The sequence below is a fragment of the Procambarus clarkii genome, chromosome 24 (genome assembly GCF_040958095.1).
Source record: "Procambarus clarkii isolate CNS0578487 chromosome 24, FALCON_Pclarkii_2.0, whole genome shotgun sequence".
NCBI lineage: Eukaryota > Metazoa > Arthropoda > Malacostraca > Decapoda > Cambaridae > Procambarus > Procambarus clarkii.
In genome coordinates, this window is record NC_091173.1 from 41028243 (window position 1) to 41100331 (window position 72089).

The window sequence follows — 72089 nt, forward strand, 5'->3', positions numbered from 1 at the left end:
CTCTCCTCCACTCTCTCCATCCATTTTCCTCTCCTCCACTTTTCCCACCCCTTTCCCTCTCCTCCACTCTCCTCCCTTCCCCCCCCCTCTCTCTCTCTCTCTCTCTCTCTCTCTCTCTCTCTCTCTCTCTCTCTCTCTCTCTCTCTCTCTCTCTCTCTCTCTCTCTCTCTCTCTCTCTCTCTCTCTCTCTCTCTCTCTCTCTCTCTCTCTCTCACTCTCACTCTCACTCTCTCTCTCTGTCTCTCTCTGTCTCTCTCTGTCTCTCTCTGTCTCTCTCTCTCTCTCTCTCTCTCTCTGAGAACATTCGATAATTATGAACAGCTGAAAACGGTTAAAATCTCTCTGGTAAACAGGACCCTTACTTCACACTTCACAGTCTCGCTGGGATTCCCCACATGAGCCGATTATCCATCACAGGGAGCAACTGGGCTGAGTATGACATCGCCTATGGCAGTCCCTTAACATTTGCTTGTAATGTTTAAAAGTTGAGTCACGCTAGCCACAAGTCCTTGACCTCCCTCCTAGGACTGACAAACAAACACACAGATGTTCTTCTATGAACAGAGAAGATAATTCTTAGAGGAGAAGGAGAATAGAAGAGAATATGCACAGAGAAGAAAATAATCCAAAAAGTACATAGAAGATATTCTCCTCTATGGTCGTATATTATTTCAAGAATTAGACAAGCGGCTTTTGCGATTATCGATTCAACCAGTTTTCCCGCAATTGACATGAGGCTAATTGGTCAATAGTTCGATGCATTTGATCTGTCTTATTAACAATTTATACCATGAACAACCCTCTACGGGTCCGCCACTTTGCTCTACTCTGTTGATTTATTAAAAATGCAGCACGAGTTCTGACGAAGCCTTCACTACATACTTTACACAGCCTGACTCACCTCGTCCGCCCTCTGGGCACTTGTTTGCCTGGAATTGTTTATGTTTGCTTAACAACTTCCTCCCAGGACACCACTACACTTGTCTACCTGTCCACTTCCACTCAAGTATAGATATGAGCAGATGAAGTAGTTCTCTAGCAAGTAGTCTTGTACCCTGCATGTAACCAATGTTGTAACCCTTTTTGTGTAATGAAATTTTAAAATAAAGTTAGATATATATACACACACACTAAAGAATTGGGGTGGTAGGAGAAGAAAATATCGAAGTGTTCAATGAGGATCCACAAGGTCTTCTCTGAGTACTCATTATTTTCTTCTCCGAGGCTATGGGTCCCTACACTTGCACTATAGACAAAATATGTATTACAAATTCTACTAATTTCTTTGTCATTATCATTTACCTGACCTGTCTCATTTTTCAGTGGGCGCCGTCTGTTCCGTAACTGTTTGATGTAACTGAATAGTGTGGCAAGTGTTCGTGCTCCGTGTGACTGTCTCGAGGACCACTGCTCAACGTGAGCCCGTCCTGCCGTATATAAGGGCACCAGAATCACCACAAATGATGGAAGAATGATGTAAATATTAAGAGAGGCAAACAGAAACATACTGTCCGTCTCACAGGGACTACATGAAGGGTGAGGTTAGTGTGAGGGGTCACCCTGGTGCTCACAGTGAAGGGTGAGGTTAGTGTGAGGGGTCACCCTGGTGCTCACAGTGGAGGGTGAGGTTAGTGTGAGGGGTCACCCTGGTGCTCACAGTGAAGGGTGAGGTTAGTGTGAGGGGTCACGCTGGTGCTCACAGTGAAGGGTGAGGTTAGTGTGAGAGGTCACCCTGGTGCTCACAGTGAAGGGTGAGGTTAGTGTGAGAGGTCACCCTGGTGCTCACAGTGAAGGGTGAGGTAAGTGTGAGGGGTCACGCTGGTGCTCACAGTGAAGGGTGAGGTTAGTGTGAGGGGTCACGCTGGTGCTCACAGTGAAGGGTGAGGTTAGTGTGAGGGGTCACCCTGGTGCTCACAGTGAAGGGTGAGGTTAGTGTGAGGGGTCACCCTGGTGCTCACAGTGAAGGGTGAGGTAAGTGTGAGGGGTCACCCTGGTGCTCACAGTGAAGGGTGAGGTTAGTGTGAGGGGTCACGCTGGTGCTCACAGTGAAGGGTGAGGTTAGTGTGAGGGGTCACCCTGGTGCTCACAGTGAAGGGTGAGGTTAGTGTGAGGGGTCACCCTGGTGCTCACAGTGAAGGGTGAGGTTAGTGTGAGAGGTCACCCTGGTGCTCACTGTGAAGGGTGAGGTTAGTGTGAGGGGTCACGCTGGTGCTCACAGTGAAGTGTGAGGGGTCACCCTGGTGCTCACAGTGAAGGGTGTGGTAAGTGTGAGGGGTCACGCTGGAGAAGGATGCGGGTGTGCTCTGTGGAGTGTGGTGGCGGGAGGAGGCGAGGCGTGAGGTGTTTATATAAAGGTTGAGAGGCTGCCTCCCGGTGTCTCCAGCACTCTGCTCTCGCCACCTCCAGCAACACCTCTTCCTCCTGACACGCTCCTGCAGCAGACTGTGTCGCAGACCATCCCAGACCCCTGCAGCAGACCCCTGCAGCAGACCCTCCCAGATCCCTGCAGCAGACTCTGCCCTTGCATAACGCCTTCAGTGCGGTCAACACCGCCCTCAGATGTCCAGGTACTCTTCACTTACACGAAGCTCAACATAAGGTAGAAGTTGGTACATTTTGTATATAGAGAAATTTGGTGAGATTGGATCAGTGTGATTGTTGTGGTATGTACGTGGTTCTCTCTCCTGCCAGCAGGCTGCTCCTCCTCCAGGCGGTGCTGGTGGCGTTGGTAGCCCTGGTCAACGGCAACTATGGCTACACTGGTCATCGTCCAGCCCATGGCTACTCCCAGGTCAGTCTCCTAGCTCAGTCATCACTGGTCAGTCTCCTAGCTCACAGTCATCACTGGTCAGTCTCCTAGCTCAGTCATCACTGGTCAGTCTCCTAGCTCAGTCATCACTGGTCAGTCTCCTAGCTCAGTCATCACTGGTCAGTCTCCTAGCTCAGTCATCACTGGTCAGTCTCCTAGCTCAGTCATCACTGGTCAGTCTCCTAGCTCAGTCATCACTGGTCAGTCTCCTAGCTCAGTCATCACTGGTCAGTCTCCTAGCTCACAGTCATCACTGGTCAGTCTCCTAGCTCACAGTCATCACTGGTCAGTCTCCTAGCTCAGTCATCACTGGTCAGTCTCCTAGCTCAGTCATCACTGGTCAGTCTCCTAGCTTAGTCATCACTGGTCAGTCTCCTAGCTCAGTCATCACTGGTCAGTCTCCTAGCTCACAGTCATCACTGGTCAGTCTCCTAGCTCACAATCATCACTGGTCAGTCTCCTAGCTCACAGTCATCACTAGTCAGTCTCCTAGCTGAGTCATCACTGTTCAGTCTCCTAGCCCAGTCATCACTGGTCAGTCTCCTAGCTCACAGTCATCACTAGTCAGTCTCCTAGCTCACAGTCATCACTAGTCAGTCTCCTAGCTCACAGTCATCACTGGTCAGTCTCCTAGCTCACAGTCATCACTGGTCAGTCTCCTAGCTCACAGTCATCACTGGTCAATCTCCTAGCTCACAGTCATCACTGGTCAGTCTCCTAGCTCACAGTCATCACTGGTCAGTCTCCTAGCTCACAGTCATCACTAGTCAGTCTCCTAGCTCACAGTCATCACTAGTCAGTCTCCTAGCTCACAGTCATCACTAGTCAGTCTCCTAGCTCACAGTCATCACTGGTCAGTCTCCTAGCTCACAGTCATCACTAGTTAGTCTCCTAGCTCACAGTCATCACTGGTCAGTCTCCTAGCTCACAGTCATCACTAGTCAGTCTCCTAGCTCACAGTCATCACTGGTCAGTCTCCTAGCTTACAGTCATCACTAGTCAGTCTCCTAGCTCACAGTCATCACTAGTCAGTCTCCTAGCTCACAGTCATCACTAGTCAGTCTCCTAGCTCACAGTCATCACTGGTCAGTCTCCTAGCTCACAGTCATCACTAGTCAGTCTCCTAGCTCACAGTCATCACTGGTCAGTCTCCTAGCTCACAGTCATCACTAGTCAGTCTCCTAGCTCACAGTCATCACTGGTCAGTCTCCTAGCTCACAGTCATCACTGGTCAGTCTCCTAGCTCACAGTCATCACTAGTCAGTCTCCTAGCTCACAGTCATCACTGGTCAGTCTCCTAGCTCACAGTCATCACTAGTCAGTCTCCTAGCTCACAGTCATCACTGGTCAGTCTCCTAGCTCACAGTCATCACTGGTCAGTCTCCTAGCTCACAGTCATCACTAGTCAGTCTCCTAGCTCACAGTCATCACTAGTCAGTCTCCTAGCTCACAGTCATCACTAGTCAGTCTCCTAGCTCACAGTCATCACTGGTCAGTCTCCTAGCTCACAGTCATCACTAGTCAGTCTCCTAGCTCACAGTCATCACTGGTCAGTCTCCTAGCTCAGTCATCACTGGTCAGTCTCCTAGCTCACAGTCATCACTGGTCAGTCTCCTAGCTTAGTCATCACTGGTCAGTCTCCTAGCTCACAGTCATCACTGGTCAGTCTCCTAGCTCAGTCATCACTGGTCAGTCTCCTAGCTCACAGTCATCACTGGTCAGTCTCCTAGCTTAGTCATCACTGGTCAGTCTCCTAGCTCACAGTCATCACTGGTCAGTCTCCTAGCTCAGTCATCACTGGTCAGTCTCCTAGCTTAGTCATCACTGGTCAGTCTCCTAGCTCACAGTCATCACTGGTCAGTCTCCTAGCTCAGTCATCACTGGTCAGTCTACTAGCTCACAGTCATCACTGGTCAGTCTCCTAGCTTAGTCATCACTGGTCAGTCTCCTAGCTCAAAGTCATCACTGGTCAGTCTCCTAGCTCAGTCATCACTGGTCAGTCTCCTAGCTCACAGTCATCACTGGTCAGTCTCCTAGCTTAGTCATCACTGGTCAGTCTCCTAGCTCACAGTCATCACTGGTCAGTCTCCTAGCTCAGTCATCACTGGTCAGTCTCCTAGCTCACAGTCATCACTGGTCAGTCTCCTAGCTCAGTCATCACTGGTCAGTCTCCTAGCTCAGTCATCACTGGTCAGTCTACTAGCTCACAGTCATCACTGGTCAGTCTCCTAGCTTAGTCATCACTGGCCAGTCTCCTAGCTCACAGTCATCACTGGTCAGTCTCCTAGCTCAGTCATCACTGGTCAGTCTCCTAGCTCACAGTCATCACTGGTCAGTCTCCTAGCTTAGTCATCACTGGTCAGTCTCCTAGCTCACAGTCATCACTGGTCAGTCTCCTAGCTCAGTCATCACTGGTCAGTCTCCTAGCTCACAGTCATCACTGGTCAGTCTCCTAGCTCAGTCATCACTGGTCAGTCTCCTAGCTCACAGTCATCACTGGTCAGTCTCCTAGCTTAGTCATCACTGGTCAGTCTCCTAGCTCACAGTCATCACTGGTCAGTCTCCTAGCTCAGTCATCACTGGTCAGTCTCCTAGCTCACAGTCATCACTGGTCAGTCTCCTAGCTCAGTCATCACTGGTCAGTCTCCTAGCTCACAGTCATCACTGGTCAGTCTCCTAGCTTAGTCATCACTGGTCAGTCTCCTAGCTCACAGTCATCACTGGTCAGTCTCCTAGCTCAGTCATCACTGGTCAGTCTCCTAGCTCACAGTCATCACTGGTCAGTCTCCTAGCTCAGTCATCACTGGTCAGTCTCCTAGCTCACAGTCATCACTGGTCAGTCTCCTAGCTCACAGTCATCACTGGTCAGTCTCCTAGCTCACAGTCATCACTAGTCAGTCTCCTAGCTCAAAACGTTATCATAAGTCAGTGTTCCTCATATATACACAACCAACAATGACTGGCGGAAATAAACAAAGATCACATGCCAATGTTTTACTGGAGAAATATTCTTACACTGAAAACTGTCATGTTATCACATGTTCTTACACTAACTCTCTTAATATTACCTATTCTTACATCATGTGTAGTTACACTACCTCTTCATATTACTTCTTCATATATTTCATGTTCTTACAACATATACTTACACCACATGTTATTACATTACATGTTCTTCACTGATTGGTTCTGATGTTACATGTTTTAGCACTGCATGTTCTTACACTACATGTTCTTACACTACATGTTCTTACACTGCATGTCTTACACTACATGTTCTTACACTACATTTCCATGGACTACCTAATTTTACATTACATGTTCCTAAACTTCCTATTCCTACACTAAATATTCGAGCATTTCTTGTTCTTATTTTACATGTTCTTACATTACATATTCTTGCATAATGTTCATTTATTTTATGTTTTAATTTTATATGTTTTTACCTTACATGTTCTTATATTATATGTTCTTACACTTCCTATTCCTACATTACATGTTCATACATTTCTTGTTCTTGAATTACATATTCTTACATTATATATTCTTACACTACATGTTCTTACACCACATATTCTTACATCTCAGGCAGTTATATTAAGTTTTCTTATATTGCATGTTCCTAAATTATATGTTCTTCACTACATGTTCTTCACTACATGTTCCTACATTACATGTGCTTACATTTCATCTTCTTGCATGCCATGATCTTACACTACATTTCTTACATTACATGTTCTTACATTGCATATTCTTATATTCCATGTTCTTACACTATATGCTCTTACATTCATGTTTTACACAACAGGTTCATATATAACACTACCAACATCAAATCATATATCAGGTGTCATCCTATCCCCCACTGGATTTTGAAGAAGCCGTGGACAGTATGCCTATGCACTCTGAACCAGGCCCTGATTCTTGGATTTCTATATTCATCAAGAGCTGCAGAAAACCACTATCCACTATTCTTTAGAAAACCACTATTCTTTGGAGACAGCCTAGATACTGGCGTTATCCATGACATAATAAAAACAGCAGAGATAGCAGCACTTCATAAGGGAGGAAATAAGGCAGAGGCAAAAATACAGACCAATACTACTAACATCACACATACTAAAAATCTTTGAAAGAGTGCTAAGAAGTAAGATCACAAAATACATGGAATCCCAGCATCTTCATAACTCTGAACAACATGGGTTCAGAACAGGGCGCTCTTGCCTGTCACAGTTGCTGGACCACTTTGACATGGCATTAGATGCCATGGAAGACAAAAAGCCTGATGTAATTTACACCGATTTCGCAAAAGCCTTCGACAAATGTGACCATGGTGTTATTGCACACAAAATACGTTCAAAAGGAATTACAGGAAAAATAGGCAGATGGATCTACAATGTTCTGAATAACAAAACCCAATGTGTAATAGTCAACAAAATAAAATCCAGCCCATCAACCGTGAAGAGCTCAGTTCCTCAGGGTACTGTGCTTGCTCCAGTACTTTTTCTCCTTATATCGGACATAGACAAGGACACAACCTATAGCTCTGTATCTTCCTTTGTAGATGCCACTAGGATCTTCATGAGAGTGGACAACATAGAGGACACGGCAAACCTCCAAATCAGCTGTAAACCAGGTCTTTCTTTGTGCTACAGAAAATAATATGGTGTTTATCGAAGATAAGTTCCAGCTCAGGCGCTGCCGAAAAAAATGGGTGTACTCATGTCGGAAGACCTTACACAATAAAGTAGCCGTCACAACTGCAGGAAAAATGACAAGCTGGCTAACAAAAACCTTTCACACTAGAGATGCTATACCAATGATGATACTTTTCAAGACGCTAGTGCTCTCTAGAGTGGAGTACTGCTGCACAATGACAGCCCCTTTCAAAGCTGGAGAAATTGCTGACCTGGAGAGCATGCAGAGATCCTTTACTGCTAGAATCCACTCAGTAAAACATCTAAATTACTGGGATTGATTAAAAAGCCTAAATCTGTACTCCCTTGAGCGCAGGCGGGAGAGATACAAGATAAGTTACAAACCACATGGGATCAGACGACGTGGCAGGATGTGCAGACTACTCCCGTTGAACATGAGAGGTGCAATAGGTAATCTGAGAGAGAACTATCAACATCAGAGGCCCGAGACTGTTCAATACGCTTCCACTTTACATAAGAGACATAACTGGCCGACCCCTCACTGTGTTCAAGAGAGAACTTGATAAGCACCTCCAAAGGATACCTGATCAATCAGGCTGTGACTCATATGTCAGGCTGCAGGCAGCTGCGTCCAACAGACTGGTTGACCAGTCCAGCAACGAGGAGGCCTGGTCGAGGACCGGGCCGTGAGGACGCTAAGCCCTGAAACCATCTCTAGGTAACCGCAAGGTAAGGTAACCTCAAGGTATAACATGTTCTTATACTACTAACATTATCTGTCTTACATTACATGTTCTTATATTACCCGTTCTTATATTACATGCGCTTTCATTAAGTGTTCTTACATTAAGTGTTCTTACATTAAGTGTTCTTACATTAAGTGTTCTTACATTACATGTACATACACAACATTTTCTTACAATACATCTTCTTATATTACATGTTCTTACTCCACATGTTCTAACACCACATTTTCTTCATTAAGTGTTCTTATGCTGTATGTTCTTACATTACATGTTCAAATATTACAGGTTCTTACTCCATATGTTCTTACACGACATGCTCTTCATTAAGTGTTCTTACACCATATGTTCTTACAGAAAATGTTCTTACACTTCATGTTCTAACACTACATGTTCTTGCACTATTTGTTCTCACACTACATGTTCTTATATTACATGTTCTAACATTACATGTTCTTACATTACATATTCTATGGGTATTTACATTTTATGATCTTACATTACAAATTCTTTCATTAAATGTTCTTACACACCAAGTACTTGTACTGCATATTCTTACATAACAAATTCTATCACTACATCTTCTTACACTACACTTTTTTATAGAACATGTTCTTAAGCATGTGTCTTACATTTCTTGTTGTTGCATTATATGTTTTTTTTTTACTGCGTGTTCTTATATTGTATGTTCTTACATTGCAAGTTCATATATTGTTTGTTCTTACATTACATGTTCTTACCTTACTCGTTCTTACATTACACGTTCTTACACTACATGTTCTTATCGTACATCTTCTTTCATTGATTGTTCTTACATTGCATATTCATATATTCCATGTTCTTGCACTACATGTTCTTACATTACATGTTCTTAAATTCCATGTTCCTGCATTTCATGTCCTGATACTACAGGTCCTTTCATTACATCTTCTTACATTACATTCTTACTTTCCCTGTTCTTACATTTCATGTTCTTACACTACATGTTATTTCATTCATGTTTTACAGTTCATGTTCTTATGTTACATGTTGTTACATATCATGTCCTAACGTTATCTAACTGTTATTACATTACATGTTCTAATGACACAGGTTCTTACATTACATATTCTTATATTTATAAGTTTTTGCATAACATATTCTTACTTATGAGTTTTTGCATAACATATTCTTACTTATGAGTTTTTGCATAACATATTCTAATGTCACATTTTCTTACATTAAGTCTTCTCACACTGCATGTTCTTACATTATAAGTTCTTGTATTACATGTTCTTACTTTACATGTTCTTACTTTACATGTTCTTAAATTAAGTAAGCAAATATCACAAGACGGCACCAAGCCGGGGATGAGAACTATCAGGAGAAAGTGCCAAGCCATTTTACTACCATATAGCACTGGGAAGGGATCAGGATAAGGATTTGGGATAGGGCGCTAAATATCATTAAGTATGCCAATGCGAGAACAGAAACGCATAAGGCGAACGATATCAAAAGTATCCGATTTGCCAAGAATTCTATCGAGGGACAAGTGACTGCGAGGGACGGTCGGGAAGCAGGTTCGTCCTGGAAGTCAGGATATTCAATAAGGATATGAAGGACTGTAAGAGGGACACTGCAATTTGGACAATAAGGAGCAGCGTGACGCACCATTAAGTGTCCGTGAGTTAAGCGAATATGGCCTATACGCAACCTTACCAGAGCCGTTTCCCACTGCTGGTTACGGTGGTAGGAGGAAGGCCATGGGGACACACTACTCTTAAGAGCACGCAGTTTGTTACCAGTAACAGACGACCAACAACCCTGCCAACGGGTAAGGATAGAGGAATGAATAACTGGGTAAAAGTCGGTATAAGGAATACTTGTACGGGAGATGAGACAAGTGCGGATAGCTTCCATAGCGGCAGCGTCTGCACCCTCATTTAAGGACACACCACTATGGCTGCGAACCCAGCAAAACTCCACTGTCTTAAGTCTACTGGAGATAAGAAACAACCAATGTTGAATCTCGACTACCACTGGATGGACTGGATTAAAGGACTCCAGAGCCATGAGGGCGCTGCGAGAGTCAACTACAGCAACAAAGGAAGATTGAGAGCGAGAAAGCAGTTGACGAAGATCATAGACAATAGCATAAAGTTCTGCCATGAAGATGCTAGTGTCTGGAGGGAGGCGATACATACAGGTGTGGTCAGGAAAAAACAACAAAGTAGCCTGCACCGTCTGCGGACTCAGATCCACTGGTGAAGACGTAAATGGAGTGGGAGTGTGAAGAAAAGTAATCAAGGAAAAGGTGTTTCAGAACTGTAGGAGGGGTAAAAGCTTTAGTCACGTGGGTCAGGGTTTTACATGAGTTACGATGTCCACGGGGGCAAGGACGGAACAACATGAGGAGAAATATTGGTAACACTAACGAAAAAGAATTTTGTAGGTGAGACAACTGGACAAAAAGAGGTAGGTGGTGAAGGGGGAACAGGGACCACAGAAGGGGTAAAAGTCAAGGCACGACATAGGCCAGAATGAGGGTGTTTTGAGGACTGCACCAGGACGTGAAGACATTAACGATCACGGCGGTCCTGGAGAGATAGGACGCTGGTTTCAACATACAGGCTGAGGGCAGGAGTCAAACGAGCGGCACCAGAGCTGAGGCACAACCCAGTATGGTGCAGAGCATCAAGACGGCGAAGAGTAGAAGGAGAAGCAGACGAGTAACCAGGGCAAACATAATTGAGTTTAGAAGGTACGAGAGAAAAATGTAAAGAGAGAAACGTGCGCCTATCCGCTCCCCAAGAATTATGGGACAAGCCCTTTAATAGGTTAAGGGCCTTAGAGCATTTAACTCGGAGGTAAGAGATATAGGGTGACCATGACAAATGTATGTCAAACATTAACCCCAAAAGCTTAGCGGAATCCCTGTACACAAGGCGATGACTATAAAGTGACAAAAAAGAACGAAGAACTACCTGCTTCCAAGAAAAAGTCATAGCACCAGTCTTAGTTGCAGAGAACTTGAAGCCATGATTGGTGGCTCAAGACGACACGGTATCAATCGTAAGTTAAAGCCATCGTTGAAGGAAAGGCGAGTCATCACCCCGACAGCAAAGGATAAGTTCATCGACATAGAACGCTGAGTAGATGCCAGAGGAAAGAAAACAGAGACCATAGAGGGCAACAAGGAAGACAGTAGTGCTCAGAACTACTACTAGAACACACTACTAGTATGTACCTTGTACACCTTGGGGTACCTTGGGGTACCAGTGTACCTTGGGGTACACCTTCGTATTGCCGTAAAGAGGCAGAGAGAGTGGTACCAAGCCTCACTCTAAAGGAACGACTAGAGAGGAAACCTTGTAGGAAGAGAAGGAGATTACTACGAAAGCCAAAAAGAACGACGTTGGGACAGAATATGTTATCTCCAGGTGGTGTTGCATGCCTTTTCCAGGTCAAAAAGGACAGCAACAACGGAGGTCTTCGGCGCAAAAGCAGTTCGAATATAGACCTCCAAGTTCACCAAGACATCAGTTGTGCTGTGGCACTTGCGAAAGTCAAATTGAGAAACGGTGAGATGATGATAGTGTTCCAAGAAGCACATCAGACAGACATTGACCACACACTTAAAGAGTTTGCAAACGCAACTCATGAGATCAATGGAGTGGAAGTCCGTAGGGGATGTCCCTAGAGATCCAGGTTTCCGAATAGAAAGAACCACCGCCTGCAGCCAGTCCTAGGGAACTGACGACGACTCCCAGATACGGTTATACAGATTTAGTAAATACCGTGACTCACAAGGAGGGAGATGACAAAGAATGGATTTGGATCGCCTCAAAACTTCCTTTAACCGCAAACTAAGACAGCTCTCTAGTCTTTGTCCTCCTGACTTTGATCTCATTAAACGTTTCCGTGTCATCTGCCCTTCTCTTCCTTATTTCTATGGTCTTCCTAAGACTCATAAACCTGGTGTTCCTCTTCGTCCTATCATTTCTTCACGGGGCTCTGTCAGCTATCCTCTTGCCTCCTGGCTCGCTAAAACCCTGACACCTTACCTTGGCACTTTTTTCCCTGCCCACCTTCGTCATTCTCAGGACTTCATAGAAAGACTGCGCCTGCAGCCCTCTTGCAAGATGGTTAGTCTTGATGTCGACTCACTGTTTACTAATGTTCTGCTCGATGACGTTCTCTCTTTCCTTAGACAGAAGGCGTCAGAGGGCCTCCTTCCTCTCCCACTTCCCACTGACGTTTTCCTCGATCTCATTAGACTCTGTGTTGACTCTAACTCTTTCTCTTTCAACGGTAAATATTACACTCAAACTTTCGGTGTCGCTATGGGTTTCCCCTCTCTCCCCTGTTCTTGCTAATTTCTACATGGAATACTTCGAAACTGTTCTTCTTCCTTCTATTGATACTCGTCCCTCTCTCTGGCTTCGCTATGTTGATGACATTTTTGCTTTATGGCCTCATGACCTTAGTCTTTTCCAGCCTTTCCTCTCCTCTCTTAACAATCTGGCTCCTTCTATCCATTTCAAAGTTGAGTGGGAATCTAATTCCCTCCTTCCTTTTCTTGATGTTCATGTTCACAGCTCTGTGTCTGGGTTCTCTTTCTCTGTCTACCGCAAACCCATGCATAGTGGCATGTACATTCACCTCTTTTCCTACCATCGTCATTCTGTTAAGAAAAGTGTCCTCGTCTCTCTCTTCCTCCGCGCTCTACGCATCAGCGACCCTCAGTTTCTTGATTCTGAAATTGCCTTTATCTACAAATCATTCTCTCGCCTTGGTTACCCTTTGTATTATATCAACTGTGCCTACTCTCAAGGTAAACGAAATTTCTTTCATCCTAAACCTGCTTTCAACACTAGTAGCACTATACTATGCCTTCCCTTCATATCTGAATTCAAAACTTTTACCAATACCTTTCGTCCTCCTGACATTAAACTCGCCTTTCGACAAACTAACACACTTCGTAGCAATCTAGTTCACACTGCTCCTCCTGCTTCTAATGCTGCTGGTGTCTACTATATTTCCTGTTCGTCTTGTCCTCTCCAATACTTTGGCGAAACTGGCCGTACACTTAATGACAGACTTAAGGAACACAAAAGAAGTGTTAAGTCTGCAGACACTAACAATGCTCTCTTCTGCCATGTGAGGGATTCTAATCATCCAATTGATTGGTCTTCCTCCAAAATAATCTTTCCTGCCTCTACTCTACACAGACGCCGTCTTGTTGAATCGACTCTTAATACACAATATACCCAACATGAACTTGAGTCCTGGCTTTGTTGCTGTGGACTCTTCCCTTTCACAGTATATACTCAAATGATCTAATATTTCTAACAAACGTGACCCAACATAAGCTTTCCCCCTTCCATTTATCTTTCTTTCTCTTTCCTTTTCTCTCTCTCTTCTCCCTTTTCCTGTTCATTGTCTTCTCCTACGCTCCCTTGCTATTCTCTTCTTACTCCTATTACTATCTCCTTCTCATTCGGTGGTTATAATGGGAGCTGCCTCGTATGGGCCAAAAGGCCCTCTGCAGTTCTTATTATTACTACTATCCCCTCTACTACACCTTACTTTGCTCCTCAGCTTTCTCTTGCCTATTTATTGCTTGTCTGTACTTCCTCATCACAATCGACTTGAGGATGGTCCAGGGCGGACCGAAACGTCGTCGTCCCTTCACCTTCTAGTGTGTGGTCTGGTCAACATGACAAAGCATCTCATATATGAGATGCTTGACTGTCATCTGATCCCGCTAAGTCTCATATGTCTAGGAATGTCTAGGAAAAAAGATTCAAGAACGGCCTTACGATTAAGGAAAGACAGAGGAAGATTAGAACCGGAGCTAACAGTCGAAAAGTGGGAACCTAGTTCGGGCAGGACCGCCACCGGATCCGTCACTAGAGTACCACGGAGGTAATGGACCGGCGGGACATCTGGAAGAAACTTATTCGCTACCTTGTGGATTTTCTTCCAGATCTTGTGCAGAGGAGTATCACACGTAATCGTGGAGACATAAGATTTCCAAATCTCACGTTTAGCTGTACGTATGGTCCAATGAGCCACCACACTCACCTTCCGAAATAAAATAAAAGAAGCGGCCATCTGCTGGCGTCGGTGTTTCTTCCAGGCTTTCTGCTTATAGCGGACAGACCTAGAACAGTCTGCATTCCATCAGGGAACGCACTTCTGCGTGCCCCGGGCGGTAGAGGGGAGGACAGCGCTGAATATGGTGTCATGAAAAAGGAGGAGTACTCGAGGGAGAGACAGCGTGGAGAGGTAGGAGAGAGTAGCATGTAGGGTGAATAGGTTTCAGTCTGCCTTGGTAAACTACCACCTAGGGAAGGAGAAAGAAAGGTGAAAAGAAAAAAAGGTGACAAGGATTGGAAAAGTCACTGTTATGGAGGTCATCATGAACCCGCCACGTGAAATCTAAGTAAAGAGGCGACATCATGAAATCCGACTTGTGCCGATAATTGAAATCACCCAACAGGAGTACAGGCTCTGGTAAGGAGTCCAACAGGTGCCTAAGATTAGGAAGAGAAAGTGGGACATTTGGGTGGAGATAAATGGAACAGACTGAATACCATTTACTCACAAAAGTACGGGCTGCAGGACATTGGATAGGGGACTGAAAAAACAGGGGACTAAGAGAAAATCAGTACGAATGAATAGAGCAATAGAGTTATGGGCCCAGCAAAAGCTGGGAAGGGGGGATAGAGAAAGGAATAACCACATAAGTGACCAGGACGAGCACCAAGCATCGGCTCCTGGAGACATTGCACAATACGATGAAAACTGTGTTATCAGAAGTTGGAGTTCATGAAAGTTGGCATAAAATCCACGAATATTCCATTGAAAAATAGACATTGTCAAAAGGAGAGAGAACAGCAACGGAGAGCAAAGAAGAAACAAAGACAATGAAGAACACAGCTTGTTAAAGAAGATCGGGATCAGGATCAGGATTATTAACATCAGGGTTAGCGGGTCATTGGTGAAATGAGCAAAGACGATGGAATAAAGGGAGCGGGAGAACAGACAGGGTTCGGAGGAGGTGCGAAGCAATGGAGAGGGGGCGGTCTAACCCCTAACCCCCCTAACCTCTCCCCAGCATTAGGGAGACCGCTAACAGGGGTCTCCCCAATGCTGGACAATGCAGCTAAGTGGACAGCTGCATCCTGAGAGGGAGCAGTAATGACACGTGTACCATAAGGGGCGGGGTTAAAAGTAACGCAGGCATCCAGCGAATCAATGAGGTGTTTATGGAGGGAGAAATTGTAAGGAAATGTAGAATCCATATGGTTGAAATCAAAGTATTTAGTCCATGTAGCAAGACCAAACAAGGCGTGGAACGTATTAGCACGTGAAGAAATGGCGAAAGAGCATCTGTGGGGTGGTTGGAGCTAACAACCCCCAGTGATAGTGGGGGTAAAAGGTGCAGTAGTCACAATGAGAGAGGGAGCCACTCTAGGGGACGAGATGGTCACCACTGGGGGCTTGGGGCTCGACCCTACAACAGTGGAGGGAGGGAAGTAGCTTGGTTTGGTCCCAATGTAGCAGGGGCTACAGAGCCTGGTCTTCCATCACAGTCTGACTCGGAGGCCTGGTCACCCACCCCACGAGCCTGGGTAGAGAGGTCGGTTCAATTTCCATATATCATCAATTCTAAAAGTCTTGGGCCTGGTACCTAGCAATACCACCTACCAGGGCAGACAGGGAGGCCTAGTGTGAGTCAGTGCAGGAAGGGTGCGTCGTCCCGAGCGGTGCTCCCCCTTTTTAACAGGGAAGTCCTACTGCTTCGTCCATTATCCCACACTGGTGCAAAGACCCCATTCTTCCTCTTGCTCCAGCCTGGACACCCAACCATCCACTTAGGGCAGTTCCTCGCGGGCGACCCCTTCATCGGGTGGCCCGTTGACTTATAATGTCCCATTACGTTTATGCTCGTTTGCATGTGCAACTCCCAAAGCGGGGCCAGAAAGAGGGTGAAGGCAACCCTCACCAGTTCCAGGGAGGTGAACGGGAGCCCCCTCACCACGACAAGGCAGCACTGAGGGGCTTCTTACATTATGTGTTCTAACACTACACATTCCTACACTACACGTTGGTACACAAAATATTAATATTTTACATGTTCTTGAATTATCTGTTCTTTGCCTACATGTTCCTACAATAAATGCTCTTACACTGCATGTTCTTATATTACATGTTCTTACATTAGATATTCTAACATTAAATGTTCTAATGCCACATATTCTTACACAACATGCTGATGATATTATTGTAGTGTTACTGGCTAACAATGTGCTCTGCCCCCAGGGGTGTCCGACTGAGTACGTCGAAGTTATCGTCACAGAGACGCAGGTGAGTACCACCTCAGGGAACGTCTTGGGGGATTGACATTAGTGTAACTCTGAATCACATAACAATAAAAGAACCTAAGCATTTCTGTAATGTTATGACCTCATGGCATTACAGTAATTAAGCTCAGGTTCTTCTTATTCAGTCACGGATGAGACACATTGTCACAAGCTTGGCTAAAAACAAGGAACAAAAAGTCGCAATTCTTTCCGTTATCAACTGCTTCGCAAATTTTTAATTGAATGAGAGCAAATTTGTCAAACTTGAGCGACTGTTGATTCATGCTGTGAATCCTTTATTAGTCTTCGTTTTTCAAAATATATAAGAATGACTTTTGCGATTATCGAGTAAAGATATTCGCACTCTATATAATTTGGCATAATTTTTTTATCTCTTCTTGATTGTATGATAATACGTTGTTTCATGTGCCCTTCCCCCATTTTAATATATTTAATATATTTTGATTATCTCAAAATATATTATCTCCACCCCATTCTCTCTCCCTCCCTTCCTGCCTTCACTTCTCTTTCCTCCTTCCTATTCTCTCTGCCTCGCATTCTCTATCTCTACTATCCTACCATGCTCTCTCTCTCTCACCCTTCATCACACTCTCCCTATATCCCTCCTATTCTTCCTCCTTCTCTCCCGATCCCTCTCCACTTAACCCAGCCCGTTCTCTCTGCCACGGGGCAAAACATGCTCGAGCAATGTTCATTCATCTTTGTATCAACTTATCGATGTTGAATCAACGTCTATGGCAGTAGAGAAACAAATTGGAAAACACTTTTCACAATCAGTCCCATATTTCAGACTTTATAGGATCGTTGGTTTTCGAGATAGAAGCCAAACCCTACGTAAAGGTCGACCCCAACTAACCTATGACACTCACCATACAATCATACAGCACCTTGCAAAGTTTGTTGAAGCAAGAATCTGGCCTCCAACCTTGGAATGACAAACAGACAGATATTATGTCTTATACATACAAATATTTTTGTGCCCTAATTATTGTTTTAACAAATTATAAGTAGAATCCGCACGAAAATCATCAGACACGTGAGCCACCTCTAGTCAGGTGTCACGTGACACACACCACCCGCTCAGGTCTACACAATCTACTCATCCCAAGAAACTTATCAATCCCCTGTAATCTGCTTTTCGAAAGTCTAGTGGCCTTACAGAGTTTTCTTTCCCAACAATTTGTCCATGCCAGGTTATGTCTAATGTCGTTATAATCATGTTCCCTATGAGTCTCCTTATTTTTAATCAATTTACTAGTGCTTCCTTGCAGGGCAAAACCAAGTCTAGTATATTGTTTTCCTCCCTTTGTTTCGTAATGAATTATTTAAGAAAGCAACTATCCACTATTCAACAACAAAAATTTCTGCCTCTGCATTTCCTGATTTATTGATCCAATAGTTCTATTAAAAGAGTCACCACTAACGTAAGAACTTAGGAAAAAAAGAAGCTGCAAAAGGCCTATTGGCCCATATGTGGCAGCTCCTATTTATGTTCACCCAAACTCATTCAGATATATAAGTCTTGAAACAATCAAGGGGTTAGTCAACGCAAACGTTCTTTGATCTAGATGGTCCAGATATTTCATCCCATAGTTTGCTTTCATCCTATGTATGGTGTTCTGTATAACTATTATTATTAAATATTTGTTATTTGTATTTAACTATAGCCAAATAGTGTCAGTTTTTCCTAGTTTTGATCCCCGCATTGACACTACATTTTAAATTTGCACTAACGTATGTTGCCACTCAGTCTACTCTCTTCATCTCTATGAAATAATTTGAATTCCTTAATTTGATTATCAGCTAATAGTTTAATTTTAACAATTTTCTTCACGTTTTAGTTAGTGTAGTAATATCCAATGTTTCTCTGCAAACTAAAGAATTTGACTCTCCTATTTTGTTTATAAGAAAATGGTTATTTGTATAATTTCTAAATGGTGACCATAAGAATAGAAGAACATAAGACTGGAAACTGCAGAAGGCCTATTAGCCCATACGTGACCGCTCCAATTTTAATCAACCAAGACTCATTCATATATATGTTTAACCTACGCTTTAAACAATAAAGGGATCCCATATCTATTACCCGATAATTGACTCCAAAATCCACAACCCCGTTACTAAATCAGTATTTACTCAGGTCCCTCCTAAATTTAATACTTTATTAATAACACCTTTGTTAAACCCACCCATCAACTTGTTCACTTCAATCTTATTATACCTAACTTCGCCTTTCTAGAGAATGTATATTAATCTTTGTCAATCTCTCTTCATATGAAAGATTTCTAATGTGTGGTATTAACTTTATCATCCAATGCTGGACGTGTTCTGGTGAATTTATATCCATTCTATAGTATAGCCACCAAAACTGAACTGCATAATCTAAAAGGGGCCTAAGAAGAGGAAGATATAGCTGAGAAATAACAGCATGTGTTTTATTATTAACACTTCGAGAAATAAATCCCATTGTCATATTTGCATTATTCCGAAAATGTATGCATTGATTATTTTGGCTTTAAATTTTTACTGATAATAACTCCCAGATTCCTTTCGCAATTTGACATCACAATCTCAACACCATCTAGCTCGTATCTTGTAACTCTAGCATCATTACCAAGCCTCAAAACCTTACATTTGCTAGCATTAAACTCAATCTGCCAACCTTTTGCCCATTTCAAAACCATATTTAGATCGACTTGAAGTGATAATGAGTCTTTTCCCGTGTTTATTTACCTCCCTATTTTTGTATCGTCGGCAAATTTGCATTTATTCCTGCTCAAACCTGAATCTAAATTATTTATATATATTATGAACTAGCTGTACCTGGCCACAGCAACCTTTCCCTCTCTCCCAGTCCTCCTCGCCATTCCCACCCTCCCATCCCCTCGTCCTCCCAACTATTCCTCACTGCCCTGTCCCCTCATCCTCCCAACCATCCCCCAACTCCCCCGTCCTTCGTCCTCCTAACCCTTCCCCACTCCACCATCCCTTCATCCTCCCCATCATCTCCCACTCCCTCATCCCCTCATCCTCCCTGCTATTCCCCCACTTCCCCATCCCCTCGTCCTCACCACCATCCCCTATTCCCCTGTCCCCTTGTCCTCTCCCACCATCCTCCATTTCCCTGTCCCCTCGTCCTCTCCATCCCCAACTCCCCCATCCATTCGTCCTGCCCACCATTACCCCCTCCCCTGTCCCCTCGTCTTCCCCACCATCATCCACTCCCGTCCCCTCATCCTCCCCACCATTCCCCACTCCCTCGTCCGATGCATTCCCAAATTATATGATGTTCCCTTCAGAAAATTGGGAACATCAAATGATCTGATGTTCCATCACTAGAATATTAGAAAAGCAGTTAAAAAAATGAAATGAAAAACAATGAAAAATAAAAAAGTATACTATACTCAGGGAATGAACAGTATAGTAAACAACACAGCTCAATTCCAATGCAATGTCACACAAAATAATTAAATCAAAATGAAAACAATTAAAAATCCATGAAAATTAAATTTATCAACGCAATTGGAAACATTAAAATGGAATCGTAGCATATTTAGTATTGTGTGTGTTGCTATTACGTGCAACAGATAGCACTGTGTTTTTAACACAGACGTGTTTTTACCTGTCACAGATGTGGCATCTATATAGTATGTATATAAAAACACGTGCGTATTCGAATGGAACATTGTGTGGAACGTTTCAAAGTAATTGGTGAAGGACTTTCAGAGATTTAAGCGTGTGTTGCTCTTACGTCCAACAGATGGCGTTTTTTTTTTTTAAAGCATGTTTTTTCCTTCACAGGCAAGTATATAGTAGGTATATAAAAACAGGCGAGTATTCGAATGCAACGTTGTGTCAAAATTTCAAAGCAATCAGTAAAGAGGTTACGAAGGTTTCCTTCACAAGAAAAACACAGGAAAAACAATTTTTCAAAAAAGCATGTTTTTTCCCGTCACAGACGTTATATCTATATGGTACGTATATAAAGACCCGCTCGGATGCGAATGGAACGTTGTGTGAAAATTGCAAAGCAATCGTTGAAGAACTTTCGGGGACTAGCGATTTTGAGCAAACGAGCATTTATATATTTATTAATATAGATATATTTTTTATTTGTTAAATTGGAAGGGAGTGCCACCTCTGGCTGGAAGAAGGGGGACCCATAGCCTCGGAGGAAACCACGCATAACGCATTAGAGGAAATGTTTAGGTCCCCTCCAATACAGTTTCTGTGTGCTTTTCACCTACCACCCCCTTCCTTTTGTGCTTTGTTGTGCTTTATTAGATATTAGGACGATATTATCATTTTTAGATATTTAAAGGTTACAAAATGTACATTGGCTGACACAATGAGTGCTTAAAGGTTATAGATCTCTTGAAGCTCCGCTTCTGGACAGGAACCGAGGATGCAACAGGCGTTTTCCCTTTGGATCACCACACTGAGACGCTAAAACAAAAAACTGGCATCCCTTGGGTCTCTGGTGACGTCAATGAGCTTGGAACCTAATTCCTTGAGAAATCCAAAGGCACTCCTAACTCAGAGGGCCATGCGTCTAAGACGCTATGGGAACAAAGGTGTATTGACCTTCTAATCGCCTGTATTTGACTGATTTTGCTATTTCTCTGTGGTTGGCCGCCCAACCTGCTTGATCAGCACCAAAGTGTATGTAGGTGTCAGCCAGGGTGGATACACCCTGGCTGACGTGTAGTCCCACATCAACTGTTTGCCCCTTTTTCAGGAGTATATAGTGATGCCATCAGGGCGAGGTGCGGGGTCATTCGGGTTTTGGTCCCCTAGGATGCAAGGTTCTCTCCCCACTGGGCATTGAGCTGAGACAAGGCTCCTCTTGATGATGTCATTGACCTCATTGTGTCTTGCATGGATCTTCTGCAGTGCAACCCATGCAGATTACATTCGTCTGCTTCCACCCTGTTGCAAATACACTTGTATTCAGTGTGAATTGGGGCACCAAGGTGGAGGGCCACTGCTACACGAAGGCATTCTGGATCTTGACGCATGCCCGTTGCCAACATGGGCAATGCTAGATGGAAGTTTCCTGCATGGGCGCCTCACAGCTGGGAGGACAGCACTTCGGATTCATAGTCCTAAGGGTTTGGGTTCGATCCCCGGTGAAGGTAGAGACAAATTGGGCAAAATGTTTCTTTCACCCTGATGCAACTATTACCTAGCAGTAAATAGGTACCTGGGAATTAGACAGCTGCTACGGGCTGTTGTTCCTGTTGTTCCTGGGGATGTGTAACAAAAAGGAGGCCTGGTCGAGGACCGGGCCGCGGGGACGCTAAGCCTCGAAATCATTTCAAGATAACCTCAAGATATGGGGAGTATGCATTGCTCTGAGGCGGGCTTTCTCCTTATCTGATGTTACGGCGCTGGGCATGGCATCAGCTATTTTTTCCACTAGTGGGTGGTCTTAGCTGGACTGTTTACGTTTTTTTGTTGGATCTATGATGGGTGCTGGGGCTGAAAGAGCATCCCACTGATTTGAACATTCAGTGAAAGCAGGATCGTGTATTCCAGCTGAATCACTTAGGGGTTCTGGTAGGATATCTCCTACGAGGTCGTGCGATGCACGAGAGGAGAAAAGGAAGGCTGGTAGAACAATCTGGGAGGCTGTGCGGACACCAAGGCCGCCAAGTCTTACAGAGAGGGTGGCCTGCTCCCATTGAGAGTCGTCCAATGGAACGTTCAAGACGTTCACCAGCATGGACCTCAGAAGGGTGTCATACACATTTTATTTAGGGCTGTTGTAGGATGGAGAACACCCCCAGAAAGTAAGTCAACTTCGGGAGAGATAGGCATCTTGTGAGGAAGAAGAGAGCATCACGAGCATCAATCTTGTCAATTCTGTCCTGCATTCTCTTTAGGTCAGTGATTTTTGCATCTAGGCATCTAGGACTAGGATTGCTAGTGTGCCTATGGGGGCTCCCAGGAGGGTGCAGTCAGGTGGCTCGACAACAAGAATTTCTGGAAGAACAGTTTTTATTTAGCCAGTGATTTCTGGGATGCAGGAGACTGTTTCGTATTTAGATTCATTGAGAATGAGGCCCAAGGCTGCTCCTTGCTCCTGGATTTCCTTATATCCTCCAAAATGGTATCTGAGGTTCCGGCGAGAGTGCCATTATACAGGTACCAGATTTTTAGCTCGCTTATCAACCTATCAGTGACCTCTTTGATAGCTAATCAGAAAAGGAGCGGGGATAAGGGATCACTTTGTTGGACACCTTCACAGTAGTCTATTTCATGCTCCCCAAAAAAGAAGCTTAGAGTCCCCCACTGCAGCACGATCGGATGAATGGGTAAAGAGGAAGGAAATGGTTGTGTATAGCCCTGAGGACATCGTCTCTTCTGACTTGATTGAAGACTTTTTAAAGTCAAGCTTTATTAGTGCCTTCTGGTCCGAGGAATCGGCAATGTAAGCCCGAGCTGCATGTGCTGCAGCTTCACAGTCTAGGGGTATCCCAAACTCGAGCTGATTAGGATGCAGCAAGATGGCTGCTTCCTGACTGATAGATAAGGCTTCCTGCAGCCTTAGCTATGAGGCGTCGGAGGATGTTGCCAACGGCAATGGGCTCGATTCCCCCATTAGTCTTCTTTAGAGCACAGAGTGCTGCACCATAAAAGAGAGGCCTAATGTCCTCGGGGATGCCGCCAGCCAAACACATGTTTAAGAATCTGGTAAGTTCCACCAGAAGGTCCTTTGTGGCATCTCCAAGCACCGGGTTCAGCATTTGTTTGATGTGCTGGGGTCTTAGGCCTGTAAAGCCCCCTGCTGAACCTGTTGGGAAAGACATGGCTGCTTTGTACACCTCAGGTTCTCGAACTGTCAAGGGTTCTATGCCAGTATTGTTTTCCTGCAGATCCCTGCTACTGCCTGGAGCTCTACGTGGGTGTTTGTCTAGTAGAGCCTCTGCTGTCGTGGCGTTCCTCGAGGCAATAGTATCATCGCTAGTTATGATTCTGATGGCACCTGTGGTATTGCCCTCTTCTATTTTCCTGGTGATCTGTGCTCTCATTTTGTGGTTCTCAGTTGAGCTATTGCTGGTCATCCTGCGGCTGGTATTCTTTGCACGAGGGGGAAGATGAACTAGGTTGTCTTCTCTGGGGAATTCATTAAGAGCCCTAATTAGTGAGGTTGCTAATGACTTGTCTCTCCTCGGCGGTAATGCCAGGCATGCATTCCCAAATAGTTGGATATTTTGTCATGCTCCAACACAATTTAGGAGCATTGTTCACCTTTGTCAGCAGACTGTTGAGTTTGGTAGGTGCTTGGTGACGGTCAGCCTTAGCGATATAGGGCAAGATCCTGGTGGACGTCGCTTTGACCGCTTCAAGCAGATTGTCTGCTGATATAAAGTTAAGAGAGGTATTGTTCCTCGCTCTTGCAGCAGGTTGTCCATCGTCACTGCCCCGGGGCGGGCACCTAGACCCTAAACAACCACCTGAATTGAGAAAATGGTGGCGGACAGTTCCATCAGAATTGAGACGAAACTGTCTGTAGCATAATTGACAGTTTCCTCTTTGGTGTTCCTCTTCTTGGCTGGAAGAGAACTGTGTGGAATGTGCAACATACGCCATTCCTAGAGGTCCAGACGCCGGGCTGCCAACTGAGTCCACCCTTTCTTTCCCTCCCAAATGAAGTGGAATATGACAATAATTGCCTTCTTGGGGAGTTGGGCATTGCCTGGGCACCGTTTGTGGGCAGGCTTGTGGTTGATGGGCGGCTGGGTCAGGCGCAGGTAGCGGTGGGGGAAGATGGAGGGCGGGCTGTGCTGGGGACAGAGGTAGTGGAGGGGCCACACGAGGGAGGCCAACGTCTAACTTATTATAGAATTTCGACACTCGAGAAATCACTAGTGCACTGTAATTTCAAGACCACACTCACCGAATTTGAATAGGAACGTACCGACTCCAGACTATTATCACTGTAGGCTGCGCGAGAGCCTCATCACTCCCCTCTCTTCCCGCTTAGAGGCTGGTGTGTGGCGGCACTGGTAACCTCACCCTCACCCTCACACTTCCTCTGCCTCGCCATTCATAAACCCAAAACAACGCACCTTTCTACGTTGATTTCGTTGGAATGAAAGAGATTCGGTTCTTCTTATCACCCCCTGGGCCTTCAGCAGGTATTCATACCTATATTGGTCAAGTCTTGGCTGGCTCAGACATCGTGATCCACGTTAAAATTGGTTGTTGTGTAGAACCTTGCTCACCACGCCGAGACGGTCGTGTCGCCCCTCGACCGACGATGATCAAATAAAATAACTATACTAATATATATATATACATATATATATATATATATATATATATATATATATATATATATATATATATATATATATATATATATATATATATATATATATATATATATCAGGCTTGTTCGCATTTGTGTTCCTCACGTGTGCCCCAAAGAATGAGGTGATTTGGTGAAATGCTATGCCCAAGATTACCATCCGAGTTGCCGTCGGGGAAGTGGCTCAAATAGCCTCGGCTATCACTTCCTTTTGACGGCCGTGATGGTCAAGCGGATTAAGGCGCCCTGTAGTTACCAGTTGCGTTGCTTCTGGGAGTATGGGTTCGAGTCACTTCTGGGGTGTGAGTTTTCATTCGCATATAGTCCTGGGGACCATTCAGGCTTGTTCGCATTTGTGTTCCTCACGTGTGCCCCAAAGAATGAGGTGATTTGGTGAAATGCTATGCCCAAGATTACCATCCGAGTTGCCGTCGGGGAAGTGGCTCAAATAGCCTCGGCTATCACTTCCTTTTGACGGCCGTGATGGTCAAGCGGATTAAGGCGCCCTGTAGTTACCAGTTGCGTTGCTTCTGGGAGTATGGGTTCGAGTCACTTCTGGGGTGTGAGTTTTCATTCGCATATAGTCCTGGGGACCATTCAGGCTTGTTCGCATTTGTGTTCCTCACGTGTGCCCCAAAGAATGAGGTGATTTGGTGAAATGCTATGCCCAAGATTACCATCCGAGTTGCCGTCGGGGAAGTGGCTCAAATAGCCTCGGCTATCACTTCCTTTTGACGGCCGTGATGGTCAAGCGGATTAAGGCACCCTGTAGTTACCAGTTGCGTTGCTTCTGGGAGTATGGGTTCGAGTCACTTCTGGGGTGTGAGTTTTCATTCATATATATATATGTATATATATATATATATATATATATATATGAATGAAAACTCACACCCCAGAAGTGACTCGAACCCATACTCCCAGGAGCAACGCAACTGGTAACTACAGGGCGCCTTAATCCGCTTGACCATCACGGCCGTCAAAAGGAAGTGATAGCCGAGGCTATTTGAGCCACTTCCCCGACGGCAACTCGGATGGTAATCTTGGGCATAGCATTTCACCAAATCACCTCATTCTTTGGGGCACACGTGAGGAACACAAATGCGAACAAGCCTGAATGGTCCCCAGGACTATATGCGAATGAAAACTCACACCCCAGAAGTGACTCGAACCCATACTCCCAGGAGCAACGCAACTGGTAACTACAGGGCGCCTTAATCCACTTGACCATCACGGCCGTCAAAAGGAAGTGATAGCCAAGGCTATTTGAGCCACTTCCCCGACGGCAACTCGGATGGTAATCTTGGGCATAGCATTTCACCAAATCACCTCATTCTTTGGGGCACACGTGAGGAACACAAATGCGAACAAGCCTGAATGGTCCCCAGGACTATATGCGAATGAAAACTCACACCCCAGAAGTGACTCGAACCCATACTCCCAGGAGCAACGCAACTGGTAACTACAGGGCGCCTTAATCCACTTGACCATCACGGCCGTCAAAAGGAAGTGATAGCCAAGGCTATTTGAGCCACTTCCCCGACGGCAACTCGGATGGTAATCTTGGGCATAGCATTTCACCAAATCACCTCATTCTTTGGGGCACACGTGAGGAACACAAATGCGAACAAGCCTGAATGGTCCCCAGGACTATATGCGAATGAAAACTCACACCCCAGAAGTGACTCGAACCCATACTCCAAGGAGCAATGCAACTGGTAACTACAGGGCGCCTTAATCCACTTGACCATCACGGCCGTCAAAAGGAAGTGATAGCCAAGGCTATTTGAGCCACTTCCCCGACGGCAACTCGGATGGTAATCTTGGGCATAGCATTTCACCAAATCACCTCATTCTTTGGGGCACACGTGAGGAACACAAATGCGAACAAGCCTGAATGGTCCCCAGGACTATATGCGAATGAAAACTCACACCCCAGAAGTGACTCGAACCCATACTCCCAGGAGCAATGCAACTGGTAACTGCAGGGCGCCTTAATCCACTTGACCATCACGGCCGTCAAAAGGAAGTGATAGCCAAGGCTATTTGAGCCACTTCCCCGACGGCAACTCGGATGGTAATCTTGGGCATAGCATTTCACCAAATCACCTCATTCTTTGGGGCACACGTGAGGAACACAAATGCGAACAAGCCTGAATGGTCCCCAGGACTATATGCGAATGAAAACTCACACCCCAGAAGTGACTCGAACCCATACTCCCAGGAGCAACGCAACTGGTAACTACAGGGCGCCTTAATCCACTTGACCATCACGGCCGTCAAAAGGAAGTGATAGCCAAGGCTATTTGAGCCACTTCCCCGACGGCAACTCGGATGGTAATCTTGGGCATAGCATTTCACCAAATCACCTCATTCTTTGGGGCACACGTGAGGAACACAAATGCGAACAAGCCTGAATGGTCCCCAGGACTATATGCGAATGAAAACTCACACCCCAGAAGTGACTCGAACCCATACTCCCAGGAGCAACGCAACTGGTAACTACAGGGCGCCTTAATCCACTTGACCATCACGGCCGTCAAAAGGAAGTGATAGCCAAGGCTATTTGAGCCACTTCCCCGACGGCAACTCGGATGGTAATCTTGGGCATAGCATTTCACCAAATCACCTCATTCTTTGGGGCACACGTGAGGAACACAAATGCGAACAAGCCTGAATGGTCCCCAGGACTATATGCGAATGAAAACTCACACCCCAGAAGTGACTCGAACCCATACTCCCAGGAGCAACGCAACTGGTAACCACAGGGCGCCTTAATCCACTTGACCATCACGGCCTTGACGGCCGTGATGGTCAAGTGGATTAAGGCGCCCTGTAGTTACCAGTTGCGTTGCTCCTGGGAGTATGGGTTCGAGTCACTTCTGGGGTGTGAGTTTTCATTCACATATAGTCCTGGGGACCATTCAGGCTTGTTCGCATATATATATATATATATATATATATATATATATATATATATATATATATATATATATATATATATATATATATATATATATATATATATCAATGCATTGATCACACTTCTGGGGTGTGAGTTTTCAGTTGCATATTGTCCTGGGGACCATTCAGGCTTGTTCGCATTTGTGTTCCTCACGTGTGCCCCAAAGAATGAGGTGATTTGGTAAAATGCTATGCCCAAGATTACTCTCCGAGTGCCGGCGGTGGGGTGGTTCAAATAGCCTCGGCTATCACCTCATTATGTCCGGTCGTGATGGTCAAGTGGATTAAGGCGTCTTGTACATACCAGTTGCGTGGCATCTGGGAGTATGGGTTCGAGTCACTTCTGGGGTGTGAGTTTTCAGTTGCATATTGTCCTGGGGACCATTCAGGCTTATTCGCATATATATATATATATATATATATATATATATATATATATATATATATATATATATATATATATATATATATATATATATATATATATATATATATATATATATAAATTTATGAGGGTACCACCTCTGATGCAAATGTGGGGACCCATAGTCTCGGAAAACCAAATAAGGAGTATGCAGAGAAGACCTTGATTCATACTGAACACTTTAATATTTTCTTCTCCTACCATACACATTGTTTTGTATATACACGTATATGTGTGTTGTATTTAACTGTGTTACAAAAAAGGAGTTACATATTGGGTACAAAGATAATTATCATAAGTTGTGGAGTTCCTCCAGCTCCTCAGATGGCGGGCAGGAACCCAGAATGCAGTGTGCTTTTCCCCTCTGTATCGCCACACTGAGGCACTTAAAGGAAGCTGGCAGTTCTAGGGTCTCTTGTTGTTTCAATTAGCCTAGAACCCAGTTCCTTCAAAATCCTGGTGGCACTCTTACACCAGGCGCCGAGTGTCTCAGAAGCAATGGGGACAAAATTGCAGTGGTGATCCAGTTCCCTGTACTTACGGGATTTGGCTGATTCCCTGTGAGTGGCAGCGTAACCTGGTTGAGCAACAGTGAAGTCAATGTAGGTGTTAGCCAGGGTTGATACGCACGTGTAGTCCGTCACCAACTGCTTGCCAGTCTTCCAGAGATTCACTGTGATACCATCTGGGCGACCAATAAGAGCATCAGAGTTACGGGGCGTTAGGTAACAGGGCTGTCTCTCGGCTGGGCATCCAGTTGTGGTGAGGCTCCTCTTGATGATGTCGTTAACTTCACTATGCCTCGAGTGCCATCCCCCTGTGCTTTGGCAGAGTAGGCCATGGTGGCCGTATCTGTCGGCCACCACCTTGCTGCAAATTCACTTATTTTTGGTGTGGATTGGGGCAGCAAGGCGGAGGGCCACAGCAATTAAGAGGGTGTGTGGTGTGAGATACGTGCCAGTTGCCGACATTTGGGCTGCTAACAGGAAATCCCCTGCATGTGGGGCTGCTTCTGCTGTAAGGCGAGCAATGTCGTGTTGTGTTGTTGCAACACCCAAGCACTCTGCAGCAACTTGATCTTCAATGGCGTCATCCCAGCTGGATTGCTTGTGGGCTTTTGAGGATGGTGATTGAGGTAATGGGCCTGCACGAGAGGCCCATTCGGTGGCACAGCGTGTAAAATTGGGATCGTGTACGCCTGCCAGCTGATGTAAGTAGGCATCAGGTAAAAAAATTTTTACCAGGCAGGTAAAATTTTCTTCACAAGGTCGTCGGATGTCGAGGAGGAGGACAGGAAGGCTGGTACAGCGATTTGTGTTGCTGTTCTAACTCTGAGGCCCCCAAGTCTTACTGGAAGAGAGGCTTGTTTCCACTGTAAGTCATCAAGAGAGAGAGAGGTTGAGGGCTTTTTCTAGCATTGATTGGCCATTATGACCATTAACATGTCATACTCACCTAGCTTTTGGCTACTGTAGGATTGTGAACACCTCTGAAAGTAGGTTAACCTGGGGTGGACAGGCATCTGGTGGTGAAGTAAAGTTCGTCATGGGCATCAGTATCCTCAATTCTCCCATCCATCCTCTTAAGGTCGGTGAGTTTATTGTCAAGGACCTCATCGATGGCTTTCAACCCCAGGGGAGCTCCTAGGAGTGTGCTGTCGTCAGGTTTAGTTATATGAATATTAGGCAGAACACCCTCTATTCTCTCTTTGATGCCCTGGTTGGAACATATTATTTCACATTTAAAAGGGCTCAGGGTGAGGCCTAAAACTGCACCTTGCTCCTGGATTTTTCTGATGTCCTCCAGAAGGGAGTCTTGGGAACCAGCTAGGGTTATCTTGAGATGATTTCGGGGTTTTAGTGTCCCCGCGGCCCGGTCCTCGACCAGGCCTCCACCCCCAGGAAGCAGCCCGTGACAGCTGAATAACACCCAGGTACCTATTTTACTGCTAGGTAACAGGGGCATTCAGGGTGAAAGAAACTTTGCCCATTTGTTTCTGCCTCGTGCGGGAATCGAACCCGCGCCACAGAATTACGAGCCCTGCGCGCTATCCACCAGGCTACGAGGCCCCTGCAAATGATTGGTGGCCCAGAGGGTACCATCATCCAAGAACCAGATGTTAAGCTCGCTGGACAGGACCTCTGTGACTTGTTTGATGACTAAGCAGAAAAGGAGAGGAAATATTAATCAATTAATTGTTAGAAATATTAATCTAAGTTTTTAGATTATATATATATATATATATATATATATATATATATATATATATATATATATATATATATATATATATATATATATATATATATATATATATATATATATATATTATTAAATATGACCGAAAAAGTAAGATTAATAATTCTAACACGAATTTTCTCTATCTTTCGTATATTTCTTTTCACTGTTGGTGGTAATTCAAAAATCAATTCTCCAAAATTCATTTTTATTTCTAGTCTGACGCGACACTTGAGCGCGTTTCGTAAAACTTATTACATTTTGAAAGACTTTAGTTTACACATACACAACTGAATATAACTTACACATCTCCGATTTGTTTATATCTACATTTGAGTGAGGTGGATGGGGTGAGTTGGCATTAATAGGGTATTAATTTCATCAACACAAGACAGAACACGAAACAATGGGTATTGAATGGAAGTGATTGTAGAAAGCCTATTGGTCCATATTTCTTGATGCTTCTGAATTGGAGCGGAGTCTTGAGGTGGGTAGAATATAGTTGTGCATTAATTGGCTGTTGATTGCTGGTGTTGACTTTTTAATGTGTAGTGCCTCGCAAACGTCAAGCCGCCTGCTATCGCTGTATCTATCGATGATTTCTGTGTTGTTTACTAGGATTTCTCTGGCGATGGTTTGGTTGTGGGAAGAGATTATATGTTCCTTAATGGAGCCCTATTGCTTATGCATCGTTAAACGCCTAGAAAGAGATGTTGTTGTCTTGCCTATATACTGGGTTTTTTGGAGCTTACAGTCCCCAAGAGGGCATTTGAAGGCATAGACGACGTTGGTCTCTTTTAAAGCGTTCTGCTTTGTGTCTGGAGAGTTTCTCATGAGTAGGCTGGCCGTTTTTCCGGTTTTATAGTAAATCGTCAGTTGTATCCTCTGATTTTTGTCTGTAGGGATAACGTTTCTATTAACAATATCTTTCAGGACCCTTTCCTCCGTTTTATGAGCTGTGGAAAAGAAGTTCCTGTAAAATAGTCAAATAGGGGGTATAGGTGTTGTGTTAGTTGTCTCTTCAGAGGTTGCATGGCGTTTCACTTTCCTTCTTATGATGTCTTCGACGAAACCATTCCAATGGTTTCATTCCTATGGGTCCAATGGACCCATAGCCTCGGAGGAAACCACGCATAACGCATTAGAGGGAATGTTTAGATCCCCTCCAATACAGTTTCTGTGTGCTTTTCTCCTACCACCCTCTTCCTTGTTTACTTTTTGTGCTTTATTATGCATTTGATTTTTATTTATTATTTTTTATTTTTTTACTTTATTTTTATTTTACTTTATTTTTTTATCACTTTATTTTTCTAACACGAATTTTCTCAATATTTCTTATGTTTTTTTTTACTGTAGATGGTAATTGAAAAATCAATTCTCCAAAATTCATATTTATTTCTAGTCTGACGCGACGCTTGAATGCGTTTCGTAATAACTTATTACTTTTTCAAAGACTTTAGTTTACAAACACACACAACTGTAACCTGTAAACACTAAACAGAGTTTTACTTATGCTAACACTAAACAGCGTGTCTTATATACTCGCACTTGGGTGAGGTGATATGTTGCAACAGTTTTGGATGAGGTGAACAAACTTTTGACCAACACAAGCCAGAACACAGAACAATGGGTATTAATTGGATAAATGGGAGCCGTTCGGCCGAGCGGGCAGCACGCTGGACTTGTGATCCTGTGGTCCCGGGTTCGATCCTGGGCGTCGGCGAGAAACAATGGGCAGAGTTTCTTTCACCCTATGCCCCTGTTACCTGGCAGTAAAATAGGTACCTGGGTGTTAGTCAGCTGTCATGGGCTGCTTCCTGGAGGTGGAGGCCTGGTCGAGGACCGGGTCGCGGGGACACTAAAGATAACCTCAAGATAAGAGGGAAGAATGGCCTGCAAAGGGAAAGGGCCTATTGCCCAACTGCAAAGGGCCTATTGGCCCATACTTATTCTTGATGGTTCTGTATTCGTACGAAGTCTTGAAGTGGGTAGAATATAGTTGTGCATTAATTGGCTATTGATTGCTGGTGTTGACTTTTTGATGTGTAGTGCCTCGCAGATGTCGAGCCGCCTGCTATCGCTGTATCTATCGATGATTTCTGTGTTGTTAAGACTTCTCAGGTAATGGTCTGGTTGTGGGAAGAGAGTATATATTCCTTAATGGAGCCCTGTTGCTTATGCATTGTTAATCGCCTGGAAAGAGATGTTGTTGACTTGCCTATATACTGAGTTCTGTGGGGCTTACAGTCCCCAAGTGGGCATTTGAAGGCATAGATGACGTCGGTCTCCTTTAAGGCGTTCTGCTTTGTGTCTGGAGAGTTTTTCATGAGTAGATTGGCCGTTTTTTTGGTTTTATAGTAAATGGTCAATTGTATCTTCTGATTTTTGTCTGTAGGGATAACGTTCCTATTAACAATATCTTTCAAGACCCTTTCCTCCGTTTTATGAGCTGTCAAAAAGAAGTTCCTGTTTAAAAGTCTAATAGGGGGTACAGGTGTTGTGTTAGTTGACTCTTCAGAGGTTGCATGGCGTTTCACCTTTCTTTTTATGATGTCTTCAACGAAACCATTGGTGAAGCCGTTGTTGACTTGGATCTGCCTTACCCTACAGAGTTCTTCATCGACTTGCTTCCATCCTGAGCTGTGGCTGAAAGCACAGTCGACGTAAGCGTTGACAACACTCTTCTTGTACCTGTCTGGGCAGTCACTGTTGACATTGAGGCACATTCCTATGTTTGTTTCCTTAGTGTAAACTGCAGTGTGGAAACCTTCGCTCCTTTCCGTGACTGTTACATCTAGAGAGGGCAGCTTCCCATCCTTTTCCATCTCGTAGGTGAAACTCAACACAGAATTCCGCTTGAATGCCTCCTTCAGCTCTTGCAGACGTCTGACATCAGGTGCCTGTGTAAAAATGTCGTCAACATACCTGCAGTATATGGCAGGTTTCAAGTTCATGTCAACTAAGACCTTCTTTTCGATGGTACCCATGTAGAAGTTCGCAAACAGGACACCAAGATGAGAACCCATGGCGACCCCGTCCACTTGCTTATACATGTGTCCATCCGGGCTCAAGAAGGGTGCCTCTTTAGTACAAGCTTGCAGTAGTTACCTTAGAATATTTTTTGGTATGTCAAGAGGAATACAGGCCGGATGATGATACACTCTGTCCGCTATCATCCCGATTGTTTCATCCACAGGTACGTTGGTAAACAGCGATTCTACGTCTAACGAGGCTCTTTTTCCCTGTGGCCCATGTTCCCCGCAGTAAGAAAACAAATTCCTGTGGAAACTTCAGCCTGAAAGCACAAGGTACATAAGGAGTCAGCAAGCCGTTGAGTCGCTTCACCAGTCTGAACGTGGGTGTGGGTATCTGGCTGATGATTGGCCAAAGTGGGTTTCCAGGCTTGTGTGTCTTGACATTTCCATACGCATACCCAATTTTGTATTTCCCAATAATCTTTGGCAGGTGGAGTCTGGATTTCTTGGCGTTCACAGTTTCGATCAATCTGCTTACCTCTGTTTTCAATTCGGCTGTAGTGTCCTTCTTTACCCTTTGGAATTTAGTTTGGTCAGGGAGTATAAGGTTCATTTTCGCCAGATATTGGTCTTTTTTAAGAATGACATATATCTCCTTGTTCTCACGAATTCTCTTAGCTGCCGCTTTGAGCTTGGGGGATAGTATGGTGCTTCTGTAGTTGCCTCGAATCTTTCCTCCTTCTGCAATAAGTTCCGCTTTCAAGGTGTCTATGGTGAAGACCTTCTTTTGCGTCTCGAGGTCGATTATTTCGTCCAACAGGATCTCCAACTCTACTTTCCGGGCCATCTCTCTTGGTCTGGACATAACGTGACAGTTTATACCCAGATTTAGGAGAGTGACTTGGTCCTCAGTGAGGTTGATTCCAGCAAGGTTCAGAAAGCCATCTCTTGGTCGTGGAATCGCCATAGGTCCTCCATATAATGTTGTTAGTTTCTTGATGATCCTGTTTTCGGTGCTGTGATGATGTCGATCTGTGAGGATGTCGAGGTGTTGATCGATACGAGTATGGAGGTTTTCGTCGATGTTGCTGTTTCTCCATTTGTTTGTAGCGTGAAGTAGTTGCGTTTTGTTGTCTTTGATCACATTTTCTGCCTTGTGTATATGATTTCGATTCAGATCTTGGCGATACTTTATCGTGAAGGCTTGATTTCTTGCTGCAGGGTTGTGCGTTTTAATATTAGTATATTTTGGTAGCAGTTTTTCTTGTAAACATATGTTGTTAAATATGACCGAAAAAGTAAGATTAATAATTCTAACACGAATTTTCTCAAAATTTCTTATGTTTCTTTTTACTGTCGATGGTAATTGAAAAATCAATTCTCCAAAAATCATTTTTATTTCTAGTCTGACGCGACGCCTGAACGCGTTTCGTAATTACCTATTACATTTTCAAAGACTAGTTTACACACACAACTGTAACCTGTAAACACGCCATTTGCTTCCATATTTATACTCGCATTTGGGTGAGGTGATATGGTACAACAGTTTTGGATGAGGTCAACAAACTTGTGACAAACACTGACATTTGTGACATTTGTTGATAGCCAAGCCTAATAAATTAAATTTATATTATCAATTGCAATATTGGATTTATCGCAGAAATTGTTCCAATTATTCAAGACAATAAAAAACTATATGTTCTTATATTACTTTCTTGGTTTGGAGTAAAAACCCCACAGTGTAACTGAGCCCTGAAATTAACAGTTAATGACACAAGTATGTAATTGACGTCAATAACATTTAGTAAGTAACATATTAAAGCACAATGAGCTTAGAGCACAGGAACACAATTGGAGCACAGGAACACAATTGGAGCACAGGAACACAATTAAAGCACAGAATCATAATTATAGCAATGGAACACAATTAGAACACAGTAACATATTAGAGCAAATGAACAAAATTGGAGCGCAGGAAAACAATTAGAACACATGAATACAATTAGAGCACAGGAATACAATTAGAGCACAGGAATACAATTAGAGCACATAAATACAATTAGAGCACATGAACACAATTAGAGAGCACAGTATCGCAATTGGAGCACAGTAACACAATTGGAGCACAGTAACACAATTGGAGCACAGGAATACAATTAGAGCACAAGAATACAATTAGAGCACAGGAACACAATTAGAGCAAAGTAACACAATTACAGCACAGAAATACAATTAGAGCACATGAATACAAGTAGAACACAAGAATACAATTAGAGCACAGAGCACAGAAATACAATTAGAGCACATGAATTCAAGTAGAACACAAGAATACAATTAGAGCACAGAGCACAGAAATACAATTAGAACACAGGAATACAATAAGATCACAAGAACACAATTTTTCCACAAGAACTCAATTAGATCACTGGAACATAATTATAGCACAGAAATACAATTAGAGCTGAGCAACACAATTATAGCACATGAGCACAATTAGAGCACCTAAACTCACTTAGAGTACAGGAATAATTAGAGTACATAAAACAATTTTGGAGAACAGGAACTAATTAGAGCCCAGGAATATAATTAGAACCCAGAGACATGACACAATTATGTTCCTACAGCCTAGAAACGTAATTGGAGCACAGGAACACAATTGGAGCACAGGAACACAATTGGAGCACAGGAACCCAATTGGAGCACAGGAACACAATTGGAGCACAGGAACACAATTGGAGCACAGGAACACAATTGGAGCACAGGAACACAATTGGAGCACAGGAACACAATTGGAGCACAGGAACACAATTGGAGCACAGGAACACAATTGGAGCACAGGAACACAATTGGAGCACAGGAACACAATTGGAGCACAAGAACACAATTGGAGCACAGGAACACAATTGGAGCACAGGAATACAATTGGAGCACAGGAACATATTTGGAGGACAGGAACACAATTGAAGCACAGGCAAACAATTGGAGCACAGGAACACAATTGGAGCACAGGAACACAATTGGAGCACAGGAACACAATTGGAGCACAGGAACATATTTGGAGGACAGGAACACAATTGAAGCACAGGCAAACAATTGGAGCACAGGAACACAATTGGAGCACAGGAACCCAATTGGAGCACAGGAACACAATTGGAGCACAGGAACACAATTGGAGCACAGGAACACAATTGGAGCACAGGAACACAATTGGAGCACAGGAACACAATTGGAGCACAGGAACACAATTGAAGCACAGGAACACAATTGGAGCACAGGAACACAATTGGAGCACAGGAACACAATTGGAGCACAGGAACACAATTGGAGCACAGGAACACAATTGGAGCACAGGAACACAATTGGAGCACAGGAACACAATTGGAGCACAGGAACACAATTGAAGCACAGGAACACAATTGGAGCACAGGAACACAATTGGAGCACAGGAACACAATTGGAGCACAGGAACATAGTAGAGCACAGTAATACAAATTTACACTAACATGCTAGAACACATTTTGAAGCTGTCTTGAGATGATTTCGGGGCTTAGCGTCCCCACGACCCGGTCCTCGACCAGGCCTCCTTTTTGTTACACCCCCCTCCCCCCAGGAAGCAGCCCGTAGCAGCTGTTTAACTCCCAGGTACCTATTTACTGCTAGGTAACAGGGGCATCAGGGTGAAAGAATCTTTTTTGCCCATTTGTCTCCGCCTCCACCAGTGATCGAGCCCGGAACCTCAGGACTACGAATCCGAAGCGCTGTCCACTCAGATGTCAGGCGTCTACATGAACACAATTATACCACAGAGACATAATTAGAGCACAGGAACATATTAGAGCAATTTAACACATAGCACAGTAACACATGAGAGCTTATGAACACAATTGGAGCTCAGGAACAAAATTACACAATTAGATCACATAAATATAATTATAGCCAAGAAACACAATTATAGCACTGTAACCCAAATAGAACACAGAAACACAATTAGAGCACAGTAACCTGTTAGAGCACAGTAACCTGTTAGAGCACAGTAACCCGCTTAGAGCACAGTAACCCACTTAGAGCAGAGTAACCTGTTAGAGCACAGTAACCTGTTAGAGCACAGTAACCCGCTTAGAGCACAGTAACCTGTTAGAGCACAGTAACCTGTTAGAGCACAGTAACCCGCTTAGAGCACCGTAACCCGCTTAGAGCACAGTAACCTGTTAGAGCACAGTAACCTGTTAGAGCACAGTAACCTGTTAGAGCACAGTAACCCGTTAGAGCACAGTAACCTGTTAGAGCACAGTAACCTGTTAGAGCACAGTAACCTGTTAGAGCACAGTAACCCGCTTAGAGCACAGTAACCCGCTTAGAGCACAGTAACCTGTTAGAGCACAGTAATCCGCTTAGAGCACAGTAACCTGTTAGAGCACAGTAACCTGTTAGAGCACAGTAACCTGTTAGAGCACAGTAACCTGTTAGAGCACAGTAACCCGCTTAGAGCACAGTAACCCGCTTAGAGCACAGTAACCTGTTAGAGCACAGTAATCCGCTTAGAGCACAGTAACCTGTTAGAGCACAGTAACCTGTTAGAGCACAGTAACCTGTTAGAGCACAGTAACCTGTTAGAGCACAGTAACCTGTTAGAGCACAGTAACCCACTTAGAGCACAGTAACCCGCTTAGAGCACAGTAACCTGTTAGAGCACAGTAACCTGTTAGAGCACAGTAACCTGTTAGAGCACAGTAACCTGTTAGAGCACAGTAACCTGTTAGAGCACAGTAATCCGCTTAGAGCACAGTAACCCGCTTAGAGCACAGTAACCCGCTTAGAGCACAGTAACCCGCTTAGAGCACAGTAACCCGCTTAGAGCACAGTAACCCGCTTAGAGCACAGTAACCCGCTTAGAGCACAGTAACCCGCTTAGAGCACAGTAACCCGCTTAGAGCATAGTAAACAAATTATAGCACAAGAATATAATTAGAGTAAAATGATTTTTTTAGAGCACATGAACATAGAGCCTAGGAACATATTTAGAGCTTAGGGGCATAATTAGATTCCGTGGATACACGAGGTGTATTGTCCACCTACTGCACCACGTGTTGCTGTGGTCACACGGGGTGTATTGTCCACCACCTGCACCACGTGTTGCTGTGGTCACACGGGGTGTATTGTCCATCTACTGCACCACGTGTTGCTGTGGTCACACGGGGTGTATTGTCCACCTACTGCACCACGTGTTGCTGTGAACACACGGGGTGTATTGTCCACCTACTGCACCACGTGTTGCTGTGAACACACGGGGTGTATTGTCCACCACCTGCACCACGTGTTGCTGTGAACACACGGGGTGTATTGTGGCATCATAGATAAATTAAGCAAATGTGTTGATGACTCTCAAGTATTACTGTTTACATGCAGACAAAAACAGCCACGGTGAGGCCAGCGGGAAGCGTCACGGCAACGGTGACGTCAACGGCAACGGCAACGACAACGGCTACGACAACAACTACGGCAACAACTACGGCAACTACCACTGCCACGGCAACAGCAACATCCACAGCAACCGTGACAGCCACGACAACAGCAACGGCAACAACTACGGCAACAACGACTATAACTAGTGCGACAACATCACTGGTGACGTCAACGGCAACGGTAACGGCAACGGTGGCGACAACAGTGACGAAGACGCAGGTGTCGGTCAGCACAATGGTCAAGACCAGGACCGTTACTCTGTTGACCAACGGATATGGCGGTGGGTCTCCCTCATTGTCTCAGGCGCCTCTCATGGCACCTCTACTCTGGCACCTCTACTCTGGCACCTCTACTCTGGCACCTCTACTCTGGTTCCTCTACTCTGGCACCTCTACTCTGGCACCTCTACTCTGGCACCTCTACTCTGGTTCCTCTACTCTGGCACCTCTACTCTGGCACCTCTACTCTGGCACCTCTACTCTGGCACCTCTACTCTGGCACCTCTACTTTGGCACCTCTACTCTGGCACCTCTACTCTGGCACCTCTACTCTGGTACCTCTACTCTGGTACCTCTACTTTGGCACCTCTACTTTGGCACCTCTACTCTGGCACCTCTACTCTGGCACCTCTACTCTGGCACCTCTACTCTGGCACCTCTACTCTGGTACCTCTACTCTGGCACCTCTACTCTGGCACCTCTACTCTGGTTCCTCTACTCTGGCACCTCTACTCTGGCACCTCTACTCTGGTACCTCTACTCTGGCACCTCTACTCTGGCACCTCTACTCTGGCACCTCTACTCTGGCACCTCTACTCTGGTTCCTCTACTCTGGCACCTCTACTCTGGCACCTCTACTCTGGCACCTCTACTCTGGCACCTCTACTCTGGCACCTCTACTCTGGCACCTCTACTCTGGCACCTCTACTTTGGCACCTCTACTCTGGCACCTCTACTCTGGTACCTCTACTCTGGTACCTCTACTCTGGCACCTCTACTTTGGCACCTCTACTCTGGCACCTCTACTCTGGCACCTCTACTCTGGCACCTCTACTCTGGCACCTCTACTCTGGTACCTCTACTCTGACACCTCTACTCTGGCACCTCTACTCTGGTTCCTCTACTCTGGCACCTCTACTCTGGCACCTCTACTCTGGTACCTCTACTCTGGCACCTCTACTTTGGCACCTCTACTCTGGCACCTCTACTCTGGCACCTCTACTCTGGCACCTCTACTCTGGCACCTCTACTTTGGCACCTCTACTCTGGCACTTCTACTCTGGCACCTCTACTCTGGCACCTCTACTCTTGCACCTCTGCTCTGGTACTTCTCCTCTGAGACCTTTTCTCTGGCACCTCTACTCCGGCACCTCTACTCTGGCACTAGCACAGCTAACACCAGTACCTCTATTTTGGTCCCGGGATCTCTACTCTGACACCTGTACTCTGGCACTGACACAGCTGACATAAGTATCTCTACTCCGGCCCCTCTTCTCTACTCTAGAGCCTCTACTCTGACATCAGCACCTCTATTCTAGCATCTACTACTCTACTCTGCCACCGTCACCTCTATGCTGACACGAGTGACAGCACCTCTACTCTGCCACTACACTGGCACCGGCTTCTTTACAGCTGGCACTAGCACCTCTACTCTGACACCAGCACCACTACTTTTACACCGGCACCTCTATTCTGACACCAGCACCTCTGCTCTTACACCGGCACCTATACTCTGACACCAGCACCTCTAATCTGGCACCGTGTACTCAACTCTGGCACCGTCTCCTCTACTCTGTCACTAGCCTCTCTATTATGGCAATATCACTTCTACTGGGCAACGGCACCTCTACTCTGTCAACGGCACCTCTACTCTGTCAACGGCACCTCTACTCTGTCAACGGCACCTCTACTCTGTCAACGGCACCTCTACTCTGTCAACGGCACCTCTACTCTGTCAACGGCACCTCTACTCTGTCAACGGCACCTCTACTCTGTCAACGGCACCTCTACTCTGTCAACGGCACCTCTACTCTGACACCGGCACCTCTACTCTGTCAACGGCAGGTCTACTCTAAAACCGACACCTCTTCTCTGGCACTAGCACTTCTACCCTGACACTATCACCTCTCCTATGGCACTTGAACCTCTACTCAATCATTAGCACCTCTACTTTGGCACTTGTACATCTACTCTGACACCAGCAACTCTACTCTGACACCTCTACTCTGGTACCTCTAATCCGTCTCCTCTGACACTTCTACTCTGGTACCTCTAATCCGTCTCCTCCGGCACCTCTTCTCTGGTACCTCTAATCCGTCTCCACCGGCACCTCTAGCACCGTCTCCTCTACTCTGACACCGTCTCCTCTACTCTGACACCGTCTCCTCTACTCTGGCACCGTCTCCTCTACTCTGACACCGTCTCCTCTACTCTGACACTGTCTCCTCTACCCTAGCACCATCTCCTATACTCTGACACCGTCTCCTATACTCTAGCACCGTCTCCTCTACACTGACACTGTCTCTTCTACTCTGGCACCGTCTCCTCTACGCTGACACCGTCTCCTCTACTCTGACACCGTCTCCTCTACTCTGACACTGTCTCCTCTACCCTAGCACCATCTCCTCTACTCTGGCACCGTCTCCTCTACTCTGACACCGTCTCCTATACTTTAGCACCGTCTCCTCTACACTGACACTGTCTCTTCTACTCTGGCACCGTCTCCTCTACGCTGACACCGTCTCCTCTACTCTGGCACCGTCTCCTCTACTCTTACACCGTCTCATCTACTCTGTCTGACACCGTCTCCTCTACACTGACACCGTTTCCTCTACTCTGACACCGTCTCTTCTACTCTGACACCGTCTCCTCTACTCTGACACCGTCTCCTCTACTCTGGTACCGTCTCCTCATATCTGACACCGTCTCCTCTACTCTGACACCGTCTCCTCTACACTGACACCGTCTCCTCTACTCTGACACCGTCTCCTCTACTCTGACACCGTCTCCTCTACTCTGACACCGTTTCCTCTACTCTGACACCGTCTCCTCTACTCTGACACCGTCTCCTCTACTCTGACACCGTCTCCTCTACTCTGGCACCGTCTCCTCATCTCTGACACCGTCTCCTCTACTCTGACACCGTCTCCTCTACTCTGACACCGTCTCCTCTACACTGACACCGTCTCCTCTACTCTGACACCGTCTCCTCTACTCTGACACAGTTTATTCTACTCTGACACCGTCTCCTCTACTCTGACACCGTCTCCTCTACTCTGACACCGTCTCCTCTACTCTGACACCGTCTCCTCTACTCTGGTACCGTCTCCTCATATCTGACACCGTCTCCTCTACTCTGACACCGTCTCCTCTACTCTGACACTGTCTCCTCTACACTGACACCGTCTCCTCTACTCTGACACCATCTCCTCTACTCTGACACCGTCTCCTCTACTCTGACACCGTCTCCTCTACACTGACACCGTCTCCTCTACTCTGACACCGTCTCCTCTACACTGACACCGTCTCCTCTACTCTGACACCGTCTCCTCTACACTGACACCGTCTCCTCTACTCTGGCACCGTCTCCTCTACACTGACACCGTCTCCTCTACTCTGACACCGTCTCCTCTACTCTGACACCGTCTCCTCTACACTGACACCGTCTCCTCTACTCTGACACCGTCTCCTCTACTCTGACACCGTCTCCTCTACTTTAGCTCCGTCTCCTCTACCCTGACACCGTCTCCTCTACTCTGACACCGTCTCCTCTACTCTGACACCGTCTCCTCTACTTTAGCTCCGTCTCCTCTACTCTGACACCGTCTCCTCTACTCTGGCACCGTCTCCTCTACTCTGACACCGTCTCCTCTACTCTGACACCGTCTCCTCTACTTTAGCTCCGTCTCCTCTACTCTGACACCGTCTCCTCTACACTGACACCGTCTCCTCTACTCTGACACCGTCTCCTCTACTCTGACACCGTCTCCTCTACTTTAGCTCCGTCTCCTCTACCCTGACACCGTCTCCTCTACTCTGACACCGTCTCCTCTACTCTGACACCGTCTCCTCTACTTTAGCTCCGTCTCCTCTACTCTGACACCGTCTCCTCTACACTGGCACCGTCTCCTCTACTCTGACACCGTCTCCTCTACTCTGACACCGTCTCCTCTACTCTGTCTGACAACGTCTCCTCTACTCTGGCAGCGTCTCCTCTACTCTGTCTGACAACGTCTCCTGTACTCTGTCTGACAACGTCTCCTCTACTCTAGCACCGTCTCCTCTACTCTAGCACCGTCTCCTCTACTCTAGCACCGTCTCCTCTTCTCTGACACCGTCTCCTCTACTCTGACACCGTCTCCTCTACTCTGACACCGTCTCCTCTACTCTGACACCGTCTCCTCTACGCTGACACCGTCTCCTCTACTCTGACACCGTCTCCTCTACGCTGACACCGTCTCCTCTAGTCTGACACCGTCTCGTCTACTCTAGCACCGTCTCCTCTTCTCTGACACCGTCTCCTCTACTCTGTCTGACACCGTCTCCTCTACATTGGCAGTCAATAGGAGCTGCCTCACCAAGGTCAATAGCTGCCTCGCTTGAGCCAGTAGGCTTAAAATGTTCGTATATATTTTGAAATCTCTCTATCATTGTTCAGGATTATAGATAGTCCATTATAGATAGAGGTTCCTTTTGAACTCTCTGGGATTCCAACCACACCTCCTCACCACCTCCATCCTTCCAATTCCATTTCCTCAAACCCAATGCACGTGCCTTCCCTTAGACTCCACCAGCCCAAACCCACATCCCGCACCCACAACCCCCTGCTTCCAGACCCCACATCTTGCACCACCGGCTCACCTCAATACATCCTGCACTATGGGCCACGCACCCCCCTCCCCCCCCACTATCCCCACATCCATTCTAACCACAGTAGTGGGGAAGACAACTTAACGATATTATTTGTTTAAGGTTACCGCTGCGACCTTAAGGAGTTGTTATTGGGAAAATTTGGGTCAAAAGTTTCAGCTGTGATCTTAAAGAGTTCTTAATGGGAAAATTTGGGGCAAAAGTTTTCGCAGCGACCTTATGAGAGTTCTCTTAAGAAAAAAATCATCTTCGTCTTAGCCGTTTTCTAGTTAAATCATATCAAGTCCATTTTCTGAAAATATGTTTATTAGTAGTTTATTGAGGAATTTGCAGCTCTTAAGCTATTGAAGGTCTTAATTTCGGTTATATTTGTTTTCAGAGTTATATTTCCTGCTACGGTCTTAAGGAATTCTTATGGAAAAAAATAAACTCTTTGAACTTAAGTTTCTGTTCTGAAAAAGTATCAGTATCAGAAGTTAGTTGTTGAACCTGGATCTATTACTTTATAAGTGTAGTTTCACTATAAGTAGCCCAATTTTCGTTCAATGCATTACAGTCATATCTCGGACGTAGTAAGAAAAGAATAGTTAGCGAGTTTCTGTTCTTTTCCCCCGCCTAAAATAAGTTATATTCCTGTAACTTCGTTAGTATCTACCCAAATCCCCTGAGATTTAAAACATAGTTATTTCTTACGAAGTAAAAGACAACAATTTTGTTACCGAGTTCCAGCTCTCGTCCCCGCCTTAGTTAATTCATACATCTTCGTTACTATCAGTCCATTTTCCCTGAAATTTAAAACCGCTATATTTTGGATGTAGTAAAAAACGAAAATAGAGTGATCTAGTTCCAGCTCCTGTCCTCCGATTTAGTTCACTCGAGTTCATTCGTACAACTTCGTTAATGGCAGATTAATTTCCCTGAAACTTATAACCACTGCATTTCCGACGTAGTAAAATAGATCAAGGCAATTGCCAAGCTTCGGTTCTTGTACCCCGCTTTAGTATACTCTTGTAATTTCGTTAATAACAAATCAATTTTCCTGAGATTTAAAACCGTTACATTTACAACACAGTAATATAGATTAAAGCAATTACCAAGCACCGACTCCTGTTCTCCGCCTTAGATCAATGTTCATCAAACAGTATTCCAGAACATCAAGAACAAGTGAGTAGCTCTCAACTTTTGCTTTATCTTAAGTAAACACGAGTCTTACCCTAACTAACAATAAACCTATTTAAATAGCCTTATCTCTCCCTCCCTCCATTTCCATGCTCCCTTTTGCTCACTTATCTCCCCCCTGACACCACCCCCCAGCTCCTCGCCTCCCATATCTTCCCCCCCCCCACACCCCAGCTTCTCACTCCCATATATTCCCAATCCCAACACCCCAGCTTCTCACTCCCATATATTCCCAATCCCCACCCATTCTTCACCCAACTCAATGACCCATTATCTTCCCCTACCCTCACTCCTACTTCCCCTGGCTCCCCATCCCATTATTTTCCCTCTCCTTCACCCCCTAGTTCCCCCAACTCCCCGACCCCCTTATCTTCCCCCTCCCAACCTTCAGTCCCTTATCTTCCCCTCCCTTCCTCTGCCTCACCCCTTCCCCAACTCCCCCCTTAACAGCCCTCTCACTCACCTCCCCCCCCCCCACGCCCTTTATCTCCCAGCATCTCACCCAATCCCTAACTCCACCCAAATCTTCCCCTCCCCAGAATTTTAAATACCGCTATTACCAATAACATTACCGTATTTTTGTCAATACTCAAGTGTGTATATATATATATATATATATATATATATATATATATATATATATATATATATATATATATATATATATATATATATATATTTAAATTATCACATCATCAATTATATATATATATGTATATATATATATATATATATATATATATATATATATATATATATATATATATATATATATATATATATATATATATATATATATGCAAGATGTCTATATTCTCTTTACATGATCATTCCATATTTGTTAGGCTTCTCTCCATGTTCAACAAATTTTCACAGCATGTTCTCAATACAACTTTGCTACACGTTATTCATGTTCTCAACATGTACTCTGCAAGTTCACTTCATGTTTTCGCCTGTTTGTCCGTGTTTATTGCATTCTGTTTCATGTTCTCAATAAATTCCATTCATGTTTTTTACATGTTCTCGGTGTTCCTTTCATATTCTATATGTTCTCAAAATGTTCTTAGCATGTTCTTCACAAGTTTGTTTTTCATTCTTTTTATACTGTGTATAAACTTTTATTGTTTTTCATGTTCTCTACAAATTCCATTTATGTACCCCTCATGTTCTTTGTGATATTTTCCTATTTGACCATGTTTCTTTAAAATCAAATGTTAATTTGCTTTGGCCATTCAGTAAATAGTTCATTCTTATGTATTATCAACTGCATTACTCTCCCCCCCTAGCAAATTTAGTTACACATGTATTTATTTATCAACAAAACATTTCTGACAAACACTGTTCTTAAACTGAACTGAAAATAGTCAAACATAACTTCTTTCAGTCATTTTTTAACTAAAATATCTCTTCGTTCGTTCAAAATATTTTCCAAAGGAATATTTAAATAATTTCTTAACTAACATTACACTTTGCTCAAATGAAAAAGAGTCAAGCGTAACTTCTTAAATGATTTACTAACTAAAATAACTCGTCCTTAGTTCGAAAAAATAACTAAATGTCTTCTTTCAACACTTTCTTAACTAACATTATGCTCTATAGAGCGAAAAAAATAGTCATAGGTAATTTATTTATAGTATTACTAACTAAAGCTAGTCTCTGAAACATCTTTAAACGTGAAGTGATGCTCTCATTCCCTCTTTATGTAAGGACACACTTAGAGATCTCAAGATACACTCAAAGCCATCAAAGCTAATCTCAAAGACATCAATGTTACACTCAGAGTCCTCAAAGATGATCTCTGAAACATCAAGCATTAAAAAACTCTCTCTGTGTACTCTTGACTTATAAAGGATACTCTCTAGGACTTTTTTATGCATAAATAAACTCACACGGTAACAAACATTGTTCATCATTCAGTAACTAAGTAGTCAAGAGCATCGCTTTCAGTAAAATATGTAAACTATAGTTTTTTTAGACTTACTAAGACAACTTTAAGTAATATATCAAACTAAACACGTGCAACTTTATGTACCAATAAACTTATGTGTCATGTAAAGTAACTATCTTTTATGTAGTAGTAACAGTTTCACTAGGACATTTTACAGTCAAAAGGTGTTAGTAACAATTATCACATCACTCACAAAAATAACTCAGTTCCCGGTAGCATATCTATCATTTCTTATTTACTTAACTTCCATTATGCAATAGGTTTTCTCGAAAATAGAGTGATCTAGTTCCAGACATGTAAGCTTTACATGTCTTATTCTGATTAAAATGTATTGTCTTATCCACCTAATCTTAAACTATTCTGATTAACAATTCACTATCCTACCTAAGCTGATTTGCCTGAGCTAACCTATCCTAACTTACCTAGTCAAACTTACCTATCCTCTCCTACCTGATGTAACTTAACATATCGTAACTTACACAACGTTACTTCCCTTACAAAACCTATCCTACCTGAGTAATTTGCATAACCTATACTGCATAACCATCCTGACATGTACATACCTTGCTAACTTGCTATACTTATATAACTTGCTAACTTAACTAACTTACCAAATTTCATGATATATCTTACATAACCTAATTTACCTGAGGTAACTTACCTATCCTGATCTAACCTAACTTACATATCTTACTAACTTATTTAACTTACATAAATTAATGTACTTATCTGCCCTCATCTACCTAACCTAACCTATCCTCCGTAACATAGTATTATCTCTGGAACATCTGCTCTTCATTTATTTACCCAGGAAAGACTCTTTTAACACTTGCAGTTACAAACCAGAACTCTAATATTACACTTGCAAACATATACATACTTACATAAAATACCCCATGACACATACACTTTTACATAAGTTGCTTAAAATATGTACACAATTATACATATGTGACATTCTCATTTAAACTTACAATTATATTTACAAACTAGCATAAACTTATATAAATTCATTCAACTCTGACAAAACACATACACTCTTACACAATCTCGGAAATGCACTTACGCATTCACATACAGTTACATTTATAAACACAAATTTACCCATATAAACTCCTTCTTACATACGAACCATGTAAAAACCTACACACATATAATTACATTCACAAGCTTAAACAACTGAAGCAAATACTTATTTCACTCACTTAAACAAACATATATTTGAACACATGCTCTCAGTTCATTAACTTACTTTCTAAAAATTTCACAAGTTCTCTTGTATATGCAAATTATCTCAAACTTGCACAAAATTCATAGGCTTAGTCTAACATGCATATACACTTAAGTACTTTCGCAGATCATATGCACTCTTAAACAAACCAGCACAGCTCTCGAAAACGCTTAGGCACTTTCGGAAACTCTTACACAACTAATTTCAGAACATTACATAAATCCCATATCCAACTATTTTAATTATCTTATCTTATTACAATTTCCCTCTGTTCTTCTTTCAATCTCTAATATTTTTTGTAAAGTGTTGTTTAAGCATTCTTCCCTTACTTATCCCCATCCATTCATAACCTATCCCAACCAAACCTAACCCTATCCTCACACACAAAGTATTTAAGCATTTTCAGAGCTTTGATAATTTACTCGTCCACTTGCTCTCCCCCCACCCCTCTCTGTCTGTCTCTCTCTCTCTCTCTCTCTCTCTCTCTCTCTCTCTCTCTCTCTCTCTCTCTCTCTCTCTCTCTCTCTCTCTCTCTCTCTCTCTCTCTCTCTCTCTCTCTCTCTCTCTTACTCCTCTTTCTCTCTTTCCTCTCACTCTCGACTTTTCTCTCTCTCAAGATTTAAACACAACAAAAACTACATCTGGAAGTTTAGGTTAAGAGTAATGAATAAGGACAAATTATAACAAACATAATAATTACACAAAAGAGCAGAAAGAAGTTAGGTTAAAGGACAATGAATAAGAAATTATTATAATAATCATAATAAATATAACTTATGAGATCCTTGAAGCCACCCAAACAAATGTAAGGTAATGAAACTAGGCGGTGGAAACAGGAGGCCAGAAACAGGATACCGAATGGGAGATGAAGTCCTCCATGAAACAGACAGAGAGAAAGATCTAGGAGTTGATATCACACCAAACCTCTTTCCTGAAGCCCACATAAAAAATAACATTGGCGGCATATGCGAGGCTGGCTAACATCAGAACTGCCGTCATGAGCCTGTGTAAGGATTCATTTACAACCTTGTATAAGACCAATAAGAACATGTATAAGACCAATCCTGGAGTATGCGGCCCCAGCATGGAGCCCGTACCTTGTTAAGCACAGGACTAAGCTGGAAAAAGTTCATAAGTATGCCACTAGGCTAGTCTCAGAACTAAGAGGTATGAGTTACGAGCAAAGGATGCATGAAATGAACCTAACGTAGCTGGAAGATAGAACTCGGCGAGACATGATCACTAAATACAAAATTCTGAGAGGTATCGACAGGGTAGATAGAGATTACTTGTTTAACACGGGAGGTACTCGAACAAGGGGACACAGGTGGAAACTGAGTACCCAAATGAACCACAGGGACGTTAGAAAGAACTTTTTCAGTGTCAGATTAGTTAACAGATGGAATGCATTAGGCAGTGATGTAGTGGAGGCTGACTCCAAACACAGTTTCAAGTGTAGATATGATAGAGCCCAGGAGCCCGGGAATCTGTACACAAGTTGATTGACCGTTGAGGGGCAGGACCAAAGACCCAGAGCTCAACCCTCGCAAGCACAAGTAGGCGAGTACAACATGGTGAGTACACATACATACACACAAATTTCACTAAAAATTAACATATTTTATACATTGAAAAGACGACTTTATATAAATAGTTACAGAGTCATCGTTCTGAGATCAAATGAGAACGTAAAAAAACTTTTGCGTGTGCTGGGAAGGGTTGAGAGCTTCTCACTTGTTGTTGTTGTTGATGTTCTGGAATACTGTTTGATGAACATTGATCTAAGGCGGAGAACAGCAGTTGGCACTTGGTAATTTCTTTGTTCTATTTTACTACGTTGGAAATGTATGGTTTTAAATATCAGGGAAATTGATTTGTTATTAACGAAATTACAAGAGTAATCTAAGGCGGGGTACAAGAGCCGGAGCTCGGTAATTGATTTGATCTATTTTACTACGTCCAAAATGCAGTGGTTTTAAAGCTCAATCAAATTGGCCTGTCAGCTGACAGGAGCTGGAACTCGATCACTCTATGGTTTTTCTTACTTCATCCAAAATATAGCGGTTTTAAATTTCAGGGAAAATGGACTGGTAGTAACGAGATTGTTCGCAAGAACTGAGGCGGGAACGAGAGCTGGAACTCGGTCACTAAATTGTTACTTCTTATTTGTTGTCCTCAGGCCTCAAGAACTTACTTCTGATACTGTGAATTACTTTTTCAAAATAGAAACTTGAGTCCAGAGTCTTTTTTTTTCCATACGAACTCTTTAAGTTCGGAAGCAAAACTAAAATAAGTAGAGCGGGAATTATGAACTTCAATAATTTCAGAACTGGGAATTCCTTTATTATTAAACTACTTATAAACATATTTTCTGAAAATGGACTTTATATGATTTAACTAAAAAACGGCGAAGATAAAGTGATGATATTTATTTCTTAAGAGAACTCTTCAAGATCGCAGCGGTAACGTTCGACCTGAATATTTCCCACAAGAACTATTTTAAGGTGGCAGCGGTGACTTCCCCCCCCCCTCCCCAAACAAATAAGTTACCCCTTTGTTGCCTTCTCCACTATTAACAACCCCACCCTATTCGTTATTACCCCCTTTCCTCAACCACCCAAAAAAATACCCCCAACACCCTCGCAACCCTTCACCATTCCAACAACCCCATTGCCCGCCACCTTATAACCCCACCAACCTTAACTCCCCCCTAATCCCCGACCCCCAACCACATCCCACAACCCCCATCACCCATAATCACCACCACCTCTCCCCCTCACAAACCCCAACCACCGCAACTCCCACTACCCTCATTCCCTACAACCCCAACCCCCCACTCTCCACAACCCCCAACCAACCCTGTCTCCCCACAACTCCAACCTATCCCCACTACCTAAACTTTCCACAACCATAACTAACCCCCACGCACACTCCCCACAACCCCTCTCACCCACAACAAAAATCCATGTATTATACTACCCACAAGTGACTAGATATAAGGAGAATGTTAAGTGGTGTTGTTCCTGCAGATAACAACGACGGCTTCAAGCAGCCAGGCTACAGCTGGTGAAGACCAGGGCCCCCCCACCTGCCTCCAGGGGCTCCCTGGCTCGCCCCTGACCCTCCTCCGCCGCCCCATCTGCCTCCAGGGGCTCCCTGGCTCGCCCCTGACCCTCCTCCGCCGTCCCACCTGCCTCCAGGGGCTCCCTGGCTCGCCCCTGACCCTCCTCCGCCGCCCCACCTGCCTCCAGGGGCTCCCTGGCTCGCCCCTGACCCTCCTCCACCACCCCCACCTGCCTCCAGGGGCTCCCTGGCTCGCCCCTGACCCTCCTCCGCCGCCCCAGCTGCCTACAGGGGCTCCCTGGCTCGCCACTGACCCTCCTCCTCCGTCTTGAAGGTTATCTTTGAGTTCGCCCTTGCTGGAGGGTTTATCAACTAGTACTGGGTGGTAGAGCGACGGTCTTGCTTCTTGCAGGGTCGGCGTTCGATCCCCCGATGGTCCAGGTGGCTAGGCTCTGCTCAGTCATTCTGTCCTTATACCCCAGCTCTTGGTCTGTCCTCATACCCCAGCTCTTGGTCAGTCCTCATACCCCAGCTCTTGGTCAGTCCTCATACCCCAGCTCTTGGTCAGTCCTCATACCCCAGCTCTTCGTCTGTCCTCATACCCCAGCTCTTGGTCAGTCCTCATACCCCAGCTCTTGGTCAGTCCTCATACCCCAGCTCTTGGTCAGTCGTCATACCCCAGCTCTTGGTCAGTCCTCATACCCCAGCTCTTGGTCAGACGTCATACCCCAGCTCTTGGTCAGTCGTCATACCCCAGCTCTTGGTCAGTCGTCATACCCCAGCTCAGATGAATAATGTTACAATGGCTGATCACCAAGGAAAAGAAGACAGGAAATTCTTTAAGAACTTTCGTATTAGTCAACACATCTTCAGAGGGATGTATTGATCCACCCTTCTTAAGATATATTGATTAATACGAAACTAATTACCTAAAAGCAGAGTGAATTTCGTTATTTTAAAATATTTCTTTTCATATTGATTGATTTTAATAATATAACTATATTATAGTAGAGTGTTGAATTACTGATGTTATTGTGTTTTGTTGTCTTGTGTTAATTTAAGTTAGGTTAGATTAGGTTTGGTTTACTGAAATAAAAAAACATTAAAATCATATATAATACAGTGGAAAGCTTTATCATTCCATAAGAACAAAATCTGAAAAATATATAATTTAAGGAAAACTCGGCTTGTTAGACAACTTGGCCTATTAGCAACAACAAGCACATATATATTTAAAATATTTAGCACATTGCACGTCCTTATTGCATCGTGGAGTTGTGTCTTCACTGTGTTGCCGTACCTGCCTGCAGGATGGCAACATAGGCCTCTAGCATGTGTGCTTGTGCTTCCATACCTGCCTGCAGGATGGCAACAAAGGCCTCTAACAGATGTGCTTGTGCTTCCATACCTGCCTGCAGGATGGCAACAAAGGCCTCTAACAGGTGTGCTTGTGCTTCCATACCTGCCTGCAGGATGGCAACATAGGCCCCTAACAGGCGTGCGTGTGTTGTCGTACCTGCCTGCAGGATGGCAACATAGGCCTCTAGCAGGTGTGCTTGTGCTTCCATACCTGCCTGCATGATGGCAACATAGGCCTCTAACAGGTGTGCGTGTGTTGCCGTACCTGCCTGCAGGATGGCAATATAGGCCCCTAACACGTGTGCGTGTGTTGTCGTACCTGCCTGCAGGATGGCAACATAGGCCTCTAACAGGTGTGCTTGTGTTGTCGTACCTTCCTGCAGGATGGCAACATAGGCCTCTAACAGGTGTGCTTGTGTTGTCGTACCTTCCTGCAGGATGGCAACATAGGCCTCTAACAGGTGTGCTTGTGTTGTCGTACCTTCCTGCAGGATGGCAACATAGGCCTCTAACAGGTGTGCTTTTGTTGTCGTACCTGCCTGCCACTCACTTGGGAAACAAACTAATCACTAGACATCATGTGCGCGCAGATACGACGTTAACAAAGTTATTCCTTTAAATTCTGTCACATCTTACAAATATGAACAAAATATATAAAAACGCAAAGAGATTCGCATTTTTGTACTGCAAGATAGTCTGTAAATTCTGAGACGCCTGTCAACTATTCTCGTTTGTTCTACGTATGTTATAAAATAAAAAGAATTGGCTTTGCATCTTGTTTTACTGCCCACATAAGGCTTACACCATCAACATGTCTACACTTCACAACAATTATGTGATAAAATTTTACGACAATTGAAGCACGGATATTGTTTTGATATCAAATATTAAGTGAAGTATTATAAGGTCAACTTTCTTTGTCCTGTAATGAAGACTGTATTCAAAATCTTTATTCATGAATTGTTGTACATATATAATTGGAAACATTTACATAAAAAATACAGTACATTAATTATATAAGAAGTTACAATAATTCTATAGCACGTAATCATAGGGTGAAATCATAGATATTGCTGGCTTAAGCCTAAGCATTCTACGTCAACAGATACTGGGACTATCCGGGCTTAAAATCATCCCAATCACACAGCTTATATAACATCGTCACCCACAGTCACACAGCTTATATAACACCATCACCAACAGTCACACAGCTTATATAACACCGTCACCAACAGTCACACAGCTTATATAACACCGTCACCCACAGTCACACAGCTTATATAACACCATCACCCACAGTCACACAGCTTATATAACACCATCACCAACAGTCACACAGCTTATATAACACCGTCACCAACAGTCACACAGCTTATATAACACCGTCACCCACAGTCACACAGCTTATATAACACCGTCACCCACAGTCACACAGCTTATATAACACCGTCACCAACAGTCACACAGCTTATATAACACCATCACCCACAGTCACACAGCTTATATAACACCATCACCAACAGTCACACAGCTTATATAACACCGTCACCAACAGTCACACAGCTTATATAACACCGTCACCCACAGTCACACAGCTTATATAACACCGTCACCCACAGTCACACAGCTTATATAACACCATCACCAACAGTCACACAGCTTATATAACACCGTCACCCACAGTCACACAGCTTATATAACACCGTCACCCACAGTCACACAGCTTATATAACACCGTCACCCACAGTCACACAGCTTATATAACACCCTCTGACTTCAGTTCCACACAAAAGTCAAGCCGGTAATCCATTTCTCGGTTACAGTAGTTTCTTCTTAATTCCAAATATCATCTTGGAGTCTACATGCTTCCTAGCTGATGAGTTGTGTTATCCTCTCTTAGACTTGCTTCCTCATTACCTACATCACTGTTATGTTATCCTGTCCTTTAGACTTTCTTCCTCATTACATATATCAGTGTTATGTTATCCTGTCCTGTAGACCTGCTTCCTCATTACATATATTAGTGAGTCTTTAGGCTCGCATAACGTATGAGTTAATCAGTCCCCTTTAAGGCCTGGTTACTCTCAAAATATCAACATAGAAGGATTTTGTTGTTGAAGATTCAGCTACTCGGAGTAAAAGTAGCACGAGCTATGGTGAGATCGTAGTGGACTTACTCAACATTGAAGGTAGGAATTTATGTGAAATTAGCTGTACCTGCCCACGCGTTGTTGTGGCTCAGCAACGCATGTGCATTGCTGAGCCACAGTAACCTTACCCTATCCCCCAGTCCTCCCAAACCATTCCCTCCTGCGTCCCCTCGTCCTCCCAAACCATTCCCTCCTGCGTCCCCTCGTCCTCCCAACCATTCCACTCTCCTTCGTCCCCTTGTCCTCCCCACCATTTTCCCCTCCCCCACCATCCCCAACTCCACCGTTCCCTCGTCCTCCCCACCATTCCCCACTCAACCATCCCCTCGTCCACCCCACCATCTCCCACTCCCCCGTCCCCTCGTTCTCCGTACCATGCCCCCCTTCCCTGGTCCCCTCTTCCCCTCCCCCACCATTACCCACTCCCATGTCTCCACGTCCTAACCATCATTCCCCACTCCCGTGTCCGATGCATTCCCAAATGATCTGATGTTTCCCCAGAAAATTGGGAACTTCAAATGATCTGATGTTCCCATCACTGAAAAATAAGAACAGGTAAAAAAATGGAATGAAAAACATTGAACAAATTAAAAAATTAACAATACTCACAAAATGAAAGGTATGGTAAACAACACAGCTCATTTCCAAGGCAATATCACTGAAAATAATTAAATCAAAAGGAAAATAAATCGAAATGTATCAAAATGGAAATAAATAGAAATCTATCAAAATTTAATATATCATTGTAATCAGAAACATTGAAATGGAATCTTAATACATTTAGTATAGCGTGTGTTGATCTTAAGTGCAACAGATGGGGCTGGTTAAAAAAAAAAAAGCATGGTTTTATCTGTCACGGGTATGTCATCTATACTTATACAGACGTAATGAACGGTATGGTAAACAACAGAACTCAATTCGAAAGCAATGTCACAAAATAATTAAAACAAAATGAAAGTCAATCGAAATCAATGAAAATTGACTTAGTTGTGAAAAGTGATATATATTATTTTGTTGTGCTACTCAGTTGATTCATTTAATGTGGCGTGGTTCTATTCTAAGTATTTACACCATTATTCTTACCATAGTGTTCTGGTTTTTCTTGATGTTATTTATTTGTTTAATAGTACTGAGTTATGCTGGCGTTAATTTCATGCATATATCTATATAAATAAAAATGTAAATGTTCGTTTGTTCAAAATCACTAATCTCCGAAAGTTCTTCACCGATTGCTTCGAAATTTTCACACAACGTTCCATTTACATCCGAGCAGATTTTTATATACATACTATATCAATGTCATGTCTGCGAAGGGAAATAACTGGCTTTTTCTGAAAAACTGTGTTTTTAAGTGTGAGAGAAATCTTTGAAACCTCTTTACCGAATGCTTTGGAACTTTGACACAACGTTGCATTTGAATAGGCGCTTGTTTTTACATACCTACTATATACGTGCCTAACCTGTGACAGGAAAAACATGTTTTTTTTTTAAAACAACACCATCTGTTGGATGTAGGAGCAACACACTGTAATCTCCACAAGTTCTTCAACGATTGCCTTGAAATTTTGACACAACGTTCCATTCGAATATGTACGAGTTTTAATATACCTACTATATAGATGTCACACCTGTGACTGGTAAAACCATGTTTTTTTTTTTAAATCAGCGCCATCTATTGCATGTAATAGCAACACACGTCATACTAAATATATTATGATTCCATTTCAATGTTTCTGGTTGCATTGATAAATTGAATTTTTTTAGATATTTATATATTTTCATTTTGATTTAATTATTTTGTTTGACATTGCATTGTAATGGAGCCGTGTTGTTTACCATACCGTTCATTTTGTAAGTATAAGTATAGATGCTACACCTGTGACAGGTAAAAAAAATTTTTTTTTTAAGAAACAGCACCATCTGTTGCCTGTACAAGCAACACATGCTATTCTAAATATGTTACGATTCCATTTCAATGTGTTCGATTGCATTTGAAAAAATTTAATTTTCATTGATTTCGATATATTTTCATTTTGATATCATTATTTAGTGTGATATTGCATTAGAATTGAGCTGTGTTGTTTACCATACCGTTCATTTCGCGAGTATAATTATAGATGCTACACCTGTGACAGGTAAAAGCATGCTTTTTTAGGAAAACAGCGCCATTTGTTACACGTAAGATCAATACACGCTATCCCAAATTTGTTTTGATTCCATTTCAATGTTTCCGATTTTATTGATAAATTGAATTTTCATAGATTTCGATTGATTTTCATTTTGATTTAATTTTTTTGTGTGACATTGCATTGAAATTGAGCTGTACCATACCGTTCATTTTGTGAGTATAGTTTATTTATTTATTTATTTTTTCATTTTGTTTTTAAATGTTTTTCTTATATTTCAGTGATGGGAACATCAGATCATTTGAGATTGCATCAGACGAGGGAGTGGGGAATGGTGGGGAGGACGAGGGGACGAGAGTGGGGGATGGTGAGGAGGACGAGGGGACGAGAGTGGGGGATGGTGAGGAGGACGAGGGGACGAGAGTGGGGGATGGTGAGGAGGACGAGGGGACGAGAGTGGGGGATGGTGAGGAGGACGAGGGGACGAGAGTGGGGGATGGTGAGGAGGACGAGGGGACGAGAGTGGGGGATGGTGAGGAGGACGAGGGGACGAGAGTGGGGGATGGTGAGGAGGACGAGGGGACGAGAGTGGGGGATGGTGAGGAGGACGAGGGGACGAGAGTGGGGGATGGTGAGGAGGACGAGGGGACGAGAGTGGGGGATGGTGAGGAGGACGAGGGGACGAGAGTGGGGGATGGTGAGGAGGACGAGGGGACGAGAGTGGGGGATGGTGAGGAGGACGAGGGGACGAGAGTGGGGGATGGTGAGGAGGACGAGGGGACGGCAAAGTTGGGGATGAAGGGGATGGGGAGATAGGGGAATGGAGAATGGTGGGGAAGACAAGGGGACATTGGAGTGGGGGGGGGGGATGGTGTGGAGGACGAGTGGATGGGGGAGGGGGGGTAATGGTAAGGAGGACGAAGGGACGGAAGTGGGAGATGGTAAGAAAGTCGAGAGAACGGTGGAGAGGGGCATGGTTAGAAGGATGAAGAGACGCTGGAGTGGGGGATGGTGGGGACGAGGGGATAGGGCAATGGAGAATGGTGGGGAGGACAAAGGGACGGGGGGGGAAGGGTATGTTGGGGAAGATGAGGGGACGGGGGAGTAGGGAGAACGAGGGGACGGGGGAGTAGGAAGAACGAGGGGACGGGGGAGTTGGGAGAACGAGGGGACGGGGGAGTTTGGAATGGTTGGGAGTACAAAAGGATGGGGAGAGAGGGGGAAATGGTGGGGCGGACTTAGGGACTGGGGAAGGTTGCTGTGGCTCGGCAACGCACATGTGTTGCTGAGCCGTGGGGGATCTCCCGCAGTCCTGTGGATATTCCACAACCCTGCATTGTGTGCAGGAATCCTTCACAGCCCTGCGGTGTTTGTTTGTTCAACCACAGCCTTGCAGTGTGTTTAGTATTCACCACAGCCCCACAGAGTGTGCGAGATCCTCCACAGCCCCACAGAGTGTGCAGGATCCTTCACAGCCCCACAGAGTGTGCAGGATCCTTCACAGCCCTGCAGTGTGTGTAAAATCCCCCACAGTATTGCAGAGTTTGGGTGATCCACCATTGCTGTACAGTCTGCGTGGCATCTACAACAGCCCTGCAGTGAGTGGGGGATCTCCCACAGCCCGGAAGTGTGTGTGGCATGCACCACAGCCCTGTAGTGTGTTGGTGATCCTCCACAGCTCTACAGTGCATTGGGTACCCGCCACAGTCACACAGTGCGTGAAGGATCCACTTCAGCCGTTAAATGTGTGGGTGATCCACCTCAGCTCTCCTGTGGGTGTGTGTTATCCACTACAACCCTACAGTGTGTGGGAAAACCATCACAGCCCTGCAGTGTATCCAAGATCCACCAAAGCCCCACACTGTGTATCATCCAGCACAACCCTTGAGTGTGTGCGTGATCCACCACAGTCCTGCAATGTGTTGTGGATCCATCACAGTCCTGAAGGGTGTGGGTGATTCACTACACACTGCAGGGTGTGGGTGATCCACCAAAACCCAGCAGTGTATTGGTGATCCACCACAGCTCTACAGTGTGTATGGGTGATCCACCACAGCTCTACAGTGTGTATGGGTGATCCACCACAGCTCTACAGTGTGTATGGGTGATCCACCACAGGCCTGCAGTGTGTGGGGTGATCCTCCAAAGCCCTGCAGTGAGAGGGATCGAGTAGAATAAATTATGACTACGACCGTGTGCACCACCTGAGCAGGTGAGCCAGCAGTGGCCTCATAGCTGGATAACCTTATAGTTATCACTCCTAGACCGGATTGATAACTATAATGGAGGGTATGTTAGCCTATCTTTCTCTATACCAGCTCACGTTAATACTTTCCCTGGGGTATATTTAAGAACATACAGACAGTTTTTCATTGATGAGATTCGCAGCCCTTTCTCCCCCTCATCATCGCACCCTCCTAATTTACCCTGACATCACACTAATTTTGCGCAATTTAAATATACGTTAAGACGAGGAAGATGATTAGCTAGACCCCATCAATAATGATGGTTTTTCTATACGAGGCAAGTTGAGAACAGTTACTCAAGAAGAGGTCGAGTCACTTATTGATTTCTGGTCAGATCATTTGACTGAGAAGACAAGATTATACTTGGAAAAAGAAGGAAGGATCCAATGTCTTGGTTGAGTGTCTCACAGGCTTTTATATCAACTGCGCACAAATTGTTAGGTTCCAATAAGGTTAGGTTCTCATGTAGAGTATCCTGCAGGTTTGCGTGGAAATCAGTTGGTTTTCAATCCAGATGGTGAGGCTAATATCTACCTTATGTAGTGTGTTGCCACATATAAATGTTTAGCTAAAGGTATGCATCTTGATAATATTCGCACTAGATCTGTGAATGCTAGTTGGTGTCTCAGGCACATTAATTAGCCAGCCAATGTTAATTCTGCAGTAACATTTGAGGACATCACCAAGGTGGAGAAAATAAATAGGGTCAGTATATTCGTCTATTCACTAGACAGAGATGAAAATACAAGGTGTCATTATATCACTCTAACTAGGGAAGGAAGAGGTGAACATAAAGACATTATTTCTTTGCTAATGGTGGAACCTCCACATCTAGTACTGATAAAAGATTTTAACCAGTATGTATGCAATATATGTGGTAATGCCAACTTCATCCCTAAACAACACAGCTTTTGTCATTGTTGTTTGATATCTCTACTGCCTAACAGTAAGATAACTCACGAATGTATATGTAAGTAGCATCAATCTCTCAAATTTTATCCAGCAAAGAGGAAGATTTCTTTCTATAACTATGGACGAGGATATGGGACTGGTAACATGTGCTGTTGTGATTTTGAGTGTATGTTAGATTGCTCAAACCCTGAAGGGATGATAGACCCACGTCACAACGTGGGTTGCATATGCCTACATTATCATTGACAGACAGATGAACATTGTTGAGAATGACAGCTATTAAGGGAAGGATGCTGTCAATCACTTTATAACCATACTAGAAGTGTTATGGGCTAGGATCCAGAGGGGACTAGTAGCCTATGCACCTCACATGTCCCAACAACAGCAGGCCATATATGACACAAAAACAGCTTGCGAGCTCTGTGATGAACCTTTCAACGGTCATGATGTAATTAAAGTCAGACATCATGACCACACAATAAGATTTCACAACTATAAAGCTGCTTACTGTGATAGATGTAATTTGTAGTGTATAAATTCATATAAGTTCCTGTACACTTTTTCACACAACACTAGCTATGATTTAGCAGTAATCCTTAATGAGATGAAAGACAGACCAGGGATGGAAATAGATATATTAGCTAGGAATGGATTTAAGTTTATGAAAGTCGATGTGAACAACTTACGATGTTTGAATAGTTTAGCCCTTCTCAATGAATCAATAGGAAGAATAGCTAAAGATCATATTGATAGTGGGAAATCTACTACCATCATATTGGCTATGTTAAAGGGTGTAAATAAAGACGCCATCCCCAAACTGTTGAAGGGTAAACAATCATTCTGCTATGAATACTTATCATCCATGAGTGTGTTAGATGAGCCGCACCTTCCTTCATGTGATAAGTTTTACAACGTGAAAGATATTTATACTGAAAGATGAAGAGCTATCAGAAAAAAATTATGAACAAGCTTTAGAATTGTTTTATCTAGCTAAACGTCGTAACATAGGGCGAATGTCTAGTCCTATACCTCAAAGTAGACACTGGATTGTTGGCCGATGTGTTCACAGTCTGGCAAGATACCATGCTTACTCTCTACAAATTGGACATTTCTCTACAGTCATTCAAACCCATTGCTATATGATTTACTGCACCGGAATCTCCAAGGCGGGTTCACCAGTGTGATTAGACAGTACACAAATGTGGAGAACCAGCACACAGGCTTAGATCTAGGTGATGATAGTAATTACATCATCTACCAGGATTTTAACAGTCTATATGGAGCGTGTATGACCGAACTGGTCCCTCGTGGAGGGATCCGGAAACTGACTTACAATGAGCGTGATGCGTTGCTAGAGCGAGGCTTGGAGAATATCACATGTGACGGGCCAAAGGGGTATTGGGTGTTGTGTGATACACTGCAGGTTAGTCCAGAGGTAGCATGGTATACAAATGAACTACCCCTAGTTCTTTGAATACCTGCATTACCAAGGAACATATTTCACTTTACAGTAAGAATATTCTTACAGAAGAAAGACGTGGGTTGCCTAAAATGCACTAAATTAATTGCTTCTCATCTCCCTCAGAAAGATAACCTGGTTAGTCTTGACTTGTTACAGTTGCTCATGCGTATTGTATTAGAAGTAGCTGAAGTTCACTACATCTATAAATTTAAACAGGAGAGCTACCTTAAAGACTTCATTGAAACCAATGTTCGTGAACAAGCCAGTACCAAATGTGCGATAAAAAAAAGGCTTTCAAACTCGTATCAAACTCTATATATAGAAAGAGCCTCACAGATTTTTCTAAATATGGGAACAAAGACTATTTAGTCACAGATTGTAGAGGTTTCCTGGAACACGCTTGGAATCCTTTCTTCAAGTGTAGCCTCTTGTTAAGTAAGGATCATGTGATATGTACTATCAAGCAGAAGTCACTCCTAGTCAACACTCTTACATACCTGAGTTATCACATACTTCCAATTGCTAAGAGGCGACTCTATGAGTTCTGGTATGATGTTGTAATACCTGCGTATGGGGATAAAGCGAGTTTATTATATACAGACACAGACTCTTTAATCATTTTTCTTTCTTATTAAACTTTACTGTCAGGATGTGTTTAAAGAGCTGAATAAGTTTCTTCTCTTTGACTGCATGGATTGTAGCAACTTTCTTGACACACATCCATCCTACTCTAACATGCGTGAAGGCGAACTAGGATTGCTCAAGTCAGAAATAGGGTCTAAGATTATTATCTATTTAATTGCTCTCAGACTTAAAACATACTCTTTCACCACTCAGGACGGGGAAAACACTTGTAAGTGTAAGGGAGTGCTGTACCACCTACAAGAGAAACTCTCACATGACTCACTTCAGCACACTCTTCAAACAAACACTTTAATCAGGTTTGTGTCTACATCTACACGTAATGTGCAAGGAAAGATCTGTACATGCCGCAGTACATGCAGAGGTTTGTCAGCATTTGACGATAAACACTACATTCTAAGCCCCACACAGTCTCTAGTGTTATGGACATCCAGATATCACTAAAAATAATGATGATGATGAGATGGATGTAGAAGTGGGCGAGGAGGAGATTGAGGGGACAGAAGAAGTGTTTATGTAGGATGATGAAGTGGTAGAAGCGACACAACCACAGAGACCCTACCCTGTATTCCTCCCCCCCCCCCCCCCCCCCTGGAGCAGTATTCCTCCCCCTTGGAGCAGGCGAGATGCTTCAGCTCAAAACTATTTAACCCTAATTAGATTTAGGTTGTACAATTTAGTTAAGTTAGTATTAAGACAGATAGATAGATAGATTGATAAGACATACGGGTAGAACTATATACTACAGGGAATTAGAAGTTTATTAATATTATTGTTTGTGAGCTGTGTTAACCGTAAGAACTGTGATTAGTTTTTAATACTGTTGTGTGTGTGTATATATATATATATGTCGTACCTAGTAGCCAGAACGCCCTTCTCAGCCTACTATGCAAGGCCCGATTTGCCAAATAAGCCAAGTTCTCATGAATTAATGTTTTTTCGACTACCTAACCTACCTAACCTAACCTAACCTAACTTTTTCGGCTACCTAACCTAACTTTTTCGGCTACCTAACCTAACCTAACCTAACCTATAAAGATAGGTTAGGTTAGGTTAGGTAGGGTTGGTTAGGTTTGGTCATATATCTACGTCAATTTTAACTCCAATAAAAAAAATTGAGCTCATACATAATGAAATGAGTAGCTTTATCATTTCATAAGAAAAAAAATAGAGAAAATATATTAATTCAGGAAAACTTGGCTTATTAGGCAAATCGGGCCTTGCATAGTAGGCTGAGAAGTGCGTTCTGGCTACTAGGTACGACATATATATATATATATATATATATATATATATATATATATATATATATATATATATATAAATATATACATATATATATATATATATATATATATATATATATATATATATATATATATATATATATATATATATATATATATATATATATATGCGAACAAGCCTGAATGGTCCCCAGGACAATATGCAACTGAAAACTCACACCCCAGAAGTGACTCGAACCCATACTCCCAGAAGCAACGCAACTGGTATGTACAAGACGCCTTAATCCACTTGACCATCACGACCGGACATAATGAGGTGATAGCCGAGGCTATTTGAACCACCCCACCGCCGGCACTCGGATAGTAATCTTGGGCATAGCATTTTACCAAATCACCTCATTCTTTGGGGCACACGTGAGGAACACAAATGCGAACAAGCCTGAATGGGCCCCAGGACAATATGCAACTGAAAACTCACACCCCAGAAGTGACTCGAACCCATACTCCCAGAAGCAATGCAACTGGTATGTACAAGACGCCTTAATCCACTTGACCATCACGACCGGACATAATGAAGTGATAGCCGAGGCTATTTGAACCACCCCACCGCCGGCACTCGGATAGTAATCTTGGGCATAGCATTTTACCAAATCACCTCATTCTTTGGGGCACACGTGAGGAACACAAATGCGAACAAGCCTGAATGGTCCCCAGGACAATATGCAACTGAAAACTCACACCCCAGAAGTGACTCGAACCCATACTCCCAGAAGCAACGCAACTGGTATGTACAAGACGCCTTAATCCACTTGACCATCACGACCGGACATAATGAGGTGATAGCCGAGGCTATTTGAACCACCCCACCGCCGGCACTCGGATAGTAATCTTGGGCATAGCATTTTACCAAATCACCTCATTCTTTGGGGAACACGTGAGGAACACAAATGCGAACAAGCCTGAATGGTCCCCAGGACAATATGCAACTGAAAACTCACACCCCAGAAGTGACTCGAACCCATACTCCCAGAAGCAACGCAACTGGTATGTACAAGACGCCTTAATCCACTTGACCATCACGACCGGACATAATGAGGTGATAGCCGAGGCTATTTGAACCACCCCACCGCCGGCACTCGGATAGTAATCTTGGGCATAGCATTTTACCAAATCACCTCATTCTTTGGGGCACACGTGAGGAACACAAATGCGAACAAGCCTGAATGGTCCCCAGGACAATATGCAACTGAAAACTCACACCCCAGAAGTGACTCGAACCCATACTCCCAGAAGCAATGCAACTGGTATGTACAAGACGCCTTAATCCACTTGACCATCACAACCGGACATAATGAGGTGATAGCCGAGGCTATTTGAACCACCCCACCGCCGGCACTCGGATAGTAATCTTGGGCATAGCATTTTACCAAATCACCTCATTCATTGGGGCACACGTGAGGAACACAAATGCGAACAAGCCTGAATGGTCCCCAGGACAATATGCAACTGAAAACTCACACCCCAGAAGTGACTCGAACCCATACTCCCAGAAGCAACGCAACTGGTATGTACAAGACGCCTTAATCCACTTGACCATCACGACCGGACATAATGAGGTGATAGCCGAGGCTATTTGAACCACCCCACCGCCGGCACTCGGATAGTAATCTTGGGCATAGCATTTTACCAAATCACTTCATTCTTTGGGGCACACGTGAGGAACACAAATGCGAACAAGCCTGAATGGTCCCCAGGACAATATGCAACTGAAAACTCACACCCCAGAAGTGACTCGAACCCATACTCCCAGAAGCAACGCAACTGGTATGTACAAGACGCCTTAATCCACTTGACCATCACGACCGGACAAAATGAGGTGATAGCCGAGGCTATTTGAACCACCCCACCGCCGGCACTCGGATAGTAATCTTGGGCATAGCATTTTACCAAATCACTTCATTCTTTGGGGCACACGTGAGGAACACAAATGCGAACAAGCCTGAATGGTCCCCAGGACAATATGCAACTGAAAACTCACACCCCAGAAGTGACTCGAACCCATACTCCCAGAAGCAACACAACTGGTATGTACAAGACGCCTTAATCCACTTGACCATCACGACCGGACAAAATGAGGTGATAGCCGAGGCTATTTGAACCACCCCACCGCCGGCACTCGGATAGTAATCTTGGGCATAGCATTTTACCAAATCACTTCATTCTTTGGGGCACACGTGAGGAACACAAATGCGAACAAGCCTGAATGGTCCCCAGGACAATATACAACTGAAAACTCACACCCCAGAAGTGACTCGAACCCATACTCCCAGAAGCAACGCAACTGGTATGTACAAGACGCCTTAATCCACTTGACCATCACGACCGGACAAAATGAGGTGATAGCCGAGGCTATTTGAACCACCCCACCGCCGGCACTCGGAGAGTAATCTTGGGCATAGCCTTTCACCAAATCACTTCATTCTTTGGGGCACACGTGAGGAACACAAATGCGAACAAGCCTGAATGGTCCCCAGGACAATATGCAACTGAAAACTCACACCCCAGAAGTGACTCGAACCCATACTCCCAGAAGCAACGCAACTGGTATGTACAAGACGCCTTAATCCACTTGACCATCACGACCGGACAAAATGAGGTGATAGCCGAGGCTATTTGAACCACCCCACCGCCGGCACTCGGATAGTAATCTTGGGCATAGCATTTTACCAAATCACTTCATTCTTTGGGGCACACGTGAGGAACCCAAATGCGAACAAGCCTGAATGGTCCCCAGGACAATATGCAACTGAAAACTCACACCCCAGAAGTGACTCGAACCCGTACATACCAGTTGCGTTGCTTCTGAGAGTATGGGTTCGAGTCACTTCTGGGGTGTGAGTTTTCAGTTGCATATTGTCCTGGGGACCATTCTGGCTTGTTCGCATTTGTGTTCCTCACGTGTGCCCGAAAGAATGAAGTGATTTGGTAAAATGCTATGCCCAAGAATACTATCCGAGTGCCGGCGGTGGGGTGGTTCAAATAGCCTCGGCTATCACCTCATTTTGTCCGGTCGTGATGGTCAAGTGGATTAAGGCATCTAGTACATACCAGTTGCGTTGCTTCTGGGAGTATGGGTTCGAGTCACTTATGGGGTGTGAGTTTTCAGTTATATATATATATATATATATATATATATATATATATATATATATATATATATATATATATATATATATATATATATAATATATATATATATATATATATATATATATATATATATATATATATATAGATATATATATATATATATATAAATATATATATATATATATATATATATATATATATATATATATAATATATATATATATATATATATATATATATATATATATATATATATATAGATATATATATATATATATATATATATAAATATATATATATATATATATATATATATATATATATATATATATATATATATATAGATATATATATATATATATATATATATATATATATATATATATATATATATATATATATGTATATATATATATATATATATATATATATATATATATATATATATATATATATATATATATATATATATTAGTATATTTTGGTAGCAGTCTTTCCTGTAGACATATATTATTAAATATGACCGAAAAAGTAAGATTAATAATTCTAACACGAATTTTCTCAATCTTTCGTACATTTCTTTTCACTGTTGGTGGTAATTCAAAAATCAATTCTCCAAAATTCATTTTTATTTCTAGTCTGACGCGAATTTTTGAATTTTTGAATTACCACCAACAGTGAAAAGAAATGTACGAAAGATTGAGAAAATTCGTGTTAGAATTATTAATCTTACTTTTTCGGTCATATTTAATAATATATGTCTACAGGAAAGACTGCTACCAAAATATACTAATATTAAAACGCACGACCCAGCAGCAAGGAATCAAGCCTTCACGATAAAATATCGCCAGGATCTGATTCGTGATCAGATATACAAGGCAGAGAATGAAATCAAAGACAACAAAACGCAACTACTTCATGCTACGAGCGAGTGGAGAAATAGCAACATCGACGAAAGTATCCGTACCCGCATTGAACAACACCTCGACATCCTCACAGACCAACATCACCTCAGCACTGAAACAAGGATTATCAAGAAACTAACAACGTTATATGGAGGACCTATGGCAATTCCACGACCAAGAGATGGCTTCCTGAACCTTGCAGGAATTAACCTCACTGAGGATCAAGTCACTCTCCTAAATCTGGGCATAAACTGTCACGTTATGTCCAGACCGAGTGAGATGGCCCGGAAAGTGGAGTTGGAAATTCTGTTGGACGACATATTCGACCTCGAGACACAAAAGAAGGTCACTACCAAAGATACCTTACAAGCAGAACTTATTGCGGAAGGAGGAAAGAATCGAGGCAATTACAGAAGCACCATACTGTCCCCCGAGCTCAAAGCGGCAGCCGAAAGCCTTCGTGAGAACAAGGAGATAGTTGTCAGGAGAGGTGACAAGTCGCCAATATACGTCATTCTTAAAAAAGACGAATATCTGGCTAAAATGAACCTCATACTTTCTGACCAAACTAAATTCCAAAGGGTAACGAAGGACACTACAGCCGAATTGAAAGCAAAGGTCAACAGACTAATCGAAACTGTGAACGCCAAGAAATCTGGACTCCACCTGCCAAAGATTATTGGGGAATATAAACCTGGATATGCGTATGGAAATGTCAAGACACACAAGCCTGGAAACCCACTTCGGCCAATCATTAGCCAGATACCCACACCCACGTACAGACTAGCAAAGTGACTCAACGGCCTGCTGACTCCTTATGTCCCTTGCGCCTTCAGCCTGAAGTCGCCAAAGGAATTTGTTGACTTACTGCGGGGCACACGGGCCACAGGAATAAGAGCCTCGTTGGACGTAGAATCGCTGTTCACCAACGTACCAGTGGACGAGACAATCGGGATGATAGCCGACAGAGTGTATCGTGATCCAGCCTGTACTCCTCTTGACATACCAGAAAATATCCTAAGGAAACTACTCCAAGCTTGTACTAAAGAGGCACCCTTATTGAGCCCGGATGGGCACATGTATAAGCAAGTAGATGGGGTCGCCATGGGTTCTCCCCTAGGTGTCCTGTTTGCAAACTTCTACATGGGTACCATCGAGCAAAAAGTCTTAGTCAACATGAACTTGAAACCGGCCATATACTGCAGGTATGTTGACGACATTTTTACACAGGTACCTGATGTCAGACATCTGCAGGAGCTGAAGGAGGCATTTGAGCAGAGTTCCGTGCTGCGTTTCATTTACGAGATGGAAAAGGATGGGAAGCTGCCCTTTCTAGATGTAACAGTCATGGAAAGGAGCGGAGGTTTCCACACTGCAGTCTACACTAAGGAAACGAACATTGGAATGTGCCTAAATACCAAAAGCGACTGCCCAGATAGGTACAAGAGGAGTGTTGTTAACGCATATGTCGACCGTGCTCTCAGGCACAGCTCAGAATGGAAGCAAGTCGACGAAGAACTCTGTAGGGTAAGGCATGTCCTAGTCAACAACGGCTTCTCCAATGGTTTCGTCGAAGACATCATAAGAAGGAAAGTGAAACGCCATGCAACCTCTGAAGAGACAACCAACACAACACCTATACCCCCTATTAGACTATTTTACAGGAACTTCTTTTCCACAGCTCATAAAACGGAGGAAAGGGTCCTGAAAGATATTGTTAATAGAAACGTTATCCCTACAGACAAAAATCAGAGGATACAACTGACGATTTACTATAAAACCAGAACAACGGCCAGCCTACTCATGAGAAACTCTCCAGACACAAAACAGAATGCTTTAAAAGAGACCAACGTCGTCTATGCCTTCAAATGCCCTCTTGGGGACTGTACGCTCCAAAAAACCCAGTATATAGGCAAGACAACAACATCTCTTTCTAGGCGTTTAACGATGCATAAGCAACAGGGCTCCATTAAGGAACATATAATCTCTTCCCACAACCAAACCATCACCAGAGAAATCCTAGTAAACAACACAGAAATCATCGATAGATACAGCGATAGCAGGCGGCTTGACGTTTGCGAGGCACTACACATCAAGAAGTCAACACCAGCAATCAACAGCCAATTAATGCACAACTATATTCTACCCACCTCAAGACTCCGCTCCAAAATAGAAGCATCAGGAAATATGGACCAATAGGCTTTCTACAATCAGTTCTATTCAATACCCATTGTTTCGTGTTCTGTCTTGTGTTGATGAAATTAATACCTTATTAAATACCACCTCACCCTATCCACCTCACTCAAATGTAGATATAAACAAATCGGAGATGTGTATGTTCTATTCAGTTGTGTATGTGTTAACTAAAGTCTTTGAAAATGTAATAAGTTTTACAAAACGCGCTCAAGTGTCGCGTCAGACTAGAAATAAAAATGAATTTTGGAAAATTGATTTTTGAATTACCACCAACAGTGAAAAGAAATGTACGAAAGACTGAGAAAATTCGTGTTAGAATTATTAATCTTACTTTTTCGGTCATATTTAATAATATATATATATATATATATATGTGTGTGTGTGTGTGTGTGTGTGTGTGTGTGTGTGTGTGTGTGTGTGAATAAATGCCTGTAAATGACTAATGTTTGTTTGTATAAATACCATCACTATTTCCTTAGTTTCAGCAATCTTAACGAAGCATTAATCAAGGACAGTTCCTATGATATAATCCGAGAGAAACAACTAGATATATTCCGCGAACCATCGTGGATTATTATAGCTGGGTATTCAAACAGTGGAAAGTCTTTCTTATGCAGTAAACTTATCAACACAAGTTCTCCTCGATAATTGCATGTGGTCATGGTTACTAAGAATTATTGTCAGACACGCAAATTAAATGGAAGCTGATCGAGCATTCAACCATTATTGATCCTGTGGAAGTGTGAGTGGATAAGAACTCTCATATGTTAGTAATGTATGACGACCTTCATACAGTCTGCTTATTCGAAAATCATATCAGATATGTTCACTAGAGGAAGGCATCTCTTTGTCTTGTAACACGAAGAGAGAAGAAAGAAGAAAGAAGAGAGAAGAGAAGAGAAGAGAAGACCAAGCTTAGACACGATGCCTAGTGTCCTTTGCCGGTGTCAGCATCATTGCATGGAGCGTATTTGCAAGACAGGATCATTTGCCTTAACAGGCCGTTGCTCCGGCAAGCATGTCACTCTGTTGAGTTATTCCTCCTGTGTCGTGCGGACTTGATGTGGCTGGCTGAAGTGGCTCTCTGAAAAAGGCGTACAGGAGCAACAGGGAGGCCAAAAGTAGGATGGGATTTCTACGGTGCCAACTATATGGAGGTTTCGAAACTTGTAGTCCCTTTAGCTGTGAAGAACCCCAATGTACATCTCTCATGGTGACTGACGTAGGGCCAATTAAAGATCAGCTGGGACAACCGAATTCCACGGTCCTGTGCGCAGTGCAAGAAGTAACGGCTTCCTGGTTGGCCGCGGCGTTGCTGTACGTTAACGACGGAGAAGCAACGGAGGCAGTTGTGTTTTGGAAACGTGTCACAAGATTATCTACAAGACCAAGCAGTGATGTCGCCCAGCCAGAGACTCCGGATGTCTATCTACAGGTTAAATTTTTAGAGTAGGGTGATGTATAATTGTTTAGCTATGATGTATTTTTTTAAGTGGATAAAGTTGTCGCACACAGCTAGCTGGCTTTAGAAGTGTTGAAAAAACTTTATTTTAGGGGAGAAGGGGAGATGTAACACCATAAAGGTGTTTTGTTCAGTTATGTTTAATATATACATAGAGATACATGAGTCACAGACAAGATTTTGAGAGGTGCCATTCTGTCGGCCTGAAAGTCACACCTCTAGAGTGTTAATGACCACCAAGTGACCAAGGTCAGGTCGTGTGAAGTTTGAAGAACTTCAAACATGCCGCCAGTTTAAGGTGTGGCTTGGTAGAGTACCTGGGGCTATCTACTTGTGGGTGGAGTTAGCTAGTCGGTCCCCAATAAATACCCAGGGTATTTACAGCACAACAGAGGAGGGCAGAAGACAGCAGCCGAGATAGGCTGTCGGCCGGACGGGGGGTGACTGCCTGTCAACTAGAGACCATCCTTCCCCCCTCTCTATCCAACTTAGTTGGATAGAGAGGGGGGAGTAAACTCTATCCAGACTCAGTCCTCGGTGAGTTGAACGTGAATGTGACTTAGGGGGCATTTGAATGGAAAATTCGACCAAAATCGAATATATCTGAAAAATTTCTAAAAATACTACAAGGTTCTGGCAACACTGTGGTGCAAACCCTTTTATGTTATAATGGAAAATATCGTAATTAGAGTAAATTTTCTAGCCGCAATTGTCTCAAATCCGATCCTCGCGACTTGAGTGCGCTGTAGGGTGATGTGTCATATGCTGTAAACGTCTAATATTTTGTAATAGAGTGGAAAATGATTTGTTATGCATATGCAAATTATAAACTCACTCATTGGCAACAGTCTCGTGTGAGAGGAGGGAGGTTGAGCTGACTAGCTGAGTCAGTCACACACTGTGTCCCTGTACTGGTGGTTCTAGTGTTGATGTGCTCTCACAAAACTTCCTGTAAAAAGTATTTTGTTGTATCTACTACA

The 72089-nt window shown here is 43.7% G+C and overlaps 1 protein-coding gene across 2 annotated transcripts; it reads left to right on the forward strand.

Moving 5' to 3' along the window:
* The first annotated feature begins 2387 nt into the window (after positions 1-2387).
* Positions 2388-53382, forward strand: LOC123761868 (spore coat protein SP96). 2 transcript variants are annotated; one of them, XM_069330428.1, is made up of 5 exons: positions 2388-2567; positions 2692-2791; positions 16521-16565; positions 38907-39243; positions 51219-53382. In XM_069330428.1, the coding sequence occupies exons 1-5, from the start codon at positions 2560-2562 to the stop codon at positions 51257-51259; spliced, it is 531 nt and encodes a 176-aa protein (XP_069186529.1). In that variant the 5' UTR covers positions 2388-2559; the 3' UTR covers positions 51260-53382. The 2 variants fall into 2 exon arrangements, with proteins under 2 accessions (XP_069186529.1, XP_069186530.1); XM_069330429.1 differs by having other exon boundaries at positions 2695-2791.
* The last annotated feature ends 18707 nt before the right edge of the window (positions 53383-72089 follow it).

Coding starts and splice junctions, on each gene's coding strand:
- LOC123761868 (XM_069330428.1), top strand. Junction 16,566..38,906: donor TTATCGTCACAGAGACGCAG/GTGAGTACCACC, acceptor GTTTACATGCAG/ACAAAAACAGCCACGGTGAG. Junction 39,244..51,218: donor GTTGACCAACGGATATGGCG/GTGGGTCTCCCT, acceptor TTGTTCCTGCAG/ATAACAACGACGGCTTCAAG.